Here is a 72,089-nt window from a genome sequence, read left to right on the forward strand (position 1 = left end):
GTTTCTAGCCATTGCTTAGAAATAGGAATTAAGTGCTGAGTTATGAGCATAAAAGACTGTATATAAAACTAAATATGCACAGAATGGAAAGAACCCTCAAAACTTAACTGATTTCTTCAACTAGCAATAAATATATAGGAATAGGGTTCATTTACAGATTAAAGCCATAGTGTGGTCTTCGTGAGTAAATGATGGGCAGGCTGTAGGCATCACCATGCTAGCTCACGCTGGGAAATAAGAGGCTTAGACAAAGATTTTTCTAGACAATAAAAATTAGCATGGAAAAAGCAAGCTTTGTAAAACAAATTGTAAACATTTTGTATGGAAATACATCTTAATTTTCCCCATTCTCTTATTTAGAACATATTAAAATGATTAATGTTATTATGAAAATTGTTGAAATAATAAAAAAGAAATACTGTGCTGGCCTGGGGGTCTATTTGCTCCTGCCAATGAGAGCTCTGGAGGTGGTTCTTTTTCTTTTTTTCTGTCTCTATGTTCTTACTAGCAGCTAACCCACAGTTCTCAATGAGGGTGGCAGAGTGCCTTGGATTCACTAACCCCACACAGGTCACCAAGCAAATATTTTTTCCACAAGTATTCATACTTTTACAATCATATTGACCTGAGTATGTCCTGCCATTTGACTTAGAATAGATAAAACTTGCTAGCAATGAGAGAAGTTGTCATGTTCTTGGAGGATGCGATCATTTTTCCTTTCAAGTACACAACAGGGTGGGCAGGCAGCAAACTGGTTTTCTCAGACTTTAAGTGACATGGGAGGCCAGGGCGGGTGCAGGAACTCGGGGTGCTTGCACAGGATCACACCAGCTGCCTAAGGGATTGAATGCTAATTGTTGTCAACATGCACTGAAACATTTTTTGAACATGAGCCACCAAAAGTTGTAGCATGAAAACTGTGCTAACACAAAATTTAAAAACTCTTGGGTAGCAATACTCTCCTTTCTTTTCTGTGGATGGGGAAAGCAGAGACATTTTTTAGAAATGTGGGTAAAGTAAGTATGCGTATGTCTGAGTAAGGCAAAGAGGGGACTTATATTTTACTAAGTGTGATTTATTGCCAGGTTGGGAAAAACACTTAAAAGCATTTTCATTTACTTCTGGGTTCCTTACTGTACTTTAGAAAGCTGAGGTTGTCTGACAACACCTAATAGATAAGTGAGATGTCTGGGAAATTATCTTCAGCAAAAAATAATACCTTTTGCTTCACCTAAAGGGCTTGCATGCATCATCTTTTCAGAAAGATGATAGGCCAGGAGGGTTGACAACTGCAATAATGATTTCTGCTGTAACGGCAGGCACTTTGCAAGGTTTTTACCAATGCAATCTCTCTCCTAATCTCTCCAATCTCTCTCCCTAAGGACTTAGGGGTTCATGTTCCACACCATACTCGACCAGAGGAACCCCACACCTGCACCAGAGGAACAGATCCTCCCCAAACACCTAGCTTTAAAAACCACAGGGGCTTGCACACAGGAGACCAAGAGGCAGTGTGGGTCACAGGATCTGACTTTAACAGACAAGCATGCAGACTCAACTGGGACCCAGTACAAAGGTGCAATATGAAAAGCATCCGAGTCTTACATAAAGGATACTCATCAAACCTTAAAGCACTTACCAGGAGAGAAAGGGTGTGCAGGAACTTTCTCCAGGAACTGAGGCACTACTGGCACCTTTTTGTGCTTTCCTGGAGCCAGAGTGTGAGGATGGCTTTTTGCACACCTCTTTTAGCTAGAGGAGATGGACTCCTCATGCCTTACTGAATCAGCCTCACTGCATGTGTCTGGTTTACCCTGCACCACTGCATCGGCCTGTCCTGCACCACTGCTGGAGCTGGAGGACCACCACTGCTGAAGCTAGAGGAGAATGTAGGCAAGGAGACCCTACCTTTGCATTCAACCTTGACTTTGCTACAGTGTGTCAGTACCTCCCACAGGTACTACAACCCCAGCTCTGGCAGCTGTCCCCAAGGGGACACTTTAAAGTTGCTGGTCTGGAGGCCAGGAGGGTTGACAACTGCAATAATGATTTCTGCTGCAGCGGTGGGCACTTTGCAAGGTTATCAATGCAATCTAGAAAACTTCTGCCCAAGAGCTGGGTCCTGCCCAAGAGCTGATACTCTACTCAGAACTCTTGTCTCCAGTATTCACTTTCAACTCCATTCTATATACTCTCACTTTCAACCAGTGAGTGGGTACCATCGTGAACACTGCCCTGGCCTGCCTCCCACTTCCCCGCTGTCCCCTGAAGGGACGCTGCTTCTGTTCTTTGGATGACCCAGATCACTCCCCCTCAGGACCACAGAGCAGAATCTTTCCATCAGTCTGTGACAAAAAGCAAGTTCAAGGACATCCTCCCTTACACTTTCTATCTGACTGGGTGCAGGAGGCAAAATTTGCTCCATTTTTGTACCTGACACTTCACATTAAAAACAACAAAGACAGTCTGAAGGGCATGAGGGTTTAGGGTGTTCTCTGCAGATTCATGAATGCTGTGAAAATTCAGTGCCTGGCACTCTGTTACTTATTAATGACAGACATCTTGATTCAGAATTTTCTATTTATGTACGTCCTCATTTCCTGTATTTTGCACACCCCTCTCGTGTAGGAATCAAGTAGCAGGGGGGCATTCCAGTCTTTTCCTACAGAAAAACTACAATGACACTACTGGATAATCCAACATTTCTGTGGTTTATATTCTTCAGCGTTGTGAACCTTCTAGACCTGGTCACATTCATGATGCATGTTCCTATTCTCTGTGGGGTCTCTCTGTTCATGCCTTCATCAATGATCTATCCTGCATGAGAGCCACTTTCCACTGCGGAGATGAAGTCAGCATGGAATAGAGAGAAACGTGCTGATGGGGCAGCATGACCAAGATTTGGGGGAACAGAACACTATTGTGGGAATTAAACACTGGAAAGGATGTGCTGATGACAGTTCACCCTACAGAATACCAGGGAGATATGAAGTCGAAGTTTTGTTGCTCTGAGATGAGATGGGATTTTATACAATTAAGAAGAACCCTGTTATAAGCCAGGGTACAGGTGTGAGGCTAATGCAGCAGTGGTCAGGACAGGGCTGGGAGTGGTATGCCAGGGGGGCAGGTAACACAGAAGGTGTGGCAGTTACTGAGTAAGTTCCCAAATGCACGGAGGTTCTGATTGGGTGGTTCATCAGTAGGACAGTGACTGTCACAAAGACCTGGAAATGAGACTCAGTTAGCAGGTCACTGAGCATTAATTATTATGCAGGTTCTAATTTTCTTTTCTGAAATTCTTAGTTGTGCCCTAGGTATATCACTTTACTATTGCATTTATGGTTTTTCTACAGGAGTATATACATATTATCTATATGGAGGAAAAATTTTCTTGATATAGTAAAGCATAAGGTTGCAACAAGCTATGATTTTTATTTATATCAATTTATAAATTAAAAAAATCTCTGATCAGTTTGACAGAATCCGTTCCTTTTGGCTTCTGAATTTATGATCTGGGCTTTATTACTAGGTAGCTGCGTATCACAATGTGTTTTCAAAACAAAATGTCTTGGTCTTTTTTACAGCTCATATTCTACATTACCTGTTCAACTCCAGAAAAATGCTTACAAATACTTTAGATGTCTGATATCATACTACTGCAAGAGGGTAGAAACATTCATTGTAGAAGAATACTAGAATAATTCACTCAACTGTATTATTCCCCTACTTTATTATAGCAACTCTTGATTATTTAGTAAAAAGAGAAATCAAAAGAAAAGATATCTACAACCTTGGATTAAGAGTATGCTGGGAACCGGTGAACTAAGCCTTATATACAGGTTATAAACATATTTATACTTCATATATACATTGTTAGTGGTTACCTATTCATTATAAATAGTAGGTTTAACTTAGATTCTACAAAAATAAGGATTTTGTTTGGGCACATGCAAGCCAGTACACATAAACTTATTTATAAAACACATCTCTATGCTTTTCTTGCTTGTAAATATAAATGTTGCTATTGAGCCACCAGCTAACTGATTTAAATGTAAACCCCAAAGTCCCCAATTTAAAGTATAAAATCTGCTTCTATCCATAGCAGCATTCAAGTATTTTTTCACTTATAAGTCTAGATAACTTTGTCATAGGAACCTATTGCATTTCTTCAGATATTTAACATTCCTCCAGAGTAAAATCTTCCTTTTTTAAATATATATTGCAAACAACATATATTCGTAAAAACACCACCTCAGCTTTTACATTCTTATAAAAACGAACAAAAATAATCTTGTCCCTCCCTGCCCCGGAGCTCCAGGGCGATGTAGCAAAGCCCTAAGCTTAATGGTTCACGGAGCCATCAGAGCAGTCGGGTGACTGAGCATCCACGAAAGGCTCGCTCTGCTTCTGGTCCTCCTTCATGCCGGCTGCCTGGTCTGTGATGGAGGAGAAGGACAGCTGGTCGTGCTCTATGATGTGTGCCTGGTCCTCATCCTTGTCCTTCTTCACGTAGAACATTTTCCTGAATTTCTTCAGCTCATGGAGTTCACAGAAGGTCTCCAGAACTACCAACATGGCAATAAGGCCAAGTAGCAGGTAACCTGTGTGGGAAAAATGACAAGGTCTCATGTAAGAGGAGGGTGTGTGGACAGGCACCTTCATGGCCACTTTCCTAATTGTTTGGAATGTTTTGGATTCTAAGACTTGAGAGGGAGTACCCAGGAACAAATTATGGATGACCTCACCTTCTACCAACTTGGGCTATCCAGAATCATATGGTGCAGTTCTGGAGAAAAAATAGAAAGCTGGGGCTGATGCAGCACTGTTAGGAAGAGAGGACATACTCACCCAAAGTCATCTTCAAGGAGAGAGCCCTTCCCCCTCACCTCATAATCAGTGCCTCTCAAAAAATCAGGGATATTTTAGACAGGTTCTGACATATCAAAAGGGCTCAGAACGAAGTGAGGCACTTATTTTTTAGCACTCATTACACTCACCATTATTTTCACTACACAATTAGAAGTTTAGCATCAGAAATTACAAATTTAATCTGGAACAAAAATTCCTTTAAGATCAATGTAGATAATAAAAAGGATATCACCCAACATTTGAGTGATGACACATAAAGAAACAAAACAAATGAACTAAATAAAACAAAACTGTATGGCAAAGGATAGAATTATTTTTAATGGTGAACAGACTGTAGTATATACAGATGTTGACTTATAATGATGCACCCCTAAAACCTATATAATGTTATAAATCAATGTTATGTCAGTAAACTTTTTTTAAAAGGTCATTTTTAAAGGTGGCTATTTATACTTTCTTCGAGATGCAGCCACAAATTAAGTTTTCCCCTGCATGCAGTCATTTAGGAAATAGGCACATGAACCATTTATTGAGCAACTCTAACAGTTTCCTACCCCAAAATAGAAAATAACCTGTTGGTTCAGGTGAAGTATCATCCTTTGGAGTCTATGATGGAAAAATAGTGATTTTAAGTCATTTCTGATATATCTAAAATGTTTCCAGAAAAAAAAAAATTCAGCGTGGAAAGGAACAGGAAAGTGAAAGTAAAAATTCTAATAGCAAAATCCCAACTTTATGTTTGAAAAATATTTCCAGAAAATAATGAAATAGGGAAGATAGAATTCCTAGCATAATAGGAATAAAGAGGCTGATTATCTCAGGAATGCAAAGTGATACAGTATCCTCTTTGTAATTTGGTTATTTTTTATAAGAATAGAGCTTACTTTAGAAATAGCAATGATGTTGTTACACTAATTGACAAATCCCCTCCTTTTCTTTATCCATTATTATGTCAAACATTAAGCACTAACAAAATACCTAAGATTTCAGGCAAAAGCTATGGGACATTATCCTGTGCACAAAGTAACAAATACGCCTTTGGGATATTTGTTTGTTTCATTCAGCACGTGCAATACATAGTTTGCCTTAAAAACTCATGATTCCTGTAAGAAGTATTAAAATTTTCTACAATAATGTAGTATAATATGAAAAATTGAGGGAGTTAACACGCAGGACAAAAATTATGAGAAGACAACACCAGGGAAAAGTAGAGCCAGCAACTGTAATTATAGAAACAGAGCCCACTTCATAAGTCACAAAAAAATTAGAGGTAACATTTTACTTAATACATGAAATGAAAGTCAAGATAATATTTACTTTTTCTATTAAACATGAAAAAAAGCATAAACCAAAACTACTCATTGCCATTGCCCCATACCAGCCCAGGCACGCTGAAACTATTACACCCAGATAATTCTGGTGTAGTGTAAACTCCTAACACCACTTAGGAAGCATTGGGTCAACATGGTCTGTGAGTCACAAAAAGTTATGTTCACTTTGGGTGAGCAATTCCACTTTTTGAAAAGCTATCAAAGTAGAAAAGGTATAAATGCACAAAAATATTCACTGCAGCATTTTTGCATAATACCCCTCATTTGAAAGCAATCTAAATATTCAGCAATAGAGGCATGGTTATAGTAGAGATATTATGTGGACACTAAAAATATTTATAGTAACTCGAGAAAATAGGAAATCATCCTTGTACCCCCTTGGTAAATATTTACTAAACTTGTATAGCAGCCAGGCACTGTTCAAAGCATGTCTTGAGTAGGGCCCATGGCTTAATAGAATTATTTAAATACATTCAGTTCCACTAATAAGCAGTTTGTCAGGTTAAGACTACAACACAGGGCCAGACAGAGCATCTGACTGCCTGAGTATCTTATCTACTACGATTTTCTAGAAGGCATGCCATAGTTGAGTCTTAAAAATTGTTGAGGAGGCAGAAATAAAAACTAGATGTATCAATACATAATGAAGCAATTCTTTGAATCTTGAAAAGAGAGGGACACTCAGAAATAAATTTTCTGGAAAATGCATTACTAAGTTTTCCATGTCATACAGAATGTTTCAATAGTGTTTAAAAATGATAAATCACTGGCCATATAATGTCTGTTGTCCATATATAAAATTCTGAAGACAGTTAACATATACAATCTTTTTGAGGAAAAAAAAAATGGATAAAAGAGACAGATAACTGAGATCATCCATAGCTTTAAGATTTTCTTGGTAATGGGCCTCCCCTGGTGGCGCAGCAGTTGAGAGCTGGGCTGCGAAGCTGCCCACAGCCTCTGCAGCGCAGGTTCAATCCCGGGCCGCCAGGTGAGGGTCCCACATGGCATGCAGACCTCTCCTGCCATGCCCACTGCTCCCCTCAGCAGTGTCCTCCATCTGTCTGCCTGTTCTGCTCCCGGCTCTGGCTCTGGTGAATTCTCTTACCCTCCCGTGCTTCTGATTGTACCCAGTGCTTGTATTAATAAATAAATAAATCTTCAAAAAAAAAAAAAAAAAGATTTTCTTGGTAAATGAAAGAACATGATTGATAGTAAAAGGCTACATCTGAGTCTGAGTTTTCTTGAATTTAAAATATCTAATAATAAAGCAGAGCAATTGTTTTTAAAGTAAAAGTTGGTTTTCAAATATATTCTGTATGGGAGATTTTTGCACTTTCTAAAGCCTCTATAACTAGTAGGAAATAGCATAGTGATTCTAAGGTGGCTGGGGGTGGGGGAAGTCTGCATAAGACATGTATTAAGGATCTCAAAATAAATCATGATGAAATGAAATAGTTATGGGAAGGGGGCAAAACTGAAAACTTATCAGGGTAAAAGCAATCAGGGCTTTGATGAGTGGCTATCATTAGTCTTCTAGGTTAACAAAAAAGAGCAGCTGTGCCGTCTGACCCCCATACTCACATGTGATCCCGATCTTATAGAGCTCTCTGAATTTCTGATTGTAGCCTTCTCCAGGAACATAATCCCCCAGACCAATGGTGCTCAGGGAAATGAAACAAAAATAAAAAGATTCCAGGAAGTTCCAGTCATCCTCCAGGACAGAGAACACGGCTGCCGGGATGAAGAAGAAGCAGGACACAGTGACAAACCCGAGGAGAACGGCATGGACAATGGCGACCACCTGCTTGGAGAAGCCCCAGCGGAGGTGGAAGTAGAGGACAGGCCTGCGGGTGACGTGGATGGTGACGCGCTGGACCACGGCCGTCAGGAACAGGAGCGTGAAGGGGATGCCGATGACCGAGTAGATGATGCAGAAGGCCTTACCCCCATCGGACAAGGGCACAGTGTGGCCATAGCCTGTGAGGAGAAGGAGGTGACACAGTGAAGAGGGAGAATGGAGAGAAAACATTTTTTTTTATTTTAATGATGTATATCTAAAACTTATACAATTTTTTTCACTTTTTTATTTTTTTACATCATTTTTCATTTTTGCACAATGTATGCATTTTCATCTTGGTTATAGTCCCCATACAATTCCCACCCACCTTGTTTTCATCCTACTCCTTCCTCCAGGGGGGAGTGAAAACATTTTTAAACAATGTATGTCTGTTGTCCACACCTATTTAGAAGAGACATACTTGAGGTCTGATACTTCAAAGGCTCTAATAGAAATATGACGGCAGTAAAATTCAACAGTGGATGCCATGCATTGGGCAAGTCCCCTATTCTTTACAAAGTCACACCAGCCACTCCCAACACATCTGGGTCTGGTTTTATATTCACTGTCAGGTAGAAACAGAAGTTATGTGTGCTAAGGAGTGAATGCCACACTTAGACATCAGAGGACACAATGCCACCAGACTGGTGGGGGGATTCCCCACCCGTTTTGCCCTAGGATCCTCACACTATTCAAACACCAATGACACTCATGAACCCAAACAAAATATTCACAGACTGTTTTAACAGAGATGACTGTCAAGGAAGGGTGTGGGAACAGAGGGAGGGTGATAACGATGCTATGGGATGGTGTGGACTCAGTGAAGATATGAAATGCTGGTATTAGAAAAGAGAAGAGGAAGTTAAACCACACTAAGACAGAGCATGTCTTTTAGAATGTTTTGCTATTAATTCATGAAAATATTCATTCACTCAATATATATTAATGCAATGTCTGTGAGTGGCAGGTGCACTAAAGGAAATAAAGGGAATGCTGGATCGTGCCTCTTTATTAGAAGCCCAGCTCTCAATGTTATAGTCTACCTCTTTTTCTTTATATACGTAATGTAGTCTACATAAGATTTTCTAGGAAAAAGCTAATATGGAGATAAGACCATAAATAAAGAATTTTGACCTGATCAGCATACTGTAATAGGTTTTTCTTCTTGACTCAGGAAAATCATTATCACTGTCTCACTAAGCCAATTAATTTATGTTAAGTTTATGGCAATACTTGTAAATATTATCTGGCAACTGCTATTGTTTTTTTAAGTCACAATAATGATCATTAGTTTCAAAACTAAAAATCAAATAATACACTAACATATTTTATTGGAATTTTCTGAATTGTTTGGGTTTCTTTCATGTCCTAAATTTAAAAAAAAATCACATTGTCTTTAATAATTTTAAATATTTTTATACAGATGGAGTTTCCCTAATGTAAAAGAAAAAACTAGAATCATTATAATTTTAAAACACAAATGTTCATAAATATAAGTATGGATTAATAAGAAGTGATTAAACTGAAAAATATATATAAATTCCTTGATTGTCTGACTAAATTACACATTAGAAACTAATTTCCCCCCATTATCATTTCTCTAGGTCCCAAGACACCATTAAGTTCCACAAAAAAAAAATACATTAAAACAATACGTTAGGGCCAGTAAAACACACGTCTGTTTTACTTTCCCCTGTGTTTGAGTGATTCCCAAATGAAGCCAGTTCAAGAGACTCTTCAACAAATATCAGCAAGCGAATCCAGCCAAGCGTGAGTCTGAATGTACTGTTCTAAAAATCTCAGGAGAACTTTATTCTGAGAGGACTAACATGTCTGAACAAGTCAATTCAGGAAAAAGCCAATTAAATGTAATTTTTGTGAAATCAGATCCTGTAAAAACTTCATATAGGTGATTATAACTGACAAACATTTAAAAAATCTGATTTCTAAAATACATCCTGCTTAAAAAATACCGGTGAAAAATTTCCACCCCAGATCCTTCCAGACTCTGCTTTGTACTTGTAACCTGGGTAGGGCTAGATACATGCGGTCAATAAAAAGCCTGCAAGCTATAGCCACGCACAGCCTCAGCATAGCAACCAGGACTATGGGTCTGATGCGGGTTATGAACTGAGTGACAGGGAGTGCCAGGGGCCCACTGAAATTGTATGTGACTATACAGCCACACACATGTGCATTTTACTGTGGAGAGACTCTAAAGCCTAGACTCTCAAAAGGGTTAAGAACCATTGCTCTATTGTCCTAAGCATCCATTCCTGGGCCCATTTGGTCATTATGTTACAGGGTAGCAGGACATCCATTTCCCCCTAACAATTACACACCCAGCTACTGCTGGAATGGGTGAGTAGGAGTAACTAGAAATCACAGGAAGGATGGAGAAAGCATGCCCAATCACATTCATGCAACAAAGAAGGCGGGAGGAAGTCACATGTTTACTGCTGAGGGAAAGATGGGACAGAACAGGAGATTTTTAAGTAAAATGGCCCATATCACAGAAGACTGATGCCGATCACAGTTAGGATTTAAGCTAGGCTTCAAGGAAGGAAATTCCAATGGGCAAGATATCTGGAAACAGAACCTGAAAATGGAATTTTATTTAACCATAACAACGTCGATTAGAAAGTGGTTCACAAATTCAGTTATGAAACTGTGGCTGAAAGTACTAGTAGACAAAAGTGCTCAAAGAGTTGGCAAGGGAGAGATTTAACTTTGGTAAGGCTTTGTGGAGGAAAAATAAAATCAGTGGAATCAATTAGACTACATAAAAGCCTTTAAGTCTGATTTCATTATGTTTTTGTAGCATTTTTATAAATTATCTTACTAAAAGGGAAACAGCTCTTTTGCACAGACCATCTTCTGTACCATCTGTTCCAATAAATTACATAATTTTGGTTTCAGTGGAGGGAAAAGCACATTTCTAGTTTTAAATTATTTAGGGTCTAATTTCTACTCTCAAATGATGATAGTTCTTTTTATTAAAGTGTTAACTAAAACTCCATTTACTAAAATGTTTTCCCTAATCAACAGAGATAATCATCATTACAAGACTCAAGGAGTTCTTGCAGCAATGCATTTTCATGTCAATTATATGTTCCCAAGAGATGAAAAATCACCATCCTGTAGATGCTTGCTGAAAGTCAGTTTCTTCCACTGATGTTTACATAAACAATTCTTGTTAACAGAATGTAAAATGTAAAATTTACATCTCATTTGTCGTCTGTACACTTTTGGTATAGGCCTTATTAGGAAAACCACCAGCAGTTCTTTTGCAAAAGACACTTTAATGCATTTCATGGAAACCTTCAGTCCTACTGAATTTTAATGAACTGGTGAATAATTTACTCAAATTCTGTCAATTGAACCCACAGATAAATCATAGAGCAAAGCTCATATTTTAAAATCTTATAATCATATTAAAATCCACTACAAATCATGGAAGAATTCAGCAAAATGTTAATAAACCTTATATAATTGGTGCCCTTCAAATTTTTCTAAGGCTCTTTCTATAATTTGGCTACCCAAAAGATAGAACATAAAGTTTACTGAAAAAAAATGATTTCAAAAAATTAGGCTCCTGAGATGAAAATCCCACATACAAATGTACTTGTATTCCAACCTTCAACGCCTCATATGCTGGTCTTGCTGTTATAAGTGCACCTATAGGGCAGGTAGGAGTATCTGTGTAATGAGGGGGTCTTACTGATAACAGTCTGAGAAATTTAACTTCCAATGTGGCTACTGGGACTTAGCCCCAACACTGCGCTCGCTAACATCTCATCTGGGGGAATGCCAAGCTGGATATGGGCCTTGTGGTTTTTCTGATATTTAAGTCCTCCTGAATGAAGTCCAAGAAGAGAACCTTTGTGGGCTCCTATTCAGTACATTAGAGGCAGCCACTGATACACAACTCCTTCTCACCTCCCAGATGTTTTTGAGAGAGTGCAGCTTACCACCAGCTGTTACTGTGACCTGGATTATAAATAGTCTCATTCATTAATATTATTTAGTATGATATGGTATATTAGATTATGCTTTCCACTAAGTTAGCACAATACGTCTTTTTTAAAAAAAACTACCAAAAAAAGAAGATTCTTAACTTGTGAAATCAATACAGGTAAAGATACTGAAATGAGTCCCACTGTTTCCTCTTCTGTAAAACAGACTTAAATTTGCAGCCCTGGCACCTGCACCCCTATGTTTATAGCAGCACTATTTACAATAGCTAAGTTATGGAAACAACCCACATGCCCAAAAATATATGACTGGATCAAGAAGATGTGGTACATATACACAATGGAATATTACTCAGCATTCAAAAAAGATAAACACATGCAGTTTACAGCAACATGGATAGAGCTAGAAGGGATCATGCTCAGCAAAATAAGTCAGAAAGAAAAAGAAAATACTGGATGGTCTCACTCATAGCAGGAATTTAGAAAACCTAAATAAGGGACCAGGAAAAGGACTAATTAATACAAAGTAAAAATCAAAATCAACAAGCAATTATAAACCAGAGACACACCACGGGGTGGGGGGGAGGTGAAGGGAAGGGGAGAGGAAGGACTAGGGTCAAAATAAGGGGGGGGGTACAATTATACGGGGAATACAACCAAAATGATAATGTATACATTGTGCAAAAATGAAAAATGATGTAAGAATTATATAAAATAAAATATTAGCTAAAAAAATAACTACTTAATAAAAAAAAATTTGCAGCCCTGGACTTTAACTTATTCACTTACCTCTTCCACTAGACTGTGAGTCCCTTAGGAGGGGCCTCATGGAGGACTCACATATGTCCTTCTCTGCTACAACTCTTTCTACGCTCCCTGGCCACAGTGCTAAACAATTAACACTGGGGTTAAGTGACTGCAAATTGGGCAAGAGTTGGACTAGAAACTCACAGTGTAGCACTGATAGGCTTTAGGTCAAGTTGACTCTGCCACTTTGATCTTCTATTTGAAATAAGCTTTTATTTCATGGTTTTAATAAATGGTTTATTTCTAGATACTGGCAGCGACATATCTTCATAATTCCCTTTGTCACAGCAACACTTTTAAAATACCTGCATGTGGACAAACTGTTCCTTTTTAATGTCATCTACATATCAGGGAATGGACAGCTTTTGTGACTTTGCTTATAAAAATGATGGTTTATAAGAAATCTGTTCATGAGAAATTTCAAGTGAGGTCTAAATAGATCACATAAAACACTGAAGGATTGAACATGGGCCACATCCAATACATGTGATAAAGGAGGCACAGCTAGCCAGGGGTGACAGAGGTAGATAAGAAGTCATGGAAGGGTCCATGGAAAAGGAGTTTCCTTTCTCTATCCCATTTAGTTAATGATTTTAAAAATATCTCTTGTTGCTTCTGCTCAATCACAGATGGTTTCTTGGTAATATTCAAAGAGGGAGGCCACTGGTCCCTGATTCTCTACCTCAGAGTGGCCATCTCTGAGAGATGGACCATATTAATGCCTTACATTTAAAACCAAAGCATTCTAGAAAATAGCTCAAATGGCATAGATGGGAACACCTTGCACTTTTTGGGCTATGAAAGAATAATCAAAATGATATTTCAAGGGCCTCCCTGGTGGCACAAGGGGTTAAGTCACAGCACTATTAAGCTATGCAGCCACTGCAGCACAAGTTTGATCCCCCACCAAGGAGTTAACCAACATGGCGCAAGCAGACCTCTCCTGTGTCACCCCTGCTCCCTTCAGCAGCATATTTCAGTAGATCTGCCTGTTCTGCTCCCCACTATGTCTCTAGTGAATCCACTCACCCCCATATCTCTGGCCTACATCCCAGCTCTTATATGCATAAATAAATAAATAAATAAATAGTAAAAACTATTAAAAAGAAAAAAAAAGAAATGATAACTCAGGCAAGAGGCATCTCACACACACACACACACATCTAGTGGTTTAAAGAAACTGAGGTTCTGGAAAGGAGGTAGATGAGTTCAAAACACCCAGTTAAACAGCCACCACTTGTTGCTTACCATATGCATGCATATGTCTGTGCATATGAAGCATGATGAATAGTCCTAAAAAGTTTCAGATCCTAGAGTGACTATTTCTACTTTACAAACAAGACTAAATTTCTGAGTTTAGACCATTTGCTCAAATTCATACAAATAAAAAGCAGACTCCATTATCTTTTCATTATGTCACCCAAATGTGTTACATGATATAAAGGCCAGTGATGCCTCTAAAGTACTCAAGTCCTGATTATAACATTTCGCAGGAACTTGTGGAGAAAAAGTGGGCATGCTGGCTAACACAAAAGTAGACCTATCACATCACCTCTCCTATGGCTCAATGGAGCAAGTAAGAGAAAATGCAACTCTGGAATGAGAGAACAAGAGGACTATCCAATTCTCACACAGAGAAGGCAGGTGAGCACAGAGACTGAGGTTACTCAAGCGGGTCAAGGAAATGGGTCAAACAAAATTTAAGAAGGGCCAGAAAGAAAGGATCACGCTGGCTCCATATTTCTAAATTCCAGTACAGAAACCATATGGGTGAACCATTATAAAAAATGGTAGTCAACAGTGAAGAAGGGAATGAAGAAATATCCTCAAATTATGATAGAAAAAGAGGAACATGTAATAAATTAGTGGTGAACTTGGAAAGAAGTTTCCATAGCAATAACTGCTATCAGTGATGTAAGCATAGAATAATGGCTAATAAAATTCTTATTTTCTTGTTTAACTATGAAGTGTTGATAATTTCATGTGGAATCCTTATCTATAAACAGATAAATAATTGTAAAGGCATCAAAGAAGATAGGATGTCAAGTGGCCCAGAGGATGAGTTGTATTCCAAAGGGACTAATACAAATAACAGGTTAAAGTTGAAGTCAAGGTCCTCCCTGGTGGCCCAAGGGGTTAAGCACCATACTATGAAGCAAAAAGAAGCCTCTGCAGCATGAGTTCAATCCCCAGCTGGCCAGAAAGAAACACACATGGCGCAGCAGACCTCTCCTGTCTCACCTGCTGCTCTCCTCAGCAGTGTGCCTATTCTGTTCCCCACTCTATCTCTGGTGAATCCTCTCACCCCCTACATCTCTGGCCCCAGCTCTTGTATGCATAAATAAATAAATCTTTAAAAAAATTTAAGTCAAAATTGTATGTTGTAAAAACTATCAATTACTCAACACATCAGTACATTTCATTGTAAAATTTTCAAAATACTGATGAAACAAACACCTCCTTCACCACCTACCTCCTCCTCAATTCCAGCTTATTGTTGAATATGTAGTTCCTGAATTTTTCTAAGAATTTAGATACATAGATGTCCAAAAAACATAGTTTTATTTTTGTCATAAATAGTATACCACATGCATTGTTGTGCTCCAGTAGTTACATTTGCTTTGAACAATATATCCCAGAGATGGTTCCATATCAAATCATGAAAATCCACCTGTTCTTTAAAGCAGTATTTTATGCTATGTAAGACCCCTGGTATATTCAACTGTTGGACATTTAGAGTTTCCAATCTTTCAGTATTAGTAACAATGGGTCAAAGGCAGCCTAGTTAGGGCTGCAAGTCACCAATGAATATAACTGAGTGGTTTACATGACCCTGACAGTCCCTTCTAGCCTTACATGCAATATAAATTTCTAGCTTAAAAGAGAGCTTATTAGCAGAAATCTAAGATGCTCTAACAACTCACTCACTCCCAGCAGAGGCCACTCCCAGGGGTTCACATATACAGTTCCTAGGTATGTTTGTACAAATAGTACTCATTTTCTTGCAGAAGTATGCACTACTCTGATTTCCAGGTGAGAGCTGGCCTTTTGCCTGAGGTAAGTTCTCATTTCTTCCTGGGGTTTTCCCCCCAATATAGAAACATACTTTTGTGATGTACAGTTTTTGTTTACTAAATAAGAGCTTGTTAGTAATACAGTTAACCGTGAATAACAAGGGACTGAGGGGGAAGTGAATTAGGGGTACCCATGCACACATTACAAAATCTGTATATAATTTTATATCCAGCCCTTCATACACACAGGATCAATATCCTCAGATTCAACCAGCAGACACTCATGGGTGGCTGAATCTGAGAATATGGAACTCCAGAACAGAAAAAAATCCACGTGCAAGTTGATACTTGTGGTTGAAATCTGTGTCATTCATGAGTCAATTGTACTGTGATTTTCTCTTTTCTTTTAGGTCAGCATATAATCTTTTACCCAAACAACTCCTTTTGTTCTGCTGATTCTGCTTCAATATGTAATTTTCTCAGTTTTCTACATGCTTATTGATTGTCCCAGATTACCTAATCCAAAATGTTAAATATTTTATTTATAATTCCAATTTAGGAATTACTATTATGAATCCTTTTCTATGCATTAACAATTTTCAGGGTTCATTCCTGTGATGCTACGACATGTGCTTATTCCTTTTATCCCTCATATTGGTAATATTAATAATATATAACACTTATTGATCCCAATTATTTTATTTCTACACATTTTCCCCCAGCACTGTTTATTTTTAAATGTCTTGTATGATCATCTCTATCTTTACAATTAAATTTATAGTGATCTTTTCTCTTATACTTGGAACTACTTCTCAATGGATTTTTAATATATGTAGTGTTGCCTTCTTACTAACCTCTGCATGTTTTACGACCAAAGATCACCTTATCCAGCCTACTTTAAAAAAGTGAAATTTTCAAAGGAATGTCAAAATTTTTCATTCTCTTCATGCTCCTTCTTGCCATTCACTCGGAGCTGGCTGCCCTCCCACATGAGCCTCACTTTGTCAAAGTAATTTGTCAAAATTACAAAAACCCATAGCATTTTTATATACAAACAACAAATGAGAAGAAAAAGGACTTAAAAAAATTACATTCACAATTACTTCAAAAATAATCAAATACCTTGGAATTAAGAAGGAGGAAAAGGATTTATATAAGGAAAACTATAAGACATTATTAAAGGAGTTAGTCACATAAGGAGATAAAAAGACATTCCATGCTCATGATGGGGAGATTTAATATAATCAAACTGATTATGCTTCCTAAAATAATAAAAAATTTAACACAATCCCCATTAAAATAGCAATAATATTTTTAAAGAAATGAACAAAAAATATTGAAAATTTATATGGAACCATAAAAAGGCCTTGAACAGCAAAAACAATCCTGAGAAAAAAGGAGAGAAATGAAGGTATCATATTACCTCAAACATTATTATAAAACAACAATACTGAAAACAGTATGGCGCTGGCATAAACATAAGATATATGATCAATGAAACAAAATCAAATGCACTTAATTTATGATAAAGCAGCCAGGATACTACAATGGGAAAAAGGAGAGCCTTTTTATTAAATAAATGGTGCTGGGAAAACTGGAAGACTGCATATAAAATAATGAAGTTAGATCACTCTCTAACTCCTCACATAAAAGTAAATTCCAAGTGAATTACATAAAGATCTAGATATAAGTTCTGCAACAATAAAATATTGTTGCTGTTCTATGACATCAATGAATAAAGATGTTTTTGGTGACTCTACTCTTATGACAAGGGAAATAAAAGCAAAAATAAATCACTGGGATCACCTTAAATTAAAAAGGTCTTACATAGCAAAGGAAATGCACCAGTAGATTAAAAGGACATCCTACTAGATGGGAGAAAATGTTTAGGTATTACATAACTGATGAGGGGTACATACCCAAGATATATAAAAATCTTACACAATTCAACAGTAGAAAAACAAACAACCCTATTAATAAACGTGCAGCAGATCTGACCAGAAAATTCACCAAAGAGGATATACAAAGGCCAATAGGTACACAAAAAAATGTTCATCACTGCTCCAATAAGAGTTATATGTTAAAACCACAATGAGGAATCACTTCACACCTGGGAGAATGGCACACATTAAAAAGACCCCCAACAAGAAATGCTGGAGAGGATTTATAAAGAGGAAGCTTATCAGTGTTGGTGGGAATATAAACTGTTACAGCTATTATGGAAATTGAATTTACCTTTAAAAAATTAAAAATGGAAACAGGGTATGAACCAGTAATCCCACTCTTGGGCATCTATCCTAGGAATGCTAAACCATCAACAGAAAAAACTATATGCTCAATATTTGTTGCAGCACTATTTACAATAGCTAGAACATAGAAACAATCTACATGCCCACTGACAGAGGACTGGATCAAGAAATGTGGTCTATCCACATAATAGAATACTATTCAGCTATAAAGAGAGATGAAATGCCGCCATTTTCAGCAAAAAATGGAAGGAGGTCAAGGGAATTATGTATAAATAAAGCAAGTCAGAATGACAAAGACAAATATTGGACATTTATATAGTGGGTAATTCAACAAAGTAAAATCCTTATAAAAACTAGTGGCTATAATAAATGGAGTGAGTTTCTGAGTTTAAGTGGTGGGAAGGAAAAGGGTCAAGGGGAATAAGAGATGTTGGGGGAAAGAATATAATTTAACTATATTAAGAAAAATATATTAAAACTTCGTTAAGGAGTTAATAGGGCTACTTACTAAGGCCCTGTAAGTTAACAGGGCCACATCAGTTATAATTTAGTAGCATTTATAGGAAGATATGAGATGCTATGGTATATAGCACAGGAAATATGACAAGGGCATTTTTTTTCCCCTAAGCATCACAGCTATCCCTGTTCCTATGAAAAAAGATCAGAGAATCACTTCCCTTTCTCAAACTTCAGCTTGTTCAACTGTGTATCTACTGAGCACTATTGTCAATGCCCTTGTTAGTTACTAGAGGTAGAAAAGGTAGCACATGACTCGCTATCCAACAAGACATTAGAACCAAAATTACTTTGCATTTTTAGTACAGCTTTTTCAGAGTTCCAAGTAAATCACATTTATTGTGGCTTCCACAGGAAGGGTCTGCAGGCATAATATTGGCTAGTTTGAACCATTAGGTGTGCTTTGGGGCATAGGGACTGTCCCTACTTGTCTGGGTCAGTGGGACAGGATAGAAGTTTGGAGAGTGAGAGTGTAAAAAGGGGTGTGAGTTTGGGATTGGTTGGTTTGAATATGAAAGGCACACTTACAGATCTGCCCTTTCTTTATTCCAGGAACTGGCTATCCCTAGTAGGGCAGTTCCTTCAGGATCAGCAGGGCCTCAAGATATCAAAGAATCAGAATAAAAAGACACACTTAATATAGAGGAGAGTCAAAACAGGAGCCTAGCTCTGGAAAGCCTGGCCATGGAGCTGGCCTAAAAGCAGCACCAACTTATGAGAAGCTTGTTCTAGTAGCCAAACCAGTAAATCCCCAAGGGGGGAGCAGTTAAGTAGCCATTTTCTCTATTTGTAAATAAAAGCATCTCTCTCTCTCTCTCTCTCTCTCTCTCTCTCTCTCTCTCTCTCTCTCTCTCTTTCTCGCCTCATGCTCTTGTCTTGGTCAGGCAGCATGTGTTCTCAGCAGGTCATTTGGGATTCCAGGTCGGTGGAATGGGTAGGACACATTTAAGATTTTATCTCCCTCTTTTCTCCTTGAGTTGTGCATCTGCTCATTTCCCCTTCCCTTGTAAACAAATCTTTTGCTAAGCTTTTGTGTGTACCTGTAACACACAAATCTTTTGCTAAGCTTTTGTGTGTACCTTATATTGTAAAGGCCTCCCAATGATGCACTTTTAGAACAGGATTTTAAATTTATGCTGTAGGCATTTTTCTTTGGGCATGAATGCCACAGTGGACAATTCAGGATTTTGATTTCTCTTCCTCTGAGAACAGTTGGGCACCTTGCCCTGTGGAAGACAGGCTCAAAAGGTAATGGACAAAATGCTGGATGACAGGAGATGACATACCATCTACTTGATGCTGACTTTCAACCCCACTTCCACACATAATCAATACAGTTTTTGGCCCCAAGCTTAACTCCTGAATGGAAGTCACAATAGGTCTGAGCTTTGACAGTGGGCAGGAGAGGGGGCGCTCTAGGCCTGCTGATCCAACCTAATCTCCACTCCTCCACTGTCCTGGGGCTTCTGGTGACCTCTGGATGAAAACATAGGTGTCAGCATTGTCTAGGAGGGAAAATCTCTACATCTTTTGGAGGCAGAAGTTTCTAGGATAAAGTTTTTTTTTTTCTTTTCCATTAGACCTTTAAAAACGTTGATGTTCTTGGGTCTCGCTGGTGGGGCAAGGGGTTAAGCACAGCATTATGAAGCAATCCACAACCTCTGCAGCACGAGTTTGATCCCCAGCTGGCCAGAGAAACTACCCATATGGTGCAGCAGACCTCTCCTGTCTCGCCCGCTGCTTCCCTCAGCAGTATATTTCAGTCAATCTGCCTGTTCTGTTCCCCACTCTGTCTCTGGTGGATCCTCTCACACACACACCCCAGCCTGTACCCCAGCTCTTGTATGCATAAATAAATAAATCTTTAAAAAAAAATCAAAGACTAGCGACTCAAAAAATTAAAAAAAAAAACAACTTTGATGTTCTTAAAGCTTGAGAACATGGGGAGGAAAGTGCAAACAACAACAACAAAAAGTCCTTTGCCACATCACAGGTGTAAGTAAAAGACAGTGCTTAGAATAATAGGTTGAGAAATCTGATTTTCTAAACTTGCTTTTCTTAAAGGTATGTGGCCCTGGGAAACTTTATACCCTCATTTCATTGTCAGAAAGGAATGCTACTTCTTACCTCATGGAGTTGTCACCAGGATTGTATAAAATAATCCATGTAAAGCAATTGGCACAGATGTTAGTACAAACAATTGATGCTGCTGAAATAACTAAAGGAATTATCTCGACAACATGTATCCTCTTTCAGATTGGCCATTCTGTTTCTAGGCATATTAGTAAGAAGTCTGCATACATATTTCATTTTCCCTGCATCCTTCAAGACCTCTTCCCCATTGGGGGTTAGAGCAGGGCTTGATAACAATTGAAAACCTGATACATAGGAACTTTGTAGCCACTCTGTAGTTTGGGAAGATACTAATCCGGGACTCTGTTCTCCCCAACAGAGAATCCAAAGGCTCCCTTCCAAAGGTTTCTTATTGCCTTCACTGAAACTGACCCAATATAGAGGTCATTTACCACAGTCATGGGAAAATTTCAGTAAAATCCAACAGTTGAATGAAGGTAAGAGCCACAGGTCCCCTCCCATTAAATGCTCCTACAAGGTGGTATTTCACAGTGAAGAGGCACAAAATAGCCACACAACCTGCTGTAAACTCAGTAACAGTGTGATATCTCTCTCTCCTTCAGTAACAGTGTGATATCCATACACAAAGGAGTTTCCAGATTTTCTGCTCCACCCAAGTAAGGGTGGAGCAGAACAGGAGGAAGCAGCAGAAGAAACAGAGAGAAAGGGAGAAAAAGATCAAGAAGAACTGGAGGAGGCACATGGAGCAGAGAGACATACAAAGAAGCTGTGCCTGCTTCTAGGCTTAGGAATTGTACCAGGGCCTTGGGGGACATGAAAGGAGACACTTGAAAGTGACAGAGATGTGGGTGAGAGATCTATGGGAAGATGACAATGGCAGCCTTTATCATGATTTGTATTTTGAATTTGTCCTTTTCCTTCCAGACTTGCCTACCCCCTTCTGCTCCTTTCCTATGGGTCCCCACCAGAAGGTGCCTTAGACTTGTGGCAAGATTTTGGGCCTCAGTAGCCCCCTTTGGGCCAACCCTGTTTGTCTGGGCATTTACCCATAGGGAAAAAGTAACTTCGGGTGTTTCATGTGAAAATTACTTTATCTATATTCTTTCTCTTCTCTTTATTGCATACTAATTATATTAAAGTTCTTTTCCAGGGCCTCCCTGGTGGCATAGGGGTTAAGATGCAGCACTATGAAGCTATCCACAGCCACTGCAATGCAAGTTCACTTCCTGGCCAGGGAGGTGACCCACATGGCACAGCAGACCTCTCCTGACTGGCCCACTGCTCCCCTCAGCAGTGTATTTCAGTCAATCTGCCAGTTCTTTTCCATTCCCCTCTCTGTCCCTGGTGAATCCTCTCACCCCCACCACACCTCTGTTCTTGTATGCATAAATAAATAAATCTTTAAGAAAAATGTAAAAATTTAAAGTTATTTTCCATTGACGGTCTTACGCTCTGGAGTATGTTTATCTTCATGCAGCTAATGACAAAACCCATTTAGAGCAAGGAGGTTTGGGGGTCCTGAGGTGCCCATCACTCTTCCCTGTAATGTTTTAAATACTTGACCAAGGAGCTACTGGGAAGATAAGATTCAAATAGGGGCAACACTATTCAAGAAGCTGGATTCACTACCTTCTGATTAAATCAGGTGACAGAATTCTTTAGGATGCTTCATTAAGTGCAGAATATAGAATGGGACAAAATCCCAAGTCAAGAATACCATTCTGAAGGATATACCCTTATTGGGTTCTTGTAGATTTTACAGCCCTTCAAGCAAGAGTAGATAAACATCTCTAGTCAATCTACACAACTTGAAAACTACCCATCTTAACAGTAAAAATGACTTGTAGTACTCCTTAGGCTAATGAATGGACTCTCTAATATAGAGATTTAGGTACATGCTGAGACACCCTTAGGAGGGAGATTCCTAGTTAGAATCTTCATATGATAACTAACTTCTCCTGGAGTACATATTCCCAATTAGAGAACTTCCAATGTTAACTCCCTGCTGCTAGGGTACAGATCAATTAATAGAAATGTGGGCATATCCTTTACACATTTCCTTCTGAAGATATAATTACTACTCATTTATTTGGAAAAATTTTGGAGCATTCCCAGGCCCCAAAAATAACCTACCATATTGTACCACATAGGAATGTTCTATTTTCAGATAGAAGGAGACACCCATATACGGAAGAACATAACATCTTTTTATGTCTACTAAGTATCTGACAATGCTGATATACTTTTTCTTTCTAAGAAATCTTGCTTCTCTTGGCTCCAGGTTCTGGCCCCTATTAGTAAAGGATCCCCTTCAAAAACAAGTGGAGACTTGCACACCTATCTGCCTTGGCCCCAGAGCTGAGAAGAGTCCCCTGCACTCATAAAGGGCCAATGTCTTTGCTACTGTGAGCCACTGAGGTTTGGAGGCCTTGTCACCATAGCGTCAACTTGAAAACATTTCCTAATACAATATACTGAGAAAAAAATAAAAGAAGGTGGGAGAGGTGTGTGGGTTGGATGAAACAAGAATGGCAATTTTGGGAGAGGTGGCAGCTGGCTTGTGGGCACATGGAGTATTCATTATACAATTCTCTCTAATTTTGAATATGTTTGAAAATAACCTGTAATAAAAAGTTAAAAAGTTGAGGCTTTGAAATATGGATGTGAGAAGATAGTTTTTCATCTAAACAACTTCTAGGAGTTCTAGGTTTCCTTTACTCCTTAAAAATCCTGCCATTGTACAGAGTACTAGAAGTGTACCCTTCCATAGAAACAGAAGATAAATTATAACACAGACACGCGGCACTTACAAACACTAAGGTACAGCCCAAATCCAACTTCTCAATTGGAAGCCCTCCAAAGCTATGACAATTCCACAATCTCTGCAGACAGACAAAATTGAAAGCTTGCCTGTTCTTTGAGGGCACACTCTCCGTGCCATGGGTAAAGCAGAAATACAGGGGATGACTGCATGAAAGGGAGTAAATTCTGGAGTTTCCTCAATATTTCTTAGGAACTTAAAACAAATCTGCTGTTTGTTCCCCTACAACATGGCACAGAATTCTTAGCAGGGTCCAGGCCCATCTGCCAGGCTGGAGGGGTGCAGTGCAGGGAGGGGGCTCCTGATGTGCAGTGCTCCAGAAATGGCAATTTCTCTAAGGCTGTAGGAACTGCAATCAATTATAGTCCAACTCCCACATACAGGCTTGACTTCCACCATCCAAGGAAACCAGCATGGGTGTACAAGGGTTCTTTGAGAACATACAGCCAGGGTGGCATGGAGAATTAGTAGCCAAGACTTCGAAGGCAAGGCAGCCCCCACCCTGCTTCACTCTGGCACTTGTGCTCATCAGCCTCAGAGGGAGCACTAAGGGCCAAATCCAGGAGAAGAGGGGGTAAAGTGGGGGAGCCAGAAAAGGGCAGAAATTCTTCCACCCAACACCATGTGGCTCCAGTGCCCACCCCCCAAGGGCACTTAAAGCACTCACCTTGCTCTCGCTGGGCAAGCTGTGGTGTCTGCTAGAAGGTCATTTTATTTATTTTTTTTAAAGATTTATTCATTCATTTATTTGTTTGTTTGTTTGTTTGTTTATTCAAGCACTGGGTACAGTCAGAAGCGTGGGAGGGTGAGAGAGTTCACCGGAGCCAGAGTGGGGAACGAACAGAGTGACAAAGTACACTGCTGAGGGAAGCAGCGGGTGCGGCAGGAGAGGTCTGCGTGCCATGTGGGACCCTTGCAGGCCTCCAGGGATCGAACCGGCGCTCCAGAGGCTGTGGGCAGCTTTGCAGCCCATTCCTCCGCTCAACCGCTGCGCCACCAGGGGAAGCCCTAGAAGGTCATTTTAGCCCTAAGTGTCACCTAATGTTTGCTGAGTGCTGACTGTGTACCAGGCAATGAAGTTTGACAACACTATTTACGTGCAAGTGTGAAGCAGGTGTGATTCATTAAGCTAGCACACCCTTGCTCAAGAGACAAGACTCAAAAGGCTAAACAATCACATATACAGGGAAACAGCAAGAGGATTTCATCTGTAGCAATGTCTTATTAAAAAAAAAAAAGATTTACATGAAAGGAACAGAGGCGCAGGTGCTCTACCATTTAGAAAACTGATACATTAACAAGTGGATTCAGATACCACATTGTAAAAGAATAAATATTTGATTCAACAAAGTCATTTTAAATAAAATCCTCTAAACCACAGATATGCAGGAATTCAAGGGGGGAAGCAGAGCAATGCACCAGGATGGCCTCACTGGCCCAGGCAAGGGAGGATACCTAGGAGATCAAAATGCACTTCCCTTCCACTGGCTCGATGACAACTTGTATCCAAACCCCTCTGAAAATAGGGCCGTGTTCTCAAGGTCACTTGCCTTCTAACTTGTGAAATTCCCAAATTCAAACTTGAGAAACTCAAGTTTCTCAGTTTCTAAGCATCCTTGGACTACAAGGATTCTCTCTCCTTCCTGAAACACTTTCTTCCCTTAGCTCTGATCAAACACAACCCAGCTGTCTGTGCCGCGGACCAGCACAGCTGTAGATGATGAGGCCGTCTCAGGGTTGAGAGAAGCGTGCAGGGTGGTCAGGGATTCGGCTAAAGAAATGACAAACAGACACACTTCAAGAGAGAGTGTAAATCTGAGTGCGCCTTTATTAAGCTAGTGGTCAGTATATATATGTTTTTTCTAAAGGCATAGGAACAGTGAACATCAAAGAGATCAGTTTGCTCATAGGCTTAGCTTAATTGACAGGGCAGTGATTTATGTCCGAAGTTACATCTGGACCTAGCCTCATTCCTAATTGGACAGGCTATAAATTTTTTCTACTGTTCTATATAATTATTTTTTAGTTGCACTAACTATCACTATTACCTACTCATTTTTACTCATAATTGTCATGGGTGAATTTATTTTATAATGCAGTTAATATCATAGGTACTAAAGTCAAGCACATAATAGAAAGATTATTAAACTAACAATTCTATTATTACACAGTGTTTAGTAATGTTTCATTTGCATTAGCCTAATTATTAAACTATGTATGTTTTTTAATTAGCAATCAATGACCAGAAAAAGGAAAGATTTTAGAGAGACAGTTGTAGCAGAATAAAGTTTGTGGGCCTTGAGAAAGCGAGATAAGGTTCCAGGTGGTCAGCATTTCTTTTAACCATCTTTGTGGCGGCTTCTGGTGGTCGTTATCTCTTGGCAGGCATTCGGCTTCTCTGCATCTTAGGGAGTTTGCTGTTCTCCCCCTGCGCGCATGGTTCCTTGCCCACGCCGGACCTCAGGGACCATGGCAACAGCCATTAGCCCTGAAGGTCACTGCAGGGGGTGGTGCAGCACCCATGTTCCCAGAGTATTCCCACTTTTCTTGACCGGCCCTTCCTTCTTGGTAAGCAGGCAGTATTTGAGCCACCCAGGACTGGGTCTTCACGAACTACTCCATCTACACTCACTCCCTTTCTTTTATATTTTACCTCATTGTCCCCCAAAAGGGAAATGTGGCTTCAATCCCAAAACTATGGTCACCCCGAGAGCCAAGGAGTTCAAAGTCTAACCAACCTGTGACCTATGAGTAGAACTTACCTTTTAGGAAGCTCTGCTCTGAGTGAATGTGTCCACACCTGTGCTGTCATCTACACCTGTGCTTCTCTCACTCTGGCCCCCCATCGGGCTCACCTGGCGCACTCTGAAATACTACTGAGATTTCATTTCAATTGGTATTGGATAAAGTACAGGTATTGGTATCTTTTTAAACATCCCAAGATACTCCAGTGGGAAGGATGGAAAAATAACAGCCCAGGATTCAAAGAAAGATGGAATTGGTGGAAGAATTTCTATGGGGACTAGTTAGGGTTAAGAACCACTGGTCTTGGGCCTCCCCGGTGGCACAGCGGTTGAGCGCTGGGTTGTGAAGCTGCCCGCGGCCTCTGCAATGCTGGTTTGATCCCTGGCTGATCCCTGGCCACCGGAGGAGGGTCCCGAATGGCGCGCAGACCTCTCCTGCCGCCCGCTGCTCCCCTCAGCAGTGTACTTCGGTCCTTCTGCCTGCTCTGCTCCCCGCTCTGGCTCTGGTAAATTCTCTCACCACCCCGCGCTTCTGACTGTACCCAGTGCTTGTATAAATCAATCAATCAATCAATCTTGTATAAATAAATAAATAAATCTTAAAAAAAAAAAGAACCACTGGTCTTTATGTCAGTGATGCTCAATTTCACTTGCCCTCACCTCTTTCCTGAGCTCCAAATGTATGCCTAACATCCTATTCAAAATTCCATCCTTGGATGTGACACAGACATCTCAAAATTCATAGGTGCACAAAGGATTTCTTGCTTATGTCCTACTCAGGCCACCTCTGCCCGTATCATCCCCCCTCACCCTGAAAATCTGAGCCTAAATTTGCCCCTCTCCTTCCCCTTGCCTTGCACATTTCAGACTGCAGTACTCATGCCTCTTCAGTTCTTCAGACCAAATACCAAATAGATTTTAAAAGCTTCTATCCCTTGTCTCCATCTCATCTATTGAAAAATCCTGTTGGTTCTACTTCCAAAATATGTTTCATAGCAGAGCACTTTTCATCACTCCCACTGCTGTTGATCGAAGCCACATGCTTCTTCCCCTGGGTTACTTACTTTAACTGCCTCCCACTTCATCCCCAGGATCTTAGTCCTCCACCTCCCACTGTATGTCAAGTCTGTGAGACACTTGTATGCGCTCCCGTGGCGGCAAAATAATTTACCAGGAACTTGGTGGCCTAAAACAACAGAAATATATTATCTCACAGTTGTGGGGGTCAACATTCTAGAATTAAAATGCCAGCAGGGTCAAAGAGCTTCTGAAAGCTGTAGGAGAGGAGTTTTCCTTGTCACCTCCAGCTGCTGGGAAGGAAGCTTCAAGGAAGCCCTGCACCTGCATAACTGCAATTTCAGCCTCCACCTCCACATGCCTTCCCCTCTGTATCTTCTATGCTGCCTGGAATAAGGATACTTGTCACCGGATTTAGAGCCCATCCAGATAATCCAGATGATCTCATCTTCAGATCCTTAAGTCAATTACATCTTATTTTTCCCAAATAAGTCACATTTACAGGTTCTAGGGGTTAGGACATAAACCCAAAATTTGGGGATTACCAGTCAATTCATTATAACACTGTAGGGTTATATTCTCATAATGAAAATTATGCCACCCTTAGATTAAAATCTTCCAATGATTTTCACTGCAAGTATTGGAAATAGAATGTCGTAGGGTAAGTGAGTTGGTCAGGCTTTTTATGCCACTGGCCTCTGAGGCTATCACCTGCAGCCTTGAATGCAGGAGGTCCTTGAGATCATGGGCTCAGGGCACGCATGCCTGATGGTGGACCCTGGAGTATGGTGTGGGCATGCATAAGCAGGGAACACCTGAGCCTGGAGGCTGGGGACATAAGGTCAGTTGTCACATTGAGGATGGCGGTTCACTATGGTGGCGGCGGTGAACAGCTACGAATGGCTATAAGAGAGCGGGTGACTACAGAGGCAGGACCATGAGAGAATGCCAGAGAGAGCACAAAGAGAAAATTATACAGATTTGGTGGAAGCTAGGAGGCCTCCTGGCCTCCAGTCCCCCCACCTGTTTGCCCTGTGTCTGGTTGCCTCACTACATTTGGTGTAGAAAGATCATTAAAGCCTGAAAAAAGCCACTGAGGGCTCCAGGACTCTCCTTTACCCGCCTGCCTGAATCAATAGAGAACTACTGCACTACAAATGTGATCTTCAGTTCCTTGCTATGGTTGGTAGGGCTCTACAAATTGAGCCCCTGATTATTCCTCCGACCAATTTTCCTATTACAAACAGTACCCGCCTTACACAGTTCGACTTAGGTTTTTCAGCTTTAATGATGCTGCAAGAGCAATATTCATTCAGTAGAAAACATACTTTTAATTTTGATCTTTTCCCAGACTGGAAGACAAGGTAAGATCCTGGTGAGCCAGGCAATTATGATAGTTACCAACTGTTCTTTCTGCTTTCAGTACCATATTCAAATTACATTAGATACTCAACACTTTGGCGGCGGCAGTGGACACCTGGAGAGGGGTAAAACAGGCTTTGCGCTAGATGATCCTGCCACCTGGAGGCTAGTAGAAGTGTTCTGAGCATGTTTAAAGCAAGGCAAAGCTATAATGGCCAGGTCCGGTTGATTAGCTGTGTTAAATGTATTTTTGACTCAATGATATTTTCAACTTATGGCAGGTTTATCTGGTATAACCTCATGTACTAACTGCATGCTCCTCACATACTGTCTTCTGGATACTCACCTTTGTCTACTCTTCAAAAGGTGCAAGCTCCTACCCAAAGCTGTCCCCTGCTTGGAAGCCTCCTCTACTCAGTCTCCGTAAGACTGACACCTTCTCTTCATTCAGATCTCAAATCAGTATCACTGCTAAGGGAAGTTCCCAGGTCACCCCCTCCACAGGGCAGTCCATTACCCTTTGCATTTTCCTGTAGCACCAAACACCACCTTATTCAGTGATGCGCTGACTACCTCTCCAACTAAAACGGTGAGAGGACCTGGTCTGTCTTGTTTACTGCTGTATGCCTAGGAAGCTAGGAAAGCTGCTTGACCAGTAGAGTGAACTTAATATTTCCTACTTACATGTATTAATAGGGTATTGAAGTACAAACATGCACAGGGCAGGTTCACTGTCGATTCAGGCAGATGGATAGAGAGAGTGCCGGAGCCCTCGATAGATTTTTTACAGGCCTTTGATACTCTCTCAGGGAACCAGGTACACAGGCATACCAGGCAGGAAGGCTGGCATGCAAGGAGGCAGGCATGGGCCCGACAGGGGGGCTGGGAGGCAGGCAGGAAACCGAGCTCCTCAGCCCCCCACTCATGAATCCCTGTTCTTTCTCTGGCCTCTCTGGACATCTCTCTGGCATTCTCTCTTTCATTCTGCAGTCTCATCTCAGAGCGGTCCTCTAACAGCTGCAGTCCTGTCTCAGAGTGATGCCTCCCTTTTATCCTAGCCTCTCGGCACAGGTGGCTTCACTTGCACATGCGCACCCCATGCTCTCTGGGCTCAGTTGCCCATAACTGTCAGTCCCGGGAATCCACGCTGGTGGTGGGAGGGTGGAAAAAAGCCTGATTTTTCACTTCATTTACCCTACAGGTATCTGTTTAGGAAGCATCATAAAGCCCCTGAGATGGGTGGCAGTTTTAGTGTAAACGAGTCATTGCAACAGCACTTTGTGGGTGGTGACACCACAGAGGATTTCTGTCATATTTCTCCATCCCCTCCCATGTTTAATCTTCTACACTGCAAATGACTGAGGGTATTAGGTCTGCAGAGGACACGTGCTGTGGTCTATCTGAACACAAGAGTCACCTCAAACTCATGCAATGGGGAGTGAGGAGAAGAACAATGTGGGTTATGCCTGCCAACTTCACCTAAGCTCCTGTGGGCAATCCATGCCCACTGAAGAGGCCCAGGTCTCTAGCCCTCCTTTTCTGACTTCTGCAGACAAGTAATCAGAGGCGTCACCATTTGAGGACACAAAAAGGAAAGAGAAGCACAGCAAGGTGAAGTACAGAGGTCAGGGGCACTCGATCCAGGGAATGTGCTGCACTAAGAAAGCTCACTGGAGAAAACATTGTATTTGGCAAGGAAATGTGGACCGATGAACTCATGCATCTGAATGAATGACTTCCAGCCAGTGTGCAGTGAGCAGGCCACTCTCTTACCTTGGCTCTCCCAACCCAGCCATTGTGTATTTGCTAGTACTTCCATGCTCCCCCATAGACAAAGTCCCTAAACTAGACACGTTGAAGTCCCCACTTCCTTCATCAAACCCAGCCTCCATTTCCAACCATCTGAGGTTATAACATATCCCCATAGATCTAGGACAGAATGAGTAAGTTCACCCCTCAAACTTGGTCCCCACCAGCATTCTCCTTGGAGGCCAGCTCCCCTGTCCGTTCACCGGCTATCATAAGGTAATCCTTAATTCTTTCTGCCTCACCACTAACATTCAAGCAGACACCAACCTCCAGGGACTTTGGAGGAACCTCCCCAATTCATTTCTTTTTCCTGTCACCATTGTGGTGTCTTGATTGAGGGTTTCATTATTCCTTCCCTGTGCACAAGGGCCCCTGCTGGCTTTCCTCTTACTCTGTCCAGCTCCCCCACCCTCACCACCATCACTTCTCAGTGCAAAAGGTTAAACTTCAGACCCCACAGGTAGGCTCCTGGGCCCCGTAGGCCCAGCCCTCTCACCGCTTGGTCATGGCTGGATCAAAGACAACCCAGAGGTGTCCTCAGAGTGCCTCTAACCTTCGCAAGGTTTTATATCTGCTGCTCCTTTTCATCTTTTTGACTGTTCCCAAGCCCTTCAGTCTCCCGTTCCTGATGCCACACATGTTGGAGCGACAGCCCTTCAGGTACAGAGGCCCCTAAAGACACAAGGACCCCTTCCCCATGCCCATCTCTAGCAGATGCTGGCAAGTTCCACACTTCCTTTCCTCACCACCCTGGGAGCCAGGAATGGCCATATCACGTAGATCAGCTTTAAGAGATATGAATGAACAACTGCTGGAGGGAAGCTGGTTTGGGGCAAGCTTTGTTTCTTCCTCCCTTTATCACAAACAATGTGCGTGGAGCTGAGTGGCCATCTTGTCATGCCTAGGGATTAGCATGAGGGTGAAAGCAGCACAGAATAAAAGGGGTGACAGGCAGGACGCTGCATCTGGGATCTGCCATGGAGCAGCTAGGTCAATGCTAACAACTGCTCACTGCCAGACGTGGTATGAGACAAATGACAAAACCATCCCCTATCAATTTAAGCCATTCTAAGTTGGGATTTTTGTTTATCGCAGCTGAAAGCAATCTTAACTGTTATCGTCATTTGTATTATAATTATCCACTTACTGGATGCTGGGGTGCTGGGATTCAGCTCCCTAACTCTGGGGCCCTAGCACAAGACCTTGCAAGTTTGCCCCACCTTCTGAAAGTAGAACATTGCTATTTGGTATGATTTGGTAGATTATTTGGGGGGGCCTAGGAATGCTCAAAAATTTCCCCCTAAAAATTAATGATAATCACATTCCCAAACCCCCAAATAACCTACAAAAATCATACCAAATAGGTATGCTCTACTTTCAAATAGCAGGGGAGACGTGCATGGCAATAAACCCTCCAAAACATCACCCATGAGGAAACCAGTCATAAGGCGGCTACAGACACAAGATAGACCCAACACTTATTCTCAATAATTTTCTGGAAAACCACCTCTTTTGGAGCAAGTGACAAGGGCACCTACTTAAGAGATTAAAAACACATGTGTAAAATGTTACCACATTTCCATCCTGGGAAAATAGTTCACATGATAAGAAAAGAATTTTCCAAGCCAATTCATTTTACCATTAACAGCCAGCTGTAATAATTAATTACTTTCAAGTCTGTTTTATCTTTCAATGGAGATGAAATTAGAAATATAATGAGTCTGCTGAATTCAAGCTAATTACTAGGTCAAAAGCAAGCCTGGGCTTCTGACAGCACCTGAGAGTTCAGCAATAAGAATTCCAATTACTCCTTTATTACTCACTAGCCTACCTGGCAATAAATCAGTCTCAGAGTTAAGCCCACACTCGCACCCACAATATTATAAGTGTGGGTTTTACACAATATTATAAGTGTTTCCATGCTTTTTTCAGAGCTACTCAGGGCGCAAGAATTTTGTCAGAGGAGTATATTTTCAATTTATTCAAATCTAACCCCAAATGCTTAACTTTTCAAACCAGTATCACATGGATTTCCTTACCACTGAGTCTCACATACCTGAGGGACTCCAATCTTTCTATTTAAAGAGAATTCTCATCTTAGATAACTCTTTGGATAAAAGGCTTGCAGTCCTCTTTGCAAATCCTCATTTGAGAAATGAGAATAGCAATTACCCCCTGCAGTGCCCAGTTTTAATGTCACTTTTCCATTGACCACAAAAGGCCCCAGGTAGCAATCGCAAAAAGCAAGAGTGAAGCAGGTGGGGAGCTCCTCAAAGGATCTCTACCTGGTAAGTCCACAGCACTGCTGAAAGAGATTTTTTCAAGGCTGAAGCCTGGGGTATAAAGCTAAAACCAAAACCAGAATCAAGCAAACATGCAAACAAACCCCAAGTTCAGGAGACGATGGTTAGCCTCAATGTTGGTTTTTAAAAAAAAACTGGATGGCTTAAAAAGCACTGATTCTCTTCCCTAGGATATTAACAGGAAGAGGATCAACTGTTCAACACAAACACCCAGAAAGTTCAATGCTTAGAAAGCCATTAGATACTTCCACTTTAAATAATATCGGCAGATAAATGAGAAGAAAGCTTGGTGGTGAAAAGAAAGGTCTTTCTTATGGGAGAGATGGAGTCTACCCAGCAACACATCTGCCCCCCAGAAAGAGAAAGGCACCTTGGTTGTGAGGTTCGGATCTCTGGGATACAAGCTTGCCATGCCTGGCACCTGGTATCATGTACCAGTTATTTTCTGATGCTGCAGCCTCTTCAAAGATACATACAACCAGATCTATGATCTTGTCTCTTGAAAAATATAGCTGTGGCAACAAAAAGAGAATTTTTAAAAATCTGAGAAACAGTGCAGTATTAGGGGCCAAATGAATGGTTCAAAAACATGAGGGGGACAAGCCTTGTGTGTCAGTGTTAGCCTCTTCTTTGATCTTGGGCCTGGCCACAGGTCACATAAACGAAAAACTCAAGTTTTGTGTGTTCACCTCTTTTTCTGGTGCAATGGGACTAGAGTTAACCGTTGTGGGAAAACACAAATGTGGGTGCAAACATGAGGAAGGAAAGTTCGGTAGACCCTGGCCAGAGGAAACCAGTTATCCTTCGGCACATATTTTATTTTCCCAAACAGCAAGTGGTATTGTGTGTTTTGTGGGCAACGACCCCAAAGTAGGAGGGAAAATGTATCTGCTGCTTCTGTGGGCACACACCCTACTCCCAAAGAGCCAAGCACAGGAATAACAAGCTGCCTGGCAGGATCACATGAGTGCCTTTTTCCTAAAAATATTTCTTTTTGGCATAAGACACTTCTCTAAGCCTGGTTCAAGTTAGTCATTGAGCCCGTGGATGCAGTGCTGGGGTACTACTCATCATGCCTGCTCCTGCCCTTCTGGGTCCCCACAATCCTGTACCTGTGAGGTGGGGGCTCAACCAGGAAGGGGGGTCAGGGAGGTCCTCCCTTGGGGCGGCAGAAGGCAGGTGGCTTCATGCCCCACTGCCCTGCAGCGTCTGGGATCTGTCAACACCTGGCAAAGACCTGCAGAGGGGAGTGGATTCTGGAACACGTAGGTCCAATCTGTTACAGACTGGAAAAGGAAACCTCACTTCTGCTAAACCATAATTCCCTGAGCTGATCATTTCTTTTCTGTTTTGGAAATGGATCATCAAAATAGAAGAAGAAAAATAAAGAGAAAAGAGTCATTTTTTCTTCTTTTTCTGACCTTTAGACACTTATTTGTAGGACAATGCAGAGCAGCAGGGAGTACCCTGTTTAGGGTAGGCACACTACAGAGTCAGGGTACCAGAGTATTTGGGGTCCCCACACTTTCAAACACCTCAAGTCACTTATTTGGTTTTGCTTTATAACTTAGGACACGTAATCTAACAGCTGTGACTCTACAAATTCAACGCACTAAGTATCTTATTAACTTTTAAAATCAATGCTTCCATTGAATAAACATCACAAGGAAAACACAGGAGAGGGTCCAAATCTGCTGGACAGGAGGGGATCACTTTTTCCTTTTTCCAGAACATCCTGTCAAGCATTAATCTCTGTAATTTGCATGATAATAACAAATATAAAATGCTTAGCATTCAAACTACATATTTTTCTCCCCCCCACAATCATTTAGACTCTTTTGCTTTTGAAATCACCTAAAATGTAAAATAAGTTTCTTGCTCCTCAAATATGTGAATTGCATTTACTTTTTTTTTTTTAAAGATTATTTATTTATACAAGCACTGGGTACAGTCAGAAGTGCGGGAGGGTGAGAGAATTCACCAGAGCCAGAGCGGGGAACAGAACAGGCAGACTAATGAAATACACTGCTGAGGGGAACAGAGGGCATGGCAGGAGAGGTCTGTAGTGCCATGTGGGACCCTCTCCGGGGCCCAGGGATCGAACCGGCACTGCAAAGGCTGTGGGCAGCTTCGCAGCCCAGCGCTCAACCACTGCGCCACCAGGGGAGGCCCAAATTGCATTTACTTTTAATCCAGAGCTTGCCAAAACTGCATGACATTGGAACCATTTCATTGAACCAAAAAAAACAAAGTTCCCCTTGTCTCAGTTGGAGGCAGATGAAAATCTCACCACTGCTCAGATCCGGGGAAAGGTCCCACTGAAAACCTGGTAATATGATTTGAGGAAAGAAAATTTCCACTGTCAAATGGAAGTTTCAACTTGAAAGGGCTAAGAGGCTAGCTCCAAACAATGAAAACTGCAAGAGGGGCAGAAAAAAAAAATTAATTATATTGGTGAGCTTTAAAAAATCCTTTATGTTTCAAGTTCTCCTTACATTCACCTCTCCTGAGAAAAGAGCACCAAGAGAAAAGACCCCTGGCCCTGTTAGGGGGAAAAGGATGTCCTGAGCTAATCCCATACGGGCTTTGTGGACTCCACCCCCACTCCAGACCAAAGCCATCAGGACATTGGGAAAGACAAATCCCATCACCACCAAAGAGAAGGTTGCTGGAAACTGAGGGTGGGGTTAAGCAGCCAGGTTTGGTATAAAACCAGACATGTGGGCCTTGGGGAGGGGGGGTTCCCTTTTTTTTTTGGCTGTCCGCCAGCTCGCAGCACTTGGCCGGCTCTTGGAGTGCCATTGGGTTTCCAGGTCGGCAGATCATGTTGGACGCATTAAAGACTTTATTTCCCTATTTTCTCCCTGAGTCGTACATTTCCTCAATTCCTTTTCCCTTGTAAATAAACCTTTTATTAACCTTTTGTGTGTGCCTGTAGTGGAGTATTAATAAGTCCCTTTTAAGCGCGCGGGTGAGGACCCACAGCCAGGCAACCCATTTTTATATCGGGGCTGCTCCCTAACAGCCCCATTAAGGATTTTCAAGCACCTCTCCCATGGATGCAATCGACCCCCAGCTTTATCTTCTGTTTCTGAGACTAGCTTCCCATCTGGGCTTGTGGTCCCAGCCCCACTCAGTTACCCAAGGACACAGCCCAGGAAATCTGACTTGTTTCCATAAACACTGCTTATCTCCCATCTTAAATAAGCAAACAAACCTTTTATTTTTTTAAACCTCCACTTCCCTATTAGCTACTGCCCATTTTTCCATTCCTCTTTGCAGCATAACTCCCAAGAACCATTATTTATCTTCTGCCTCCAAGTCCTCTCCTTCCTCTTCTTTATTAATAGATTTTAAATCAGTCCATGCAAGATTGAGCAGAAGATACAGAGTTCCCATAACCTCCCCCCACCCCCAATTCCACACATGCATAGCCTCCCTTTATCTACAGCCCCCACTAGAGTGATGCATTTGTTACAAAGGCCCCACATTGACACATCATCATCACTCAAAGTCCATAAATTGCATGTTCTACAAGTTTGGACAAATGTATGAAACAACGATCGCTCATACAGAGAATTTTTAAATATCTACTGTGCTCTGCCTATTTATCTCCCTTACCCCAAACCCCTAACAACAATGGAGGTGTTTTGTTTTTTTTTTTAATTTTCTAGAGGCATGTCTTATTTATTTATTTATTATTTGTTTGTTTGTTTGGTTTATACATGCACTGGGTACAGTCAGAAGCGCGGGAGGGTGAGAGAATTCACCAGAGCCAGAGCGGGGTGCAGAGCAGGCAGAAGGACCGAAGTACACTGCTGAGGGGAGCAGCGGGCAGCAGGAGAGGTCTGCTCACCATGTGGGACCCTCCTCTGGTGGCCGGGGAGCAGCCGGGGATCGAACCGGCTGCAGAGGCTGCAGGCAGCTTCGCAACCCAGCGCTCAACCGCTGTGCCACCGGGGAGGCCCAACAATGGAGTTTTTTCACTGTCTCCATACTGTTTCCTTTCCCAGAATGTCATACAGTTGGAATCATCCAGTATGTAGCCTTTTCAGATTGGTTTCTTTCACTTAGTAATAGGCACTTAAGCTTCCTCCATGTCTTTCCATGACTTGCTAGCTCACTTCTTTTGAGTGCGGAATAATGTCATTGTTTGAATGTATTGCAGTTCATTTATCCATTCATCTACTGAAAGACACTATTTCTGAATCTAACTCAAAGTGAACTGTTACCCCTCACCCCTCCGACCTTGCGAATGTTAAATGCAATGATCAGTCTCAGCCTTCCTCTTAGACCTCCTTGCAACACCTGCATAATTGATTACTTGTCCTCCTGGTGACAGCAATCACCTCCATTCTTCTCATTCAATTCTTGCTGACCTCTGCTGTTAAAGAGCCCAGATCTACAATCCAACTACCTCTGCCAGCATCTCTACTTGGCTGTCAAAGAGGCATCTAAACACATCCATAGCTGAGGTCCTGAATCTTTGCCATCACCTCCCAACCTGCTTCTACCAGGGTTTAATTTCTTTTAGTAGTGTTAGGGGGAAAAGGATGTCCTAAAGCTAATTCCATACAGGCTTTGTGGACTCCACCCCCACTCCAGACCAAAGCCATCAGGACATTGGGAAAGACAAATCCCATCACCACCAAAGAGAAGGTTGCTGGAAACTGAGGGTGGGGTTAAGCAGCCAGGTTTGGTATAAAACCAGACATGTGGGCCTTGGCGGGGGGGGGGGGGGGGGGGGTCCCTTTTTGGCTCTCCGCCAGCTCACAGCACTTGGCCGGCTCTCAGAGTGCCTTTGGGTTTCCAGGTCGGCAGATCATGTTGGACGCATTAAAGACTTTATTTCCCTATTTTCTCCCTGGGTTGTACATTTCCCTTATTCCCTTTTCCCTTGTAAATAAACCTCTTATTAACCTTTTGTGTGTGCCTGTAGTGGAGTATTAATAAGTCCCTTTTAAGCGCGCGGGTGAGGACCCACAGCCAGGCAACCCGTTTTTATATGGGGGCTGCTCCATAACAGTAGCATCTCTATCTCTTTGTGCTCAAGTCAAACACCTATAGTCAACTTGTTCTCTCACTTTCACCCACACCCAATCCATCAGCAAATCCTACTGTCTCTACCATTAAAGTATACCCAGAATCCAGTCAATTCTCACAGTTCCCCCACTCATCTACTATAGTCCAAGTCACCACAATCTCTCTGATGAGCAGAGTAATGGCCTATAACTGATCTCCCTGATCTGTCCAGACTTCTAAATTTTGTTCTCCAAATATTAATAGCAGCACAGTAACCCTGGGGAGAAAAGTCAGATAGTATTACCCTTGTGCTTCAAATACACCTGCAAAGCTCCACCTTATTCATTCACAATAAACCCTGACATTCTTACTGTGATTCATATGGCCTCACATGCTGTAACTCCCACATCCCTCTAACACTTTTATTGCTGGGGACCAGCCTTGGCAAACTGTCCTGTCAGGGGCTCCCCTAAGGATGAGACAGTGTGTATGAATCTGAGGGATTAGGGGGAAGGGGGAAGGGGGAGTGAGGAGACGCAGACACCTGATCAGGGTTCAGGGTGCAGACATCATCCTGTTGAGGGTCTCAGCACCCCTTTATTTATATATTTCAAGCAAACCCCCTTTTATGCATTAAGACAGGAAGATAACAATCATCACCTCTTTCTCAAAAACAGCCAAGGGTCTGTTTGCCCTCCTGCAGAAGTCGTGACATTATTCTTTGTTTTAAAGATGGCACAGTTGCTAAACAAAAGTGTTCTTTAGAATAGTCATTTAAACAACCAGTCATTTTATTACCAGCAAAAAACTTATGTGACTGAAACTAACATTTCTATGTTTGCCATTGTGAACGATTAACTAAGGGCTAGGGGAAACAAAGGGCAGGAAGTTACCTGGGGGAGGGAAGATGCACTGACTCCTCCCTAGCCCCATGCTCTCAATTAAGGGAGGCATTTTCCTAATCTAACAGAAGAGTTTTTTTTTTTACCTATTTCTCCTCTACTTATCTAGTCAGCCTAGTTTCCATATCTAACTTTAAGATCAAGGGAAAATTTCTTTTTCTGTAAGATTGCTGATTGTTGTTTGTAGTTGTAAGTGAGACACAGGGCAAGCTAGGAATTAGGCAGTTTTAGGGACAGTGCAGGAGGGGACCTCTGAAGAATTTAGGGAGGCTTCAGAGATAAGGACAACCAAGGGAAAGTAACCCATTCCACTAGGAAAAACAAACATCCCAGGACCAAGGACAACATTGTTAATGCTGGTCCTGGTTTCCTTCAGGTGGTAAAGGGAGGCGGAGATTGGAGAAATGGAGAGTGGTTTAATTTATGGACACATTAGAAGGGCAGCTGTTTAACTTCAATGCAGGGATGCCCGTCAGAGGACTGGGCCATAAATTTAAAGATGCAACAAATGGGGAAAGAGAAGGCTGTTAGATAAGGAATGTGAAGATCCCCACTCAGTAGCAAATTAAGTGAAACAGCCGAGAACTAACCAATCACAAAGAGACTGGTGGAGCTTTAGAATAATGAGGGAAAAAAGGTCTATATTCCCTGAGACACAACTCCACTTTGGCTTCCTTGCCCCTCCCAGGCCTGGTTCCCTGGCCTGGGAGTCCCACTTTATTTCTATTCTTTTTCTCCTCAATAAACTTTTTCTTTCTCTAAACAAACTGCCTCTTCTCGCTTGCTTGCCTGAGCGTCTGCGAAGTTTCTGCTGCGGCTTCGTGAGACACCAACCCGTGGGGGTCTAGTGGCTGGGGCTCAGCACTGCCCTGCACCCTGGGATCTGTTCCTGGCTGGGAGACTAGGCCTGACAATTCCGGTATCATAAGGAACTACGAATACTTTATCTACTTTATCAGAGGCAGGGCCGAAGATGGTTATAGCTTTTGGTTCCCAGAATGGTTAACACGTGACATATCAGTAGTTGTAACATTGACTATTTCCAAGTGCATTATTTGTGCTGCCATGGCTATTAGCTCAACCAGTCACAAAATTGCTGTTGACTTATTCTTAAATGCATACTTTAACAGCTACCACACCAGTTGTCACATCCAGAGGACTCAGCCCAAAACGAACAGGAGAAATTAGCAGGAGCCGGCTATGGCACCTCCTGGCTTATCAGGAATTTTCTTACACGTGGAGCATGGCTCCCGTCTGCCACCCAACTGCTATCTTTAACTATTTATTTTTATTTTTTTTAAATAATAAATTTTATTTTTATATTCCCCCATACAATTGCAAATGCCCCATTCTGACCCCAATCCCTCCCATCCCGGACCCCACCCCCCAAAAAGTGTCTCTGGTTCATAGTTTTTTGTTGATTTTGATTTTCACTTTCTTATAGTTATTCATTTTCCTGGTCCCTTATTTAAGTTTTCTAGATTCCTGCTATGAGTGAGACCATCCGGTATTTTTCTTTTTCTTTTTGGCTTATTTCACTGAGCATGATCCCTTCCAGTGCCATCCATGTTGCTGCAAATTGCATGTGTTTATCTTTTTTGATTGCTGAGTAATAGTCCATGGTGTATATGTACCACATCTTCTTGATCCAGTCATCTCTTTTTGGGCATTTGGGTTGTTTCCAAAGCTTAGCTATTGTAAACAGTGCTGCTATAAACATAGGGGTGCAGGTGTTCTTTGGAATTGATGTTTCTGTGTCCTTTGGGTAAATACCTAGGAGTGGAATTGCTGGATCATATGGAAGCTCTATGTTTAGTAGGTCCAGAAATCTCCACACAGCTCTCCACAGTGGTTGGACCAGTTTGCACTCCCACCAACAGTGTAAAAGAGTTCCTTTTTCTCCACACCCTCGCCAACATTTGTTGTTGCTAGTTTTTTTAATATGTGCCATTCTCACTGGTGTAAGATGGTATCTCATGTTAGTTTTGATTTGCATTTCCCTGATTACAAGTGATGTTGAACATTTTTTCATATGTCTGTTGGCCATTTGCATTTCCTCTTCAGAGAAGTTTCTTTTTAGCTCTTCTGCCCATTTTTTGACTGGATTATTTTCTTTGTTGTTGTTGAGTCTCATCATCTCTTTGCAGATTTTTTTGATCAGCCCTTTATCATTAGTGTTGGGTGCAAAAATGTTCTCCCAGTTGGTGGGGTTTCTCTTTGTTTTTGTTATTGTCTCTTTTGCTGTGCAGAAGCTCTTTAATTTGATGTAGTCCCAGCTGTTTATCTTTGCCTTCACTATCACTGCTTTGGGTCATGTGTCTGTAAAGATGTCTTTGATATGCAAATCACGTAGTGTTTCGCCTATATTTCCTTCTATGTATTTTATGGTGTCAGGTCTTATGTCTAGTTCTTTAATCCATTTTGAGTTGATTTTTGTGTATGGTGTGAGGTAGTGGTCAAGCTTCATTCTTTTGCATGTAGCAACCCAGTTTTCCCAGCACCATTTATTGAACAAACTTTCTTTGCTCCAATGCATAGTCTTTAACTTTAAAGAAAGAGAATTTCCTTCTCCGTGTAGCCCTTGCCTCAAAAGACCACATTCCATATTAAAGACTAGGCCAAAGGATTGTTAGGGGGAAAGGATGTCCTGCGCTAATCCCATACAGGCTTTGTGGACTCCACCCCCTACTCCAGACCAAAGCCATCAGGACATTGGGAAAGACAAATCCTGTCACCACCAAAGGGAAGGTGGCTGGGACCTTAGGGTGGAGTTAAGCAACCAGGGTTGGGTATAAAAACCAAACACGTGGGCCTTGGGGTCTCTCACTCGCTATCACTCGCCTCCTGGCTTCACGGCTCCTGGCTCGCGGCCAGCTCTCAGAGCACCATTTGGGATTCCAGATCGGCAAATCGGGTAGGACACATTTAAAACTTTGTCTCCCATTTTTCTCCCTGAGTTGTACATTTCCTCATTTGCCCTTCGTTGTAAATAAGCCTTTTATTAACCTTTCGCGTGTGCCTGCAGTAGAGCATTGATAAGTCCTTTTAAGCGCGTGGGTGAGGACCCACAGTCAGGCACCCCGTTTTGTATCGGGGCTGCCCTATAACAGGATGTTTACAGCTTTTTGTTCCCAGAAGTTTTTTCACTTGTTAATGTAAGGCTGAATGTTGAATTATTGCCTTTTGGCAGACAATTACTAATTTTATAAAAAATGTAATATTTGTATCACGCAGTGCTATTTGCCATCAAATTGGTTATTCAGTAATTGATCAAAAAGCATTTGCAGTTTAACTTTTAAATGTGTATTTTAACGATGATAGAAACAAATAAGGAGAATCTAGTAGGAATCAACTAACAAGATTCCTGACTTTTCAGGAATCTGCCCATGCCTGGACCTTTGTCAGATGACATGAGTAGTGTGGCTCCCAGCATTTTATTAATTCAGATCTAGTCACTCTGGACTCCATGACAGGCATAGTCCTGACTCAGGGCCCTTGCATGTTCATCCCTGCAATCCTGAATGGTCTTTCCTCAATTTTTCCTCATATGGATGGTTGGCTTACTCACCAATGTCAGGTCTTTACTCAAAAATTGCCTCCTGGAGCCTCCCTGATGGCACAGGGGTTAAAGTCTCAGTGCTCTCAAGCTATCACCAACCATTGTAGCATGAGTTCAATCCCCGGCCAGGGAGCTGACCCACATGCGCAGCAGACTTTCCTATCTCGCCAGATGCTCCCCTCAGCAGTGTATTTCAGTAGATCCGCCTGTTCTGCTCCCCACTCTGTCTCTGGTGAATCCTCTTAACCCCTCCCAACACCTCTGGCCTACACCCCACCCCAGTTCTTGTATGTATAAATAAAATTAAATCTTTAAAAAAAAAAAATGCCAACTAAGAGTCACCTTACATAAAGACGCTCTCCTCAGTGCAAACTTTCTATCACCCTTCCCTGCTTTACTTTGTTTTTTCTGAGCACTTACATAAAATGTTTTATAATTTGTTTACTTGTATTGATTATTGTCATTCTTTCTTTCTAGAATATATAATATATAGCAAGAATTTGGGTCTACATTGTTCCTGATATTCCTCAGCACCTAAAAAACGTGCCAGACTTACAGTAGGTGCCCAAAGGTATTTTATGCAAGTATGAATGAATGAATTTCAATAGGCAGAAGCAAATCTGTATCTTAATCTTTAACAGCAATCCAGGTTACTAAGATTTGGGGACCATTAACCAGATAATGTGAAGAAGTATTAAAAAAAATGGCTGTGATGTTCTATTGGCTTAAACTTTTCATTTTTATTCAGTCATTCGAAAGCATGAAAACAAGAAAAATGTGATGATCTGGTAGCTAGTCTGTAGGTTCCCTTTGGGCAAGGATTTAAGACATCATTATTTTATAGTTAGGCATCACTATTTATGCTAGGGTGAATAACTCAGGGGTATGCCCACAAAAGAGGATATATATGTAAAATACTAACATCATATTAATATTATTATTAATAGTCCATTCACCAATTAATAATTGCCATTAACAGATTAAAGTGGTCCCTAAATATGAAAACAAATACAGACAATAGACATTTACCGAGTTAAGCCATTATGAGAAGTCCAGTTTTAAATTTTTAGATTCACATCAAAATTGAGAGGAAGGTACAAAGAATTCTTGTAAACCCTCTCCCATTACCAACACCCCCAATTACAGGGGTACATTTGTTACAAATGATCCTACATTGACACATGTCATCTTCATCCAGAGACCACAGTTTACATTAGGGTTCATTCTTGGTGTGGAACAATTGATGGATTTGGACAAATGTTTAATGTGGAACCTGTGTGTAACAGCCATTCTAAAACAAAAGTACTCTTAGCCATTGCTTCACCATTTTGTGTGTTTCCGCCATTTTAGTATTTTAGGTTTTGCATTAATGACAAACTGCATTCCAGAGACAGTTTCGACCCTCACCCTATCTCGGGTGGCCAGTAGGGCAGAGTCAGACCATCCCCAGGCGCCAATGAGGGAGACCTAGCCATAAATGGGACTGCATCTCTACCCGACTATATCCGTGCGCACCAAGGTTGGAAAATGCATCCTTGTAGCCAATGAGTGACTGCCAGCATGATTTAATTTTTTGAAACTGCTTGTAACCCCATAAAAAAATCCCCATTTCCTGAATTTGGGGCTCTCGGTATCTGCCGCTGCATCAGTGTGTGTCGTGGGCCCAGACTCGAGCCTGCAATAAACTCCCTTTTGTTCTTGCAGTGGTTGTCCTTGATCTCTTGGGGAATGCGTTGTTCCATCTTTAGGCACATTTAACTGGTATCCATCATTTCAGTATCATAGAGAATATATTCAATGTCCTAAAATTTTTCTGTGCTGGCCCTATATATCCCTTCCCCCAACCTGCTTAGGATAATTCCATTCTGAAGAAATAGCGTAAACAATAGCTAGGCTGGACCAGCGAACTGCTGATATTTAAACATTCTTCTTTGGGATATGGGCCAAGAGATAGAAGAGTTGAGTACCAGTGAGGGTGACAATATGTCAATTTAATTTTGGGAAGAAATAGTTATTTCTTTCTATTTCAAGTGTTCCATCTGGACAAAACGACCACTTCATACTCCAATGCCTCAGCGGGACACACTGGCAAACTAAAATATTCAATCAGGCATCTGTCTATTCCCAAGAGATGATCTCCATTTTCTTTCAGCTTTTCATTAAACTATTTGAAGGGAACATAAGGACAGAATCCTTAGCAACAGGAGAGGTTTCCTCTTTTTGACCCTTGTTGCCAAAGAGCACCAAGAGGCCATAAAAATCCATGAGCTCCTCTCCCCCTTTCTACTTAACACTCTGAAGTTCAACCTTCCTGACTTTCTCCAAGAGCCTCCTAGCACAGGCAGTGCCCTGGGAGGTACCTGTAATGCCACTTCCTGCCTGCTTCTGGCTAAACAAGACATTCACCTTCTCTGGACTTGGCTTTCCCATGTGCAAAACAGGGATCAGGTCTGCCCCACTATCCACATGTGAATGTTTTCACAGTGAGAGCAGTGTGAAAAGCAGTATTAAAATGCAAATATTCTTTTTAAAAAAGATTTATTTATGTACACAAGAGCTGGAGTACAGACCAGAGGTGCAGAGGGTGAGAGGATTCACCAGAGACAGAGTGGGGAACACAACAGGCAGACTGACTGAAATACACTGCTGAGGGGAACAGCAGTTCCAGACAGGAGAGAACTGCTGCACCATGTGGGTAGCTCCCTGGCCAGGAATCAAACTTGTGCTGCAAAAGCTGCAGATAGCTTCACGGTGCTGAGCTTAACACCTTGTGCGACCAGGGAGGCCCAGAATGCAAATATTCTTATTGAGTGTACATTTCTTACTATCCCCTCCTTATCTTTCTTATAATTTTCATTGCCAAATACTTGTCTTCACTCTCTCAGGTACCCAAGTGGTCTTCCCCTGGCACCTACCTTTCAGGAGGTTTCCTGCTGTTTTCTTAAAGCATGTGCTTTTGCATCCCATCCTTTCAAATCTTCTTCCCCAAGCCCAAACAAAAATATCTCTCCAAACACAAAACATGGGATTTTACACACTGAAATCTACCAAAACCTGTCTCTTTCAGACTGCCCCTAAACAATAAATAAGATTAATATTTTATAAGCCGTTATTCAATATTTTGGACAAATTTGCAACTCAATTTTATTCTTTTACAGAGAAGGATCAGATAGGATTCCAAATCTTATCTTACAAAATTAATAGCTTAATAAATATAATAAAGCCAAATATTCTTACATTCAGGAATATGTCTTGATTTCCTCAGAAAAATAAGCATTAGGTTTACAGAGCTATGAACATTTCCCAAGTATAGTATGTTAATCTGGCTTATTTTAATGACTGACCTGCATGAAAATGTCCTGGGGGAAGAGCCCTCTTATATACAAATGAAATTTTTTTCTTAAAATGCTGGGGTTTATTTTTTCCATCTTTTTATGGTTTAATCCAAGTCAGAAGAATGCAAAGGGAAAAGCCATCAAATATGTGTTGATTTCTATAGCTTGCAAAATGAACCAGTACTGCCGGTAACTTCCTCTCCACCCCGTGTTTTTTGGGGATCTCACTGCTGTTTTCTTAAGACACGCTCGGTAACAATCAATACAATTTTCACTGAAAGGACATGTGGATTGAAACCAAAGTAAACAACTCAAGAAAGAAGCTATAATAAGGAACTGCAGGGAGACCTAAACATTGGGAAGACAGGCTTCAAAACATTTCTAAGAACACAAGTATGATCTCTTGGCTCACCTTCTCCAAGAAAAGCACTACTTCACAAATATGAAGTTCCCCAAAACTAAGTTCTTGGAGCTGAACTGCAAAGGAACCAGATATGAAAGGACAACTGAAGGACAAAGAAACAAAGCTGCAGGCCAGGGCGCTGCACATGGATTCATCAGAAAGGATGGTGAGACAGACAAGATCAGCATCTGGACAGAGGCACCAGATTGTAAGAGAACAGAAGCCACACCCGGTGTCAGCCCTGAAGCTCGTGGACCATCAACAGGAGTAATTACTGGTCTTCACTGACCCTTATGAAGTCCAACAGCCAACAGGGGACAAATCACTGCCAGCACAGTCAACAGCAGTGTCCACACAGGTCTCGGACAGGGGTTGCTGGCAGTTTAAAAAAGAAAGAAAAGAAAGGAGAGAGAGAAGGGAAGAGAAAGGGAAAAAGGGATAGAAAGGGAAAGAAATTCAATACTGGTAAGATTATGGGGAAAAAATGAACTCTTGAGTTCTCTAACCTGTTAACTGACTTCACCATCTAACCTGAATAAAACTAATAAGAAAACATTCTGTTGGATACTTTGGGGGAAGGGGAGGGGGCGCTGTTTGCATGTAAAACTTACTAGCTGCAAGTTACATCTTTTTAGGGGAAAAAAAAAAATAGAAAGCAGGGCAATGTCCATGCAAAAGTGAACTCATATGGAACATCTCACAAAAATAATCATTAACTTAGTCAACAGCCTTCAGGGAAATTCATAGAACATTCCCTGAACTGAGTAGACAGAGCACATATTAACCCATGGAAAGAAGCTCCTCCGCTAAATGTCATCTTCCCACTTTGCAGCACAGACAGAAGGGCTTTCTGTCTCAGCACCCCGGCAGCACACATTTGGAAGCAAGGGTGAGGGGGTGTACTTGGTCCTGGTGTCTTCCAGGCCTATGGCCCCATGGGACTTCCATGCCTTTGTAGGGCCTAGGGTGGTGGTTCTCTCTGCCCCCACCAAAGGGGGCCAAACTGGAAGACAGTCTCCATTGCTTAAGTTTCTGGATGCCTCAGCTCTCTCTACCTCTGCACTTAAGGGAAAATGGAGAATTACCTGCTGGGCAAAAGAGGGAACCTTGAATGAGATAAAACACAGGAATGAGTCTGGTGTGTTCCTGTGGTGAGGAGGTTTCTTTAGAAACACAGAACTACATTGTAGCCCAACCTCACTTCACAGGTGAGGAAGTATGTGGAGGCTGGAAAACACTGAAAACAAATGAACTGTCTCATTGTGTAGCCCAATGCATGGCACCTGCTAAAACAAGCGAAGTAGAAGGACTGTTGCACTTTTGGGCTGAAGAGACAATGGTTTTGAAAACCATCATGTATACAAGCAAGGAGAAAATCAATTCAATTCATGGTGAGCTCAGCTAGCGCATACCTCTTCAAGGTTTTAGGGCACAAATTACAGTGATTTTTTCCTCTGGTTTTGAGCCATTAACTATTGGGCTTAAAATCCTGTCCTTGAAGCTAGACATAATGAGATGGGCCTAATTAAACTCTGTGCCTTAGCACAGAGATACTTAACCTTTTCCCTCAATAGACAAACATTCAATCAGTGGGACACTCTCCTGGGCACACTCTGATGGCAGAACCCCACCTTTTGATGGCAAAGGGAAGCTCTATGATATCCAGTCACTATGTCATTAGAATTAGCAAAAGGTACCAGTAAAACAGACTGTAAATGATGCATACTTCTCAGGGCCACAGGTACATGGATTTTTCCCTTTTAAGAATGCATATTAGGGCCTTCCCAGTGGCATATCATGTTGAGCACAGCACCGTGAAGCTACAGTTCGGGTTCTATTCCCGGCCAGTCAGGGAGCAACCCACAAGGTGTGGCAGACCTCTCCTGCCTTACTCGCTGTTCCCCTCAGCAGTCCTTCAGTCCATCTGCCTATTCTGCTCCCCACGCTGTCTCTGGTGAATCCTCTCACCCTCCCATGCCTCTGGCCTATACCCCAGTTCTTGTATAAATAAAAATTAATCTTTAAAAAAAAGAATGCATATTAGGACCTGCCTGGTGGAGCAGGTGGTTGAGCGCAACGCTGTGAAGCTGTCTGCAGCCTCTGCAGCACCGGTTCGATCCCGGTCCGCTGGGGAGAAACCCACATGGTGCAGTAGACCTCTCTGTCTTGCCTGCTGCTCCCCTCAGCAGTGTATTTCAGTATATCCACCTGTTCTGCTCCCCACTCTGTCTCTGGTGAATCGTCTCACCTCCCACACCTCTGGCTTGTACCCCAGTTCTTGTATACATGAATAAATAAATCTTTTAAAAAAAGAATGTAGGCGGGCGAGGAAAGGAGGGATTGAGGTTAAAATAAGGGGGGTGCAATTGTATGGAGAATATAAAAATTTAAAAAAAGAATATATATTAGAAGTAAGGGTAACATTATTGTAGGAATGATATTCAATTAGAGTAAATTGTTTTAAGTAAGCCTTTTGGAAACATTTAAGCGTTACCTCTAATTTGCTGCAAGCAATCCATGCTTTCAATTTTCTATGGTGCTCTTACTGTGCTGGGAGTACACAACCCAGGAGATCTGAGGCTCAGGGAACATGTGACAATGAAATTTAGCAGAGTGCATGCTCAGAAGCTAGAGAGCAAGGGATGAAAAAGTCAGATCATTAAGTTTTGCTTTTCAAACACTTTCACATACAGTATTTCTCTCCAACTTGCCCGTGAATAGTGAGAAAACCTCGGCTTAAAGAATCACCTTGATTGTGCACTTGATATGCACTTTTTGAGTTCAAAGATCTGAAACATGGTAGCAAGGAGGATAGGGATTTTCCAAGTATGACAATATGTGTGATTTAAAAAGAAAAATCATATAATCATATCTGATGACTTAGAATAAGATGATAAACTTAGAATAAGATGATAAAACAGAATAAGATGATAAATTTAAAGTTATATTAGGGCCTCCCTGGTGGCACAGGGGTTAAAGTCTCAGCACTCTCAAGCTATCACCAGCCACTATGGCATGAGTTCGATCCCCAGCCAGGGATCTAACCCACATGGCGCAGCAGACCTCTCCTGTCTCGCCTGCTGCTCCCCTCAGCAGTATATTTCAGTAGATCCCCTGTTTTGCTCCCCACCCTGTCTCTAGTGAATCCTCTCACCCCCCTCACCTCTGGTCTATACTCCAGATCTTGTATGCATAAATAAATAAAAATAAATAAAGTTATATTAAGTGGTGACTTTTCATCAAAACATTTATGAGTTTTCATACAGTAGTTCGGCCCTCCCTGCTTCCTTGTGAAGAATGGACCAACAACATTAAGCAAAAATGAAAATACTAAGAGAGTAAAGAGAAGCCAGTCAGTCTTATTCAGAGTCCAATGCATGGAGAAATGATCTTGAACAATTACAAAATGCAAAGAATTTTATTTATAGTATTTGCATTTGCTTTGAAAACAAAAGCTTCATTAAGTTATCTCTTGGTCAATCAGGAATTAGGCTGAAGTTGTGATTGTAGTATGTCCAAAAAGAAATTACTTAAAGCTCATTAATAGTATAAAATGATCTGGGGAGCGGCTTCCATTAGAATTTTTCAAAGCTATTTAGAAACATCCATTTGTAATCAACTGACATACTACACAGGCAATATTCACAGTCACACCCTTAGAGCTTATTCACGAACTTATGGCTGAATCTAGGCAAATTTTTGTTTGGGAGACCCAGCTCTCCACGGCCTGTGTCCATCAGAAGAACACCTGAAGTCTGGCCACCCACATGAGCATGAGCAGGTGAAGGCCAGAACTAGTTGCTCTCTCCCACATACACATCAGAAAGCTTTACACTCCTATATACAATTGCTGGGCTACTTGTCTAGACCTACAGGGGGTTCAGGCTGGAAATTTTTACCGTGTGAGCCCAGGACCCTCTCCCTCACCCCACCGTGCCCCCAGGGCAAGGGAGCTCCCAGTCATGCCCTCCTAGGAGTTTGGGCTGAGTACTTCTAGGGTCCTCCCCAGCCCATTACTTCCACTCTGTCTCCATATCCTGGTGGGTGGTCCTTTTTGCACAATTCTCCCTTCTTCTTTTTCTCTTCTGTTTAAATGACTGCCAAAATCTCAGAGCCATGTTGCCTGACTTCTGCTTTTCCTGTTACAGGCCAGTCTGCAGGTGAAACTGTCATAGCACAGGCTCAGGAACCTACACTGGCTCCCTATTGCCTATGGAGTCAAGTGCAAATGACACTCCCCACAATCCAGTCCTGCTGCCTCTACTTTCATCCCTGTTACCACCACTTACTTGCCAAAAGGTATCTGCATTGAGCACATTTTCCTAAAAGCCCTCTTTCTTTTGCACAACCAAACCAGACCTCACCCATGTTGCTTTTTCATCTCAAGCTACCTCCTCCATGTAGCTTCTCTGAATATATCAGCTCATACTGGCGTTCCACTCAAAATCTTACAATTGTGCCCAGATAGCCACAAAATTCAGGCAGTAGGTACCTATAGCTCTCCACTCTAGAAGTGTTTTAGTTTTAGTCTCCCAGCTGCACTGTAGGCTTTTTGAGGCCAGTGACTATCCCTTTACAATAGTTTTATGTGTTCTCATACGGTGGGCAAAGAGTAGGTAAGTACTCAGCAGACACTCCAAAGACTTGGAACCAGAGAATGTGAACAGTGGAAGAGGAGCTTAGTCAGCTTTCCCATTGTACAGATGAAGCAACTGAGCTCTTTAGAAATTATCATTGAATTTTGTTGATGAGGGCTTGCTTGAGAAGAACACGACTCTCCATCCCCAGGTGCATGAATGCTTTTGCACCTCCTGTCCCCACCATCTTTCATTTAAGCCCCCCACCCTGGGCTTAATTTTTGAAGTTGCCAGAAGAACATTTCTAAGCAACATTTACCCAGTCTTCTCCTAAAGCTAATTCACCATTCTCAGCCCTCAATCAAGCTATACTTTCTAAATACTAACTCAGCCTGACATCAGTGATGACAATTGTACTTAACACCACTCCTTGAGCTAATGAGGGTCAGGCCATCCCTGCTTGAGGGGATACTGCCCCAAGGGAGCGTTGAAAACTTGGCTGGATGTGCATGAAGGCTGGGACATGGAAGGAAAGACAAGGACAGAAGAAAAAAGTCCACACACTCCCCCACCAGCCTTGACCTGGGTGGGAGACGAGCAGCACAAACCAACACATGAATAGTAGTTGCAAGTGACGCACGAGAGATAATTAGGTTTCAGTAGCAACTGTCTTTTTTAGCTTCATTCAGGTTACCTTTTCAAATAAGAGCTGCTCAGCCACAGTTGCTGAAGAGCAGAAGCAGACTTTAGTCATGTTCCATAACTACGAACAGAAGTTTGCTTTTTTTGTTGTTGTAATTTTAGTTTAGTTCTTTCTTCCCATCTTTGTTGGTTCAATTTTTAAACGGAAGATGCATTGCGGAGGCAGGGGAGCAGAAGATGGGGGTCGCAGATGACAGATTGCCTGTCCACACAACAGAACTCTTCCCTGCTGTTTGGGGGTGTGAGGGGTTGGGCTCATCCGCACCCTCCCGCCAAGCAGTGCATCTGCGCAGGCTGGCTGTGGGCGAGAGGCTGCTTTGCCTTGATGGTTCCTATGATAGTGCTGGGTTGGCAGGTAGGTTGAGATGTGGGGGGTTCAGCCTTGCTCTGAATGTCTCCAGTGAGGCCGTTTGACATGAAGGCACCCTCTCCAGCTACTTTAATTAACTTAATCTACCTAGCCACTAACCGCAATCTTTAAATAATTGAGTGACTTGGTAACCGGTGTTCAGACATCTTAAGAATTTTAGTTACAAGAATGTTGTAATCTATTCATTCTAGTTTCAAACATTTCCCTCCAGCTATTCACAGGCTGAAGAGACTTCAAAATTGTAGCGTTTGAGAAAAAGGAGAGGATGCTTATTTGTTAGAACACTGACAACGGCAGGGAGCCATATTATTCAAATGGATAATTTCAAAGTTTAAATCTAAATGTAAAAACATATGGAAGAAACGAAAAGGATGCAGGTATTTCTGGGAGTGATGTGATAATTTTCCCATCTGTTACAAACTGTCAATTTGTTTATCTGAAGCTGATAAACTCCTAAAATGCTTAAATCTCTTGGGGGTGGAGGTGGGAGGATTCATGTTTTTCTTGTTTAATTCCTGAAAACAAGAGGGAAAAACAACAAAGCCCCAGAAACAATCTAGATTGATTCTTTGGTGACTTAATGACAGCTGTGCTTAAAAAAAGATACTGCAGATATTTGCTTATTGCTGTTCTTTGAACTAGATGTGATGTACACTTTATAATGGGATAGTATATCAAATATTAAACATCGTACTGTTAAATTTAAGAAAATAAGAAGATGCCCCCCATCCCAGTTTTCTATACAACCTTACAGAAAGCTAAATTAGAAAATAATGTATAGTTTGGATACACTTCCTCATCTGGAAGTTGAAGTAGTTTTTAAATTACTATCAAATGTATTCATCGAGTGGCAATTCATCCCAGAGAATTCACATTCTCCATCTGGGATACCTTTTCCTTCTTCACTTAAGGACATGCTATTTCTCTTTCCAGGCCATATTCAAAATGCAGTTCTCACCCCTCAAAAACCCCTTCAACCTCAGTAGTCTGAGAAAAGTCACATGTGATGCAAGTTGAAGTCAATGGAAGCTTTTACTGTACTGTAAGTACAGGCCTCAGACCTCGCAACAGCACGTTTGTATGAAGACCCCCACACACTAAGGGGATTTCCAGTTCATCATGCATGTGACCTAGCTTAAGATCCTCCACCCCAAACCTGTTGCTTCTCTACCCTCCTCCTGTCTCCGCTCTACTAGGGACTCAGACCCCAATCCTGGGATTATTCTTGCCTATTCTTTCTTGCACACTTCACATCCAATCAGTGAGCAAATCCTGCTGATCCTACCATCAATACTTACCCAAAATCTGAACACTTCTCACCACATACTTCCACTGACTGCTCTTAGTCACCTGAGTCATTGTAATAGTCCCTTGGCCCTCTGTTTCACCCCCACCCTCCCACACCAAGCCAAGGTAGACATGTTAGAACAGCAGGTCAACCCATTTCACCCCTTTGCTCAAACCTCCCAGTGCTCTCCAGCTCACTCAGAACAGCCAATACTTCTGATCTGCAGTGGCCTTCAACATACTATACCTTTTGCCTCCTTTGCTTCTCCTTGACCTCCCTTCTTCCCACTCCAGCTGCACTGGCTCTTGAGCTGCATCTCCAATAAAGGATTTTGTTCTAGAACACAGACCCCCAGAGAGCTGTATAATGAATGCACTCCCCCTCCTTCAGTTCTTGACTCAAATGCCACCATCTCCCCAAGGCTGTTTTGTACTTCCTTATCAGAGATGGTGGCCCAGGACCCTACTCTAGCCCCCAAAACATGTTAATACACATCCCTAACTTCTTGGCTCCCTGAGTGGCAGGATGTTTCTCTTTAGCAAAGGATATGCCCTTGTGACACGCTGTGTATCTTAGTTACTTATCTTGTTTACTGTATCTTCTTCCCCTGCCACCAATAACTTCCAGGAAAGCAAGATCCCTAAGTGTGTAGAGCTCAATAAGCCCTTGCTGAAGAATGCCTGCCTTCTCTCTTTAGATTCCTTAGGGCCTTAGGAAGTGCACTGAGTATTTATGAGCACTCAGAAATGATTATTTTTATATGAATAATTGTAAAATTTGGGTTTCTGTTTTCTTATCAAGATAATAAATCAGGGCCTCCCCGGTAGGGCAAGAGGTTAAGATGCAACCTATGAAGCTATCTGTAGCCACTGCAGCAATAGTACATTGCCCAGCCAGGGAGCTACCCACATGGCACAGCAGACCTCTCCTGTCTCACCTGCTGCTCCCCTCAGCAGTGTATTTCAGTGGATGTGCCTGTTCTGCTCCCCCCTCTGTCTCTGGTGAATCCTCTTACCCCCTGCATCTCTGACCTACACCCCAGTTTGTGCATGCATAAATAAATAAAAATAAATCTTTACAAAAAGATAATAAATTATATCTAAGGTCTTTTGAAAAGGAGTAAGAGCTCTAGAACCTCTTCCACTTTACAGAAGAGGAAACAGACTAAGAGGTGTGATGAAATGTGCTCTACATGGCACTTACTGCAGACCTCCTGAGTGCTGGGGTGCCAAGTGAAGCCCAGGCAGTGCTTACCCTCAAGACCACTCTTTAAGGGAGGACACACATGAACTGGCAGTAACAGGTGAGATAAGGCAGCACAGTAAAGACAGAAGTTAAGTACTTCAGGGAAGAGGCTACCATGGGGAAGAAGTGATGGGTCTTAAAAATAAAGCCAAGCTAAAAGCAATACTAACTATGGTTGAGAGAGTATCCAAAGCACAGGGTGTTTCTGTCCTGGGAACCAACCTGCACAAGCGGAGCCACAGTTAATTGTTTCCTTGTGGGTTTTCAGAACAATCAAGCAGCACTCTCTCAGGCTCCAGCCTCCCATCTCTTCTACTCCACAGACAACAACTCCCCCACATTTAATAATGTGCCATAAAATAACTTGTCCTGAGAAGCATCAGATTTCTCACTAGGTGACTGGCACAATGGAAGATGGTACTCTTGACAAAACTCACAGTCATGTCATCACATGACTGATACCTGTGAAATAAGCACAGGTAACAGCAAATGTGTAGTTTCAGGAAAAAAAATTCATAATACCAAGGAACTGATGTTTTACAGACAGAGATGAGTTTATACATTAAACACTAATAGCTACTCTCTGACCATTCATTATTGGGTGGAAATGTTTCTAGAACGTATTACAGAAGCCCACATGTTGTAGTTACTCATATAAAAATCTCTGCCTTCTTAAATAAAAGCATGGTGAAGTCATCTTATTGATAGTTCAAGGACATCACTTATTATGCTGTTATAACAATGTCAGTGTTATAAATTTGACCCCAAAATTAGTGACATACTATAGTAATCATTTGTTTGGGAAGTGGTTAGAGGTGGTAGTACTGAATTTAAATATTGCATACCATGTGAAAAACATCACAAAGAACTCTGAGAGGCTAAGTAGTCTCATACAAAGTTTTCCCAAAGAAAACAAAGCACACAGAACTAACTCTCTGGTTTGAGGACCTTCCAAAATTATTGTAAAGCAGGGATCAATGATCTTTCTCCTGAAAAAGGCCAGAGAGTATTTTAGGTTTTGTAACCATATGGTTTCTAGCACAACTACTCAACTCTGCCACAGTAGCTGGAAAGTAAATCCTAAATGACATGGAAACAGATGGGGGTGGCTATACACCAGGCACATTTTTTTTTTATGGACACTAAAATTTGATTTTCATAGAACTTTAATGTGTCAGGGAAGATTCTTTTCTTTGGATTTTTTCCAACCATTTAAAACTATAAAAATCATCCTTAGCTTGAGAAGCTCAAAACAGGTAATAATCAGACTTGGCACAGGAGGCAGAGTTTGGACAAAGCCACCCTTATTCTATTCTAAGAGGGGAGGTACCATGCTACCCACCCCCACTTAATGATGGAGGGGGCTAAGAGGCCAGGTGAAGCTATAGATCACAAAAGGCATGCAGGGGTCACAAAAAAAAAAAAAAAAAAAGGAAGAGCTCTAGTTCCCATGGCCAGGCTAGCATCTTGGTACTGCTGGGAAGGAGACACAGAAGGTGATACGTAGAGGAGAGACTTATACAGACACTTGGAGAGACACTTGGGTGAGAAACTCATGAGGAAGCTGACAATGGTGACCTTTATCTTGATTTGGACTTTGACTTTGCTCCTTTTGTCCCAGCTTTCTGGGTCCTGCTTCAGAACCCCTTTTCTGTGCTTCCCTGCCAGAAGGTATCTTAGACTTGTAGCAAGCTTTCAGGCTTCAGTGACCCCACTTTGGGCCAAACCTGTTTGGCTGGGCATTTACCCATGAGGGTAACTTGGAGTGTTTTCATGGGGAAAAAAAAGTCCTTGCTTCTCTCTCTTCATGCACACTAATTCTATTAAAGTTCTTCACACTAAAAGTTGGCTTTCTCTTTATGCGGCGGATGGCAGAACCCCATTTTGGAGAGTGCAAGTTTGGGGTTTCCTGGGGTGCCCCTCTATTGCATGTGCTAACACATTTCCCCCACTGAAAACAATTTTAAACCAAGGATAAATGCCCCATCACCTTTTCCCACCTTCTCTTTTTTGAAAACTACCAATGTTGCTAGTTCTCTACCTGAGTAATCAAAAGTCACCATGCAACAAGTCAAATTCAGTTTCTCTACTGAGCACATAAAGTGCTTTAAAATATCTCTTTGTGATAGGGGTAAGGCGGCATACTGGAAAAAGACACCACTACAGACATGACAGAAACAGGGACCAAGCCAGCCCTAGTGCTTCACCTTGACCAAGCAGCCAGATATGCCAGCTTTCCATTCATATGCATACAAAATTACATTTCCACCAGGCATTCCTCATCATGACATAGCCTTGCTTGGGGGGACCCGAGGGGGGGTTGAATAAAAAGGCCAACTGACAGTAAACTGATAAGACAAATTGTTCTTAAGGGTGAATGAGACTGCTCAGAATTTTATATGGCTACTAAAGACATCTTTAATAAAATTATTTCTCACTTCCCAAGTGTTACCAAGACATCATTTCCTTAATCCTTGGGGGAAAAAATTCAGTTTAAAAGTAATGTGATATTATAAAAGAAACAACAGGTCCTAAATGGAGTCATTTATGCCAAGCCCCATCAAAAGGTAATACATGACCTAATTACAATTTCAACCTCTTCCAAAAGTGTAATTTTAAACCAATCAATCTGGAGTTCACTGGTGAACACTAGCAGGGTTATCCATAGAAGCGCCCCCAGCCCTGCCTTCCCAAGAGGGAAGGGGGATTTGCCTGGAAAAAAAATCTTTCTTTTGCTTTTCCTACCCTCTTTTGGACTATAAAAGCTTCCATTTTCTACAACCCCTGGCAGAGCTCCTCAACTTGCTGGAAGGGATACTGCCCAATTCATGAGTCCTTTAATAAAGTCAGTTTGATATCTAAATATATTTGAGTGAGGGCCTCCCCGGTGGTACAGTGGGTTGAGCGCAGCACTGTGAAGCTGTCCGTAGCCTCTGTAGCGTGGGTTCAATTCCAGCCAGCCAGGGAAAAACCCACATGGCGAGCAGACCTCTCCTGTTGTGCCCGCTGCTCCCCTCAGCAGTGTATTTCAGTCAATCTGCCTGTTCTGCTCCCCACTCTGTCTATGGTGAATCCTCTCACCCTCCCACACCTCTGGCCTGTAACCCAGCTCTTGTATAAAAATAAATCTTGAATAAATATATTGGGTGGATTTTTTTTAGCATTGAGAAATTCCTCAGTCTCTATCCTCTCCCTTTTTTGTACAAAGTCCTCCCTTCTAAAAAGGTGAAAGTGTATTGCACTGTTTCTTCTGTTCTCTTATGAGCCTCACACAGGTGTTGCTATAGCTAATTCACACATACCTGGCAGAACAGAGAATGCCTCATGCATGTGCCATAGAAAGTGTGCATAAGTCTTTGTTTTTAAACCTATAGCATGTTTGACATCTATTTGACAGAGACTCATGAACCACAATTCCAATTTATTTGCGTTCTATAGTATTTTTCCAGAGACTATTTATCTAGTAACTATGTATACCTGCTTTATTCTAAAAATTGTCTGATCTTCTGCCACAAGAAAAAGCATTTTGATAGCATCTGGAACATCAAAGGTGCCAGCTAATATATCTGCACAAAACCAACAGAAGACTGTCTTTGATCTAGAATAGAACTTTAAAGTCTACTTGAGCCCTATTTGAATTAGTAAGTTTGATTCTATTCTATCAATGACAAGAATTCATTGATTTGCTAATTTTACAAACCAAGAGGCATCTTTTTCATCTCATTTATCCTTAAGTGCCCCTTGCACTGATTTCCTAAATGAACTCTTGTTTTTCATGAATACGGACTTTCTTAGGAATTACAATGCAATCTGAATACCAATATTCAGATGTCTATTCCCTTTTTTTTTTTTAAGAAGAATTGCAGTTTTTCCTCATTAAAGAAGGGAGCAGGAGAGAACCTGGGAAATAATTATAGATTCCAAGATGTAAACTAATGCTTTGGGCATTTATTTAGATGTTTATGACACTGAGAGGACACAAGAGCTGCATTCCTATGTAAGGTCTCACCCAGAAAAACCAAAGATAGTCTTTTCCTCATACCATGACAACATATTTAGTCCTGTTTGTTCTTTAAAATACAAGGGAAGTGCTAAAAGTCATCATTCTTCACAATGTTTAACCAACATTGTGACCCAGTTGTACACTTCCTGGAAACACTGCTGTGGAGAATGAATGATTCTCACTTCAGCATAAACCCAGCTCCAAAACAGGCCTGGTGACTTTTCACTGATCTGAGGAACAGCTAAGTAAAGATAACAACGTCAGACTAAGGAAGCTGTGTGGGCAAGTTGAAAAGTAAGGTAACAGGTCTGTCTTGTTTAGGGCTACCTTTCAGATGATTTTTAAAAAAATCACTAAAAAAATTACTATTTTACTTGGGTTTATTTCAGGGTCAACTCACAACAGTTTAGTAATCCATGCCAGACTTCTGAACCATGGTGTTACAAGAGCTATGTGGACTGAGTACTATGGCTGATGACCAAATAATTAATAGGGTTTACCCCAAGAGGGTTATAAACACATAAATCCTGGAAGGTGGAAAGGGGGTGGGGTGAAGGCAGAGTTGGAATAACACAAAGCTGATTCACCTGTAAAGGTGCTGGGGGTGGGAGAGGTTAGAAAGTGTTCCTTTCTGGGAAATCCCAAGGCCCAGATTCCAGGACTACACTGGTAACTAGGAAGTGTGTGACCTTGGGCCAGTCGAGATGATTATTCAAAGACTTGATCGAATGGATGAAGCGACAGGACTGCCCTGAACAGTTTGAGATACTTTCCAGGGTCCAGGTGCCAATTTATAGATATCTCCACCCAGGTGTGTGCATGGCAGCAGAAATTCAGCTTTCACTCATCTAAACTGGCACCATGACAGCACGGGCTAGAAGCTGGCCTCCTGCTGGCCTCCTGCACCGGCCTCTGCACCCGAGGACGCTCCTCCAGAGAGCGTCCTGCTGGGTGAGCAGTGCGGGTAGGGGGAGTGGCGCTGCGAAGTTGAAGGATGGCCACGCACACCTAAAGTTGAAAATACTGCTGAATCAGGGTGCCCCCATTTTGCCAGATCAAGGGAATCAGATGCTTTCTTCCCTCACCCCTCCTCCTCCTCTTAAAAGAAACCGGATCGGTCTGTCCGCTCAGAGGTCACCTGCAAAGAGCAGGATGATGTCACCGGGCAACCCTTAAAACTGTGCCCAAGGTAGAATACAGCTGAAATAGCTGTGCACCATCAAAAAAGACGAGGCACCCCACGGAAGGTGACCCTTTTAGGCTTTATTATTAGATTCTGCAGTCTCGGCCCTGCCGGATGGGGTCAGGGGGAAGGTGAGCGATTCGGAGCTCTGGAGTTTCCACCATCCCCCGGTCTCGCCGCGCGGCAGCCAGGATGGCAGATTCGAGCCGGACGGTGGGGAACAGGGGGGGATCGCGAAAAAAGGAACGCACTCCATAAAGTCCTCGCTAAAGGGCTTAGGGACCGCTCCCGAGAGTTAGGGGAGGTAAACCCAAGTCAAGTTCCCAGGCCCCCCCGCCGGCTTCCGGCTCCGCGGTACCTGCGCCCCCGGAGTCCCCGCGAGGAGTCGGGGGCGCAGAGGGTGCGGGGGGCCACGCGGCCGGGGGCGCGGCGGGCCTCCTACCTGTGGTGGAAAGCACCGTGCTGGCGAAGAACAGAGCGGAGGTGAAGTCCCAGTTCCAGTTGCCCGAGGCGTTGCTGAGCACCGATACGCCGTAGTTGCTGGCCTCCAGCACCCGGCCCAGGAACTGCTCGAGCTGCTGCTCCGACAGGCACTCGTGATCCTCCAGGAAGCGCCGCTTTAGCTTGCGCAGCTCCTGGCGCAGCAGGTCCTCGTAGGGCAGCTCCACCGAGGAGAAGACCACGGCGCCGAACACCAGGTAGAGCAGGTAGCCGAGCACCAGGAAGCCGAAGCACCAGGCCGAGCGGTGCCGCTCCACCAGGCGCACGCACGAGCTGCCGGCCAGGGACTGCAGCATCTTCCCCAGCCGCCGCCGCCAGCCACAGCCCAGGCCCACGCCGCAGCCCGGCCGGTGCGCCGCCCGCCCCGCCGCCCCGCAGCCCGCAGCCCCGCAGCCCGGCAGCCCCGCGCCGCCCCCGCCCAGCCCCGCGCGCCCGCCGCCCGGCTCGCGCCCGCCCGCCCGCCCCGCTCCCGGGCAGCGCCGTCGGCCTGCGATTGGCCGGCTCGCAGAGGTTTTTCTTCCCTCTTTTCCTGTTTCCTTGCAATATCAAAAGCCCAGATGATGTGGCGCTGACGTGGTGCCGGCTCAGGTAACTCGAGAGTCCACGGAGACCGCGCGCAAACTTGGCCCGAGCGCAGGTGCCAAGCGAGCCGCCCCGACGTCCCCGCCCCGCGCCGGGGCCGGCGGGAGGGAGGGGGTCTGGCCGCGGGCGGGGAGGGAGGGGGCAGGAGGGGCGAGGAGGGAGGGAGTGGCCTCCGGACAGCGCGCTGAGTGTCCAAACCCGTGTCCAGCGACACCTGTTTCTCCGTTTCTTTTTAATCAAAGCCACTCTTCCAAAATAGCCAGCGCTGGAAGGCTTTCCTCTTCCATCTGTCTTCTTGGCTTGAGGCTGGAGCAATCTGGTGCCTATGGTGATGATTCCAAGCTCAGGGTGGGAAGGCTCCTTGGATCGTAGAAGTCTCTTCCTAGCCCTTTCGTACCATTCACAATCTCAGATCCCATTCTCACAGGATCTGGGAATAAGGGGGAGTTTGAAAGAGTCACTTTTTTGAACAACTCTTTAAAACACGAAGAGCGGATAAAAATCCCAGTATGCCAACTGCCTGAAGAAACTAAACTTTTCCAGGAGTTTCTTTTTAAGGTTGAAGAGTGTTGGTGAGCCGCCTTATCTTAGCTGAGAGTAAAATTGGGTGCCCCTTTTTTGGAAAAGAAAATCGGTGAGATGTTTCAACATCCTTGAAAGAATGTGTTTATTCTGACACCAAGATGTGTCCTAGAAAAAAGAGAGGCAAAGGTATAGAGGCAAGATGGTTCACTAACTATATATGTATATGTGAGTATCTGTGTTATATATATGAGGTATGTGTGTATGAATGTGTGTATGAAATAATAAAGGCTCAGCATATTCTAAATGCTCCCAAATAGGAAGATGGTTAAGTAAATGATGGTCTCTATACAGCATGAATACCATATAGCCAACTATTAAAGATGTGTTTGGAGACTTGAAACATGATCAATCTTATGTATAGAATACAGACGGTTTCTTAGGTAAAGAATCTCAAATATGGGGCCTAGGGGTTAAGTCTCAGCACTGTCATCAAGATGGCTCACCCTAATGGGAGTTGGATCCTGGGCCAGGGAGCTAAACCACATGTTGTGCAGCAGACGTCTCCTGTTTTACCTACTGCTTCTCTTAGCAGTGTATTTCAGTATATCTGCCTGTTCTGCCCACTACTTTGTTGCTAATGAATCCTCTCACCCCTGCACCTCTGGCCTATACCCCAGTTCTTCCATGCATAAATAAATAAGTAAATCTTATTTAAAAATCTCAAGTATGTAAAATATTTGTAGTTTGATTTGTAAAATAGAACTGTATCAGCATCAGATATTGATGGCATGGAAATAAATCTAATAGTTGTGGAGTACATAGGTAACTTTCATTTCTTGTACATTTTCATATTTTTCTGATTATCTACAGTGACCATGTATTATTTTGTAATCAGAAAGAGCACTAAAAACCAGAACTGTGCAATCATGTGTTTCAGTTGTTAGCTGACTAGCTGCCTACTTTACTGGTTTCTAAAAAAACTAGTATTTTGTGTTTATTTAGAAGTTTCCCTGGAAATATTTAATGTACCTGTGGGTGACTCTTCACTTTCAGTAACATTACCTCTTATTTTATTCAGAGGGTTCAATCCAACCTCCCATTACTTCTTTTTTATTTTTAAAATTTATTTATTTATGCATACAAGAGCTGGGGTACAGGCCAGAGATTCAGGGGGGTGAGAGGATCCACCAGAGACAGAGTGGGGAACAGAACAGGCAGGTCAACTGAAATATACTGCTGAGGGAAGCAGCGGGCAAGCCAGGAGAGGTCTGCTGCGCCATGTGGGTAGCTCCCTAGCCAGGACTGGAACTTGTGCTGCAGTGGCTGGGGATAGCTTCATAGGCTGCGTCTTAATCCCTTGTGCCATCATGGAGACCCCCATTACTTCTTTGTATTCCAAAATCTCTTTTTTTTTAATCAACACTACTTTTTATTCATTCTTGCTTGCTTGTTTTTAATCCCCAAATCTCTTAATCAGCAGCCCTTTTCCTTTCCTTTTACCTTGGAGAAAATAAGCACCTTCTCATTTTCCGGGTGAAGTAGCCCTCCACTCCCACTTCCTCTGTCTCCTGGACCCCTCACCTCATTAGCCAGTCCCCTACTCTTTTGGAACTTGAATTGCTCTCTCTCTAGTCACTCCTTTCTCTTAACCTAAGAAATCAGGTCAAGTCTCCATTGTCCTATAACATCTGTCTCTGCAACGAGCTTTATAACCCTCGCATCTCTACCCCCATCCTTGATCTTTGCCAGTTTGACATGACATGCTGGGGGGGGGGGTTCTATTTATTCCTTAGGTCACCTCCTCCGGCACACCCTCATCATTTTCCTTTTGCCTTTCCCTGTGCCTCTTCTCCCATGTTATTCTTTCCATGCTCTTCTTGCCTCAGTGTCTCTGCTCATATCTTCTGGCCCATCTCTTCTCCAGCTCCATCTGTGATGCAATACCTATTGCTCAGGGCCTGACTTTCATAACCAACCTCATCCACAACAGTCTGAGACCCTGAGGGGATGTGATTTCTTCCTCCTGTGAGACCATATAACCCTCAGAATATCACAGTGTGGAGGTTAACATCTGTATGCACAGTTAAGGCTTTATCACCATACAGGGAAATATACATGTACATACATGGCAGCCTTTAAACATGGTTGCAAATTGTTTGACCCTCTCCTTACCCAAAGTAGGGTTACTGTGTTGCGTGATTTCAAAACCTAAGACTATAGGTAGAAGTGGAAAACAGTGTGTGAGTGATCCGATGGGACCTTGGTGCTGCCCTGCAGCAAGAGATCTGCCGATTAGAGTGTGGAGCTGGGGGTGGACTGAGGAATAACAACACTTGTATAGTTCTGGCTCTCCAGGTTGACTGTCGCCCCTCCTCTTCCTGGCTCGCTGCTCTGGACAGGTGCACCTGTCCTCAGGGACATTAACATGCTCAACATTAAGATTTTTTTCTTCTTTTAAAACCTTTCCCCCATATGCTTTCTCTGTACTATGCTGCCAACTAACTCCTTCCCTCCTAGGCTCCTCCAGGCACCATACCAGCTGGGCAGGCAGTCCTGCTGCCCACCCCCTTCACAGCATGCAACAGGCCTACCCAACCATTTCTCAGGAAATAAAAAAAGGAATATGGAAGTAAACTAAGAGATGGGTGCAGAGATTCATAAGAAGAGGCAAAGGAGGGCTGGCAGTGGGGTGAAGTAGGTGGGAGTGTAGGTTAGAGCAGGCAGGGGTTGTTTTTTGTATCAGTGTTCTCATTAAATGACATAATTTGGGGACAGGTGACCAGGCTTTGTGAGAAACAAACCTTGCACTTGGCATAGAGCCTTGCTAGCTCATCTGACATAGAGCTAATGAAATACATGAGCACTATTGTGCTGTATGATAATTAGGCACACACAGCAAGCAGCTCATGTAAATGGTTTAATTATTTCAACAGGTTGAGGTGATGAGAACAATTTGTAAGGTGGTAGTTCCATGAGAAAGTCTTTCATTTGGGATCAAAAGGTGAATTTTAGGGCCTCCCTGGTGGTGCAGGTGGTTGAGCACAGCGCTGTGAAGCTGTCCGCAGCCTCTTCAGTGCCAGCTTGATCCCCACCGGCCTCAGAGCAACCCACATGGCGAACAGACCTCTCCTGTCTCACCCGCTGCTCCCCTCAGCAGTGTATTTCAGTCAGTCTGCCTGTTCTGTTCCCCACTCTGTCTCTGATGAATCCTCTTACCCTCCCACGCATCTGGCCTGTACCCCAGCTCTTGTATAAATAAAATAAATCTTTTTTAAAAAAATAGGTGAATTTCATAAACACAGGGTTGGGGAAACCCAGTCTATCAGCAGCAAGTAGGAGTGTTCGTGTTTTTACTAACATTTTACTAAAAATGTTAGCATTTTTAATTCCCCTCTGGGTTTATACCTGACAGCACTGAAAGATTTTTAAAGAGGTAATTGCACAACCATGTTCATAGCAGCATGATTCACATAGTGGAGGGGCGGGTGCAACCCAACTGTCCCATTAACAGATGAATGGATAAGCAAAAGATAGCCTATATTTGCAATGGAATTTTTTTTTTTAATCTTTTAAAAGATGAGTTGATTAGGAAAATGAGAATGAAAAAGAGAGGTACTTGCATAGTCACAGGCAGGCAGGAGAGATGCTGCAATGGAATATTTTCAGCCTTAAAAAAGAATTCTGACATACACTACACCATGAGTGAACTTTGAGGCTAGCTGTTAAATGAAATAAGACAGTCATCAAAGAACACATACCGCATGAGTCCACCCACATAAGGTTTCTAGAGGAGTCAAATTCATGGAGATAAAAAGTAGAAGCAATTGTGGTTGCTGGGCCTAGGTGCAGAGGGGACAGGAGTTCAGTGGATAAATTTTGCAAGATGAAAAGGTCCTACAGGTGGCTAGCGGTGGTGGTTGCACAGCAACAGATATGTTCCTAATGGCCCTAAACAATACATTTTAAAAATAGCTAAGGCATTACATTTTATGTTGTATGTATTTGACCACAATAGTTAGCATTTGGGTTGACAGTCGGGACAAAGGCATTAAGAGTAGCCAGAAAATGTCCCACCAGCCACGGGCTCCAAGCTGTAGGGTGATGTGAGGCTCTCAAGTAGAATCTTCCACTTGCAGGGAGTGTTGGGAGGTACAGGTGCGGCACAGCACATGTGACCTCAGAGAGCTGGCACACATCAGGTGGGAGTCTCCTGAATGGTGATGGGTCTGGAAATACTCTTGGAAGACATGGCAAGAACATTCCAAATGTTTACTCCAAGGAAAGAAAATTTAGAATGATCTGAGAGCTGCAACAGAGAACAAAAATCTATGAATTTATTCTGTATATCTTCAAAAGACTGAGCTAAGATTAATGGGTGGGAGATACAGTGTGTAAGATTTTAAAATTACTATAGGAACCTCCGTGGTGGCTCAGGGGTTAAAGACAGCACTATCAAGCTATTGCCAGCCACTGCAGCAAGAGTTCAATCCAATCCCCTGCTGGCTAGGAGCAACCCACATGGCACAGCAGACCTCTTCTGCCTCATGCGCTGCTCCCCTCAGCAGTGTATTTCAGTAGATCTGCCTGTTTTGCTCCCCATGCTCTCTGGTGAATCCTCTCACCCCCCTGCACCTCTGGCTTATACCCCAGTTCTTGCATGCATAAATAAATAAATCTTTTAAAAAAAATAAAAATCACTATAAAAAATATTTGACTTTGGGCCTCCCCAGTGGCGCAGTGGGTTGAGCAGCATGCTGTGAAGCTGTCCACAGCCTCTGCAGCATGGGTTCAATTCCCCGGTCGGCCAGGGAGAAACCCACATGGTGCAGCAGACCTCTCCTGCCTCGTCCACCACTCCCCTCAGCAGTGTCTTCGGTCCGTCTGCCTGTTCTGCTCCCCGCTCTGTCTCTGATGAATTCTCTCACCCTCCCATGCTGCTGATCTGTACCCCAATTCTTGTATAAATAAATAAAAAATCTTTAAAAAAATATTTGACTTGACTATCAGTAGGATGAGTTGCCTCTAGAACAGTGAGGTCCTTGCCATGAGTGTTAAAGAAGGCAAACGATCACAAATCCGGAAAGTAGAATAGAGTCATTTAAGATTCTTTCCAAGATTGAGACTACAGTTGCAGTACACACAAGGTCAAATGTGTGGGGAAGAAAAGGCTGAAGCGCAATGTTGCACTGAGGGCCTCTGAAAATTGTTGGATTCCTAATCAGAGATGAGCGACATGCTGCAGCCCTTGAACCCCCAACTCCCAGGGGGTGCCTTGTCCAGGGGTCAGGGCACCCTGACAGAGCAGACCCCCAGCTTCTCTGTCATCTTTGGCACAGGGTGTTGCCATGCTCTCCCTTATGATGTGAAGGTGTCCAGCCCATGAGCAGTGCAGGTAAGACTCAGCCTCTAGGCAGGGTCTGGTCACTGAGAAGTAAGCACTAGGTGACCCCTGTCTGCGTCCTCATGCTCCTGCAGGCCTGTGACAGACAGGACATCCCTGGCTGAGCGATGCTCATAATTTCCCTGCCCTCACATCTGACTCTTGGTCATGACTCCCAATTGCACTTTCCCTGTGAATGTTAAAACACACTTGATCCCTGCTTACCTCTTATCCAGAATACCCTCCTGGTTAGAGTGTAGGGGAGGGGGCTCAGTGGACTATGGTAGAAGATTCTTGGGGTTTTGGTGGGGGAAGTAATGTGATAAAATACATTTGTAGAGGTGTGCAACTATACTCCTAAAACATGGACAATATTGTAAATCAGCATTACCTCAATAAGCATATGAGAAAGAGAGAAAAGAAAAAAGGACTCTGTTGGAAGCAAGAACGGCTGGTGATAGAGGAAATGGAAGGTGAAAAATGGGAATTTTCAAAGTTAGAATAAACAGAGATGTTGAGGGCCTCCCTAGTGGTGCAAGGGGTTAAGATGCAACCTATGAAGCTATCTGCAGCCACTGCAGCATGAGTTCGATCCCCAGCCAGGGAGCAACCCACATAGCACAGCAGACCTCTCCTGACTTGCCGACTGCTCCCCTCAGCAGTGTGTTTCAGTAAATCTGCCTGTTCTGCTCCCCATTCTGTCTCTGGTGGGTCCTCTCACCCTCACCCCTCACATCTCTGGCCTGCACCCCAGCTCTTGTATGCATAAATAAATAAATCTAAAAAAAATAGAGATGTTGAAAGATTGTAACATCTGCTGCTGTGCCCAGCAATGTCCATAGGGAGGGTGTTCCCCACCTGTGCAATGCATGTCCCTCCCATACCCTCCCTTTCCTCAGAGGGGGCCAGAATCAACTGTGAGAACAGAACCCACTATTGTCACCTTCCTGTTCTCTCAAATGCCTCATCCTATCTCTACAAAACCAGGCCATGTTGGGCCTCCCTGGTGGCACAGGGGTTAAAGTCTTAGCACTATCAAGCTATTTACCTACATGGCTCAGCAGACCAATGTATATAAAAGCAGAGGTGTAGGCCAGAGGTATGGGGGTGATAAGATTCACCAGAGACAGAGTGAGTAGCTGAACAGGCAGATCTATTGAAATACACTGTTGAGGGGAGCAGTGGGGAGACAGGCGAGGTCTGCTGTACACATAAATAAATAAAATAAATCTTAAAAAAAAAAAAAACAGGCCATGTGTCTGAGCAATTTGGAATGGGCATACCTGGACTTGATTATTCTAAGATTTTAGTCCATTACAGTGTGTGTGTGTGTGTGTGTGTGTGTGTGTGTGTGTGTGTTTGCGCGCGAGCACACACATGCGTAAGGGGTGGCTCTAGTGCTAGAAAAGAGAAAAGACTTGGCTAGTATCCCTTTTCGCTTCCTGGAGTAGCCTGACCCTGGCTGTTGGGAATGCAGGTGCTTTAGTGTCCCGCCCCACCTAGATCAACAGCATCTAGAGCCTGTGCTTTAAGTTCTTTAACAACACAGGACGGTGCACTTCATGAGCTACTGTGCGTATAGGTGACACAGGTCAGCACTACAGACATGGCACCACGAGGCATCTGGGCAGGTTTCCAGCAGAGCGGTTTCATATGGAAGGGCAGCCTCCACCTTTGCAGAAACCTACCTACTCAGAGAGAAAAAGTTCAACTCTGAGCACATGAAAAATCCCCACCTAGTCCCCCTGACCGCAGGACCAGGACTCCAAGTGAAGTCTGTAAATGCTCACTTCTCACATTAAAGAGTCTGCTATATTGGTACTTCCCGTACATCATAGAGTTTTAGTTTGCTCCTCCTCACATGACACTAACCCTTCTTTAACTATTATTTTTAATGAAATATGTGGATTTTGTCTGGATCCTTATTCGATTTATTTTTATTTTTTGCGTAGAAAAGCTGGGGTGCAAGCCAGAGGTATAGGGTGGGAGGTAAGAGGTTTCACTAGAGACAGAGTGGGGAGCAGAACAGGCAGATCTACTGAAATACACTGCTGAGGGAGCAGAATGGGAGACAGGAAAGGTCTGCTGTGCCATATGTGGTTAGCTCCCTGGCTGGGATCAAACTCAGGCCTTGGCAGTGATAGCGCTGAGACCTAACCCCTAGGCCACAAGGGTCACCTTCTTTAACCATTAAAACACAAAAGCCTATTGCTCCTCCCTCCAAATCCATGCTACACACATTATCTGTGCAGGTCACTGGGTCCCTATCATACATGTCCTAGTGTCATTTTTATGAGTTCATGCTTGTTTCCCCTGGAGACTGTACACTCTTAAGAGGAATCCCTGTGACTCCTTGTTCTTCACAATGCAGCACAATTCTGTCACATGATATGTGTTTAGTAAATTTCTTTTTTTTTTCCCTAAAGATTTATTTATTTATGCATACAAGAGCTGGGGTACAGGCCAGAGGTGCGGGGGTGAAAGGATTCACCAGAGACAGAGTGGGGAACAGAATGGGCAGATTGACCAAAGTACACTGCTGAGGGGAACAGCAGGCAAGCCAGGAGAGGTCTGCTGCGCCATGTGGGTTGCTCCCTGACCAGCTGTGGATTGAACGCGTGCTGCAGAGGCTGGGGATTGCTTCATAGTGCGGTGCTTAACCCCTTGTGCCACCAGGGAGGTCCTGTTTAGTAAATTTCTTTGATTGTTTGATTCAGAAATAATCATAGTGATTGCATTTTGGAGGGGAGAGGAAGCATTGTTTAGTAAAAAATATTTTTAGAACCATGTTCAACCACCCTGTTATTGCTTTAAATTTGAGCACACTGGTTCTTAGGGTAAGTAAGGGTCCTAGACATAGCATAAGGGGCCATTCACAGGGAATTATTTATTTTGGGGGTATTTTTCTTCTATTGATTCTAGGATTTTTCATATATAAAGAAAATCTTCCCAGTTCTTTCTTATTTTATGGAAGGCAAAGATCCTCTATTAGAACTTTCATTTTAAATGTCTTCCCTATCCATCATCATCAAAATAAATAAATAAAATGCCCTTTTACAGATTCTAGAAGGAGCAAGACTGTGGTCATGACCTATCTCTAAGGTGACAAGGGATAGCATTTGAACCAAAGCCAGTCAAACAATGATGGTCTGTCTACCAGTCAGATTCACTGAACTTATTTGAAAACCCAAGAAGGATTTTTAGGCAGGGGTGGGCATCGGTACTGAAAGAGACCAGGTGGAAGAGGAAGAAAGTCCTTGAGTGAAAAACAAGGAAAGGAAAGACACAGAAGCAAAAACAAGCTTCAGTAAACAGATAGCAGTGGAAGGAGATTGAAAACTAAATAGGAGGTGAGAAAGCAAAAATAGAAAAGGTAGACAATATTTCCAAAGAGTTTGTGAAAAGGGAGGAGAAAGAGCAAAAGTTAGAGGTTAGAACTTACCCTGTGTTATCTATTATTGTAAGACGAGAGAGATTTTAACACAAAGACATTGAGAAAAGTTTAGAAGGGGACCAAAGATGGAGCAGGAAGAAATACAGGGCATAGAAGTGACCTCAGACAAAGGAGGAGAGATACTAACCAAGAGCAGAGTCAAGGGTAGGCAGCTTCTGGAGGACACAAAGTAGGGAGGGAGAGATGTGCCATCATGAAGCAGCTGGAAACCTTATTCAGAGTAGTTTCAGGGGCCCCAAGAGCCATTGCAGTGAAGGAAAAGGAGATGGAGAAGTCAGGACCTTAAGCCCAAAACATTAATTTGAGTTAATCCATGAAAGAGAGGGACCCCATGGATGAGGCTATAAGATAGAGGTCTTGTGCGATTGTATGTGTGTGCATGTGTGTTTTATGTTTAAGACATGAGAGAATTGAGTGTGTTGTACTGCAGTAAAGGAGCCAGTGGAGAAGCTGAGTTTGGGGCAAGAGAAGAGGAGACAACTGATTAAGAATGGTTCCAGAGAAAACAATCCATTGCAGAGAAGTGGGAGAAAAGCAAAAGGTTGGATTTGTCATTCATCTATTTTGAAATAGAAATTGTACACCTGTCATGGAACAAGAATTATGCTAGCTGTGGGGAATATAATAGTGAGCAAAATGGTTAGGTTTCCTGTCTTAAAGGAACAATATTCACATGCGAGGGTCAAACAGTAGATAGATATGAAGATTAATGCTCAGGAATGATAAGGCACATTACAAGGAGATCTGTCTGTGGGGATCAGAAAAGCTTCCCTGAGTATGTGTTGTTGGAGCTGAGTCAAAATATGATAGGGATTAAAGACAAAAAGAAAGAGATGAGACTCAGGGAACTGGCTTCAACTGATTTTGAAAAGATACTAGGATGGCAGACAAAGCCAAATCAAGCAGAATCTTGTAGGGAAGGTTAAGAATTCAGTTCTTACATAAGACCTGAAACCATAAAATACATAGAAGGAAATATAGGTGAAACACTACGTGATTTGCATATCAAAGACATCTTTACAGACACATCACCCAAAGCAGTGATAGTGAAGGCAAAGATAAACAGCTGGGACTACATCAAATTAAAGAGCTTCTGCACAGCAAAAGAGACAATAACAAAACCAAAGAGAAACCCCACCAACTGGGAGAACATTTTTGCACCCAACACTAATGATAAAGGACTGATCACAAAAATCTGCAAAGAGCTAATGAGACTCAACAACAACAAAGAAAATAACCCAGTCAAAAAATGGGCAGAAGAGCTACAAAGAAACTTCTCTGAAGAGGAAATGCAAATGGCCAACAGGCATATGAAAAAATGTTCAACATCACTTGTCATCAGGGAAATGCAAATCAAAACTACCATGAGATACCATCTTACACCAGTGAGAATGGCACATAAAAAAACTAGCAACAACAAATGTTGGCGAGATTGTGGAGAAAAAGGAACTCTTCTGCACTGTTGGTGGGAGTGCAAACTGGTCCAACCACTATGGAGAGCTGTGTGGAGATTTCTTGACCTACTAAACATAGAGCTTCCACATGATCCAGCAATTCCACTCCTAGGTATTTACCCAAAGGACACAGAAACATCCATTCCAAAGAACACCTGCACCCCTATGTTTATAGCAGCACTGTTTACAATAGCTAAGCTTTGGAAACAGCCCAAATGCCCAAAAATAGATGACTGGATCAAGAAGATGTGGTACCTATATACCATGGAATATTACTCAGCAGTCAAAAAAGATAAACACATGCAATTTGCAGCAACATGGATGGTGCTGGAAGGGATCATGCTCAGCGAAATAAGCCAGAAAGAAAAAGAAAAATACCAGATGGTCTCACTCATAGCAGGAATCTAGAAAACTTAAATAAGGGACCAAGAAAATGAATAACTATAAGAAAGTGAAAATCAAAATCAACAAAAAACTATGAACCAGAGACACTTTTTGGGGGGTGGGGGCCGGGAGGGGAGGGATTGGGGTCAGAATGGGGCATGTGCAGTTGTATGGGGGAATATAGAAATAAAATTTATTATAAAAAAAAAAATTCAGTTCTTTTCCCTAGGAATCCAGGCAAGAATTCACAACACAGAATTTGCATTTTTACAGTGGTCACTTTGCACTGTGAAGAAAGGATCTGAGTGGAGTAGAAGTGGGTGCTGCTGAGCCCCTGGGTTGGGAGAGAGTGTCCCAGGAGAAAGGGCAGCACACTTCATATGCCGCCATGCAGTCAGGGCAGGGTTATTGTCCCGTCCTTAGCTCTAGATTCAGCCCTCAGTAAATGACTGTGGAAATGAAAATAAATG

General features: G+C 42.5%; 1 protein-coding gene across 1 annotated transcript; it reads right to left on the reverse strand.

The window, feature by feature from the left end:
* Positions 1–330: 330 nt before the first annotated feature.
* Positions 331–60,151, reverse strand: KCNK1 (potassium two pore domain channel subfamily K member 1). Its single transcript, XM_037510410.2, has 3 exons — positions 59,782–60,151; positions 7,785–8,180; positions 331–4,601 (listed from the first exon to the last, which is right to left on the reverse strand). Exons 1-3 carry the CDS (start codon positions 60,134–60,136, stop codon positions 4,342–4,344), a joined length of 1,011 nt encoding a protein of 336 aa, XP_037366307.1. The 5' UTR covers positions 60,137–60,151; the 3' UTR covers positions 331–4,341.
* Positions 60,152–72,089: the final 11,938 nt, after the last annotated feature.

Source organism: Talpa occidentalis, unplaced genomic scaffold (genome assembly GCF_014898055.3).
Source record: "Talpa occidentalis isolate TD23 unplaced genomic scaffold, MPIMG_talOcc4v2.1 talOcc4.14, whole genome shotgun sequence".
Taxonomy (NCBI): Eukaryota; Metazoa; Chordata; class Mammalia; order Eulipotyphla; family Talpidae; genus Talpa; species Talpa occidentalis.

What these genes read in the sequence shown, in the direction of transcription:
- KCNK1 (XM_037510410.2), bottom strand. Translation starts at nt 60,136, where the DNA reads ATGCTGCAGTCCCTGGCCGGCAGCTCGTGCGTGCGCCTGGTGGAGCGG. An exon ending in CACGGTGCTTTCCACCACAG is followed by an intron (nt 8,181 to 59,781) that starts GTAGGAGGCCCG and finishes TTCTCCTCACAG; the next exon opens with GCTATGGCCACACTGTGCCC. An exon ending in CTATAAGATCGGGATCACAT is followed by an intron (nt 4,602 to 7,784) that starts GTGAGTATGGGG and finishes TTTCCCACACAG; the next exon opens with GTTACCTGCTACTTGGCCTT.